General features: G+C 32.6%; 1 protein-coding gene across 1 annotated transcript; it reads left to right on the forward strand.

Moving 5' to 3' along the window:
- Positions 1-4,025: 4,025 nt before the first annotated feature.
- Positions 4,026-39,745, forward strand: LOC120187692 (synaptotagmin-3-like). Its single transcript, XM_039191350.1, has 11 exons — positions 4,026-4,202; positions 35,473-35,571; positions 35,744-35,794; positions 35,892-36,015; positions 36,110-36,228; positions 37,058-37,159; positions 37,236-37,310; positions 37,444-37,520; positions 37,880-38,129; positions 39,083-39,448; positions 39,608-39,745. The coding sequence occupies exons 1-11, from the start codon at positions 4,026-4,028 to the stop codon at positions 39,743-39,745; spliced, it is 1,578 nt and encodes a 525-aa protein (XP_039047281.1).
- The last annotated feature ends 32,344 nt before the right edge of the window (positions 39,746-72,089 follow it).

Genomic DNA, 72,089 nt, shown 5'->3' on the forward strand with positions numbered 1-72,089 from the left:
AGTTATGTTTAGTATGAGTAACAAATTCAAGAGTCTTACCTTGTAAAAAGGAGAAGAAGTACATTACAATATCATTAAAATGAGTAATAAAATACTTACCTTTGGACTATCGTAAATCGTGACTCTTCATTGATATGTCATATTGATTAGGGCTTTCAGGTGGTAACCCGTCATGAGGGTCACCCAACACTATTCGATAACTCTTGGTGATGGAAGATGGTGTGGGCTAGTCCCGTGTTCATTTCACTTTTTCATCATTTACATGGATTCCCTGTGCACGATCTATAAAGCCTGTAGAGTTGTTCAAATAATGTTTTATCATTAAGATGGCACCACGACTAATGCTTTGTTCGATGTAGCATTTTTGTAACAAATCTAACTCTTTGGTTTCTTCAAGATTGTATATTGACAAGGTATGATGGAACCTTGAATTAGATTGGTTTGGTGTTGTTTTCCTCTTTTTGGTAGTAATCCATCAGGTTGATCACCTAACACTTCTCGAAAATCCTGTAAAAGAGATGAAAACACACTAGGCAAATCCTTATTAATGTTAGAAATCGAAACAAGTGATTCCCTAAAGCGAACAAGGATGCAAGGTTGTTTGTAAAGAAGGTTCTCTCTCAATTCTTCTGTGCTCACACATAGATTTTGAGTCACTCTTTTCTTCTCACAATTAGGTTCACCCTCCCTTGGGTCATTATTCTTCTGGCTTTTGTAACTAGTGACCTCTTTTGCTTTTTCCACTTTCTCAACTTTTTCTTTTTTTACTTTCCCTACCTCCTCACAAATTCTCATTTGATCTTTAGGGGATGGAAGTGTGTCATTCTTTGCTGGTCATTGTTTCTCCTTGTCTGGTTTTTCATCTCTCGGATTTTTTAGAGAAGATGGAGTAGAAGATGAGGAAGGATTTGAAGTATTACCTTGGTAAGAGGATGAAGTACCTTGGTAATGTTCTCTAAATCAAAATCTCCTTTGGATTTGTTCTTTGATTGTTACTTCCTTCTTTAGTGTATCTTTAAGGTTTTCATACCCATGAAGCTCAAGAAGATAAGTAATGTTTGAGTTTAAGTCGACGATGAATCTTGACACGGTGTCCTCTGTTTCTTCGGTTATGTTAACCCTATTGAGTAAGGACTGCATCTCCTTATAGTAGTCTTCAACTGAACTTCTACCTTGTCGAAGTTTGTGTAGTCACAGTTTAACTTCTTATGTATAATGTGTCAGTAGGAATCAGTTCCTCATGGTTTGTTTGAGGTTGGTCGAAGAAGTGATTGCTTGAATTTGGAAGTTCTTGATCTTTTTCCTTGTTTGCATCCACGAAGTGTGAGCATATCCTTCGAATTTCATGGTGATGAGGGGAACTTCTTCAGCTTTGGGGCAGTCATGTTATACGAACATGAGATCAACTTTTCCTTCCCAATCGATGTACTTGTCTGGATCATTTTCTCATTTGAAGGACGGGATCGTTAACTTTCGTTTTGCAAAGAGTTTGGGTGCTTGGAAACGTGGTTGTGATTGTGTGGGTACCAAAAGTTTAGCATTGTTTGGCCTTGGATTATGGTTTGGTTGATCTAATTGTGGTTCTTATCGTTCTCTCATGATATTGTTAAATTCATTAAATCTTTCAAATTGAGTCGTGAGTCGTGCAAGTGCGACTAAGATAGCCGTAAGTTTATTGTTTTTCTGTCGCCCATTCTGAATTCATAACACTCAAAAGAAAATTTTAAAGTAAAATAAAAATAAAAGAAAGAAAATTCAACAAAGCAAGAAATCTCACAAGTCACTCCAAGAAAGTAACATAACGAGAGACAAGTAAGCTGATCTTGTATTCTTTAAAACTCACTTTAACAAGTAGTCTTCCACAATTCGTATCAGAGTTTGATTAATAGCAAAGGCGATAAGAAAACCTAAAAGCTCTAAGAGGCCAAACAAGGTTTAGACTCCAAGAGAAGGAGAATGCAAAGAAGGAATGTAACATCCTCCATACCGGGTTAGTGATTAAATTATGAGATTTAAAAATTTAGTGACCAAATTGGACAAATTGAAAAGTTTAAAGAATTGATTGAAATATTTTGTGTAGGATCAATTAATAAAGAAAGATGATTAGAAGGACAAAATTTTCTTTTCATAGTAAGATAATTATTTAGGCTATTATTATATTAACCCACGTGGAAGTTTAGGAAACCAAAAACAAGTTTCCAGAGTTCTCCCCTTTTTCATCTTCTTCATACGTGAGACCCAAGCTAATGGTAGGATCTCTTATTAGTAAATTTCTTGATGAATTTATGGTTGATTTATGACCATTAGACAATAGCTAAGCTTAAAGGAAGTTTAATTTGTTTTAAAACCATAAGATGATGAGTATATGAAGAATTAAAGAAATGAAGTAGAAAAGTGAAATCTTGGATTAGAGTTCATAATAAGAATTGGAAGTGGAATTTGACTTGTCATTAGTGGAATTAAAGGATATGAAGTGTTAGAATATGAATTAGAACATGTTGGAATTTGAGTGAGATTCTTAAATTCTATATGGAGGATTGGATTTCTAAGTTTTAAAGGTATTGAATGGATAATAATTAGTTTAAGTAAGGGTATGCAAGTTAGGGATATAGAAAGAGGTGAATTATGTAGTGTTGAGGGGATTATGAAGGGACTTCTACTAAAAATAACATTTCTAGGTTATGTGCATCGAAGCATATTCAATGTGTACCGATGCATCAAGGGTAAAATTCCAGAAATTGTTCAAGGTGTATCTATGCACATGAAGTGTATCGATGCACTCCTTTAAAATAAAAACATCGAATGCCATCAGTGTATCGATGCCCAAGTAGTGCATCGATACACCCCTTTAAAATACAAACATCGAATGGGATTTATGTACCGATGCATAGATAGTGCATTGATGCACCCGTCAAGGGATGCATCGATACATGGTGTAGTGCATCGATGCATACCTTCATTAAAAGGTGAAAATATCTTTTCTTTTATCCTAGGAAATGATAGTTTAGAATATATTAATTAGTACACTGATAAGTATCAATGAATTACTATGTATATACAAAGCCTAAACAAGTTCCATAACAATTGCCCAGTAAGATCGATCGAGGGAAAGGTAAATAAATATAGGTGAGTGTATATGCATAACATGATTATAGTGATATATCCAGTTCTAGACTTGTGAGAAGTCTAGATTCAATACATTGATGCAAGATTCATTTTATATAGTGAAGCATGATATGAATTAATACTATGTGTATTGTGTAACATGTTTTAAATGAATATGTATGCAAAGTTATATGAGCCGTGTGAAAAAGGTAAGGAAATGATATGTCTATGTGATATAATATGTAAATTGGGAAAAGCCCATGTTATGTAGATGAGATTTATAGGTATAGTTGGCGTGCCAAGAGTAGAGGGTCTACGCGGTCGTTCGGGAAATATACGTATTCCTTGGAACATGTGTGATGTCTTTTGAGACACGTACTTGATCCTTGGCATATGTATATAATTTTTAACGAATTTTCTACGTGGTCCTTAGGGACATCTTATATAGCACTACGGTGCAATTCTACGTGGCACTTCGATGGATTTATACAAGCTGTGGTGACAACATAGTGCACAACCTCACTGTACTCACATACCTTAGATTCTCAGTATGGTATCATGGGCCAATAAACGTATTAATATGAATTCATGAATGTTAATGTAATATGCTTATAGGTAAGGAGCATGGTGATATAAACTGCATTGTAAAGTATAAGATTTCATCTTATTCCATCTTATTATGGCATTTTCATTACGTTCCCTTGTTGTTATTATTATTATATTGCCTCACTAAGTCGATGACTTAGAATGAGAGATTCGGGGACTCAAGAGTTTAGACATCAAAGAGGACGGGTGCTTCTTCCAGCTCACCACCACCAAAAAGAGAAAGAGATTCAGGATTTCGATCACAAGTTAGATCAGAATCAGTTGCCTCCTCTACTAGAGGAGAAATTCAGGCAAGACCTAGACAAACACATTCGATGGGATCTGGTGCTGTGAGATCCAATCAGGGTCAAGCGAGACCATGTCAGCATTATGGGAAAAACCATTTTGGGGTGCATCGGATAACTGCTGGGACTTGTTTTCGATGCAGAGATGCCGGACATTTTATCCAGGATTGTCCGTTTATTGTTAGTGAACCTGCACCATCTGAGAGAGTTGGTTCTGCCTCACATAGAGGACGAGGAAGAGGCAGAGGAAGGAACCAATCTGAATCCTCTGCTCAACATGAAATTTGGTCAAATGCACGAGTATATAATTTAAAGACAAGTGAAGAGCATGATGACCCTGATATTATAGATGGTACTTTTCAGCTATATGATGAATTAGTATTGGTACTGATTGATCTGGGTTCTAATTATTCTTACATTACAAGTAAATTAGTAAAGGAATTGAGGATCCCCTTAGAAGCCACGAGTAATGAGATTATAATAACTATTCCTTTAGGGCATAGTGATCGGGTGAACAAAGTCTGTAAGGGGTGTCCCATAAAGATTCAGGGAATTGAATTCCCTGCTAATCTGATGGAATTGCCCTTTGATGAGTTTGAAGTGATTTTGCGAATGGATTGGTTGTTTCGTTACTATGGGGATGTTAATTGTAGATCGAAAAAGGTAACCCTGAGGAGTCCAAGAGGAATAGAAGTAAGTGTGATCAGTGAAATGTTAAATCCTTTAGCAAATATAATATCAGTGATGTCTGCTAAGAAGCTATTGCTACAAGGATGTCAAGGTTTTCTTGCAAATGTGATAGATGCAAGAGATAAAGAGAAAGGGTTAAATGAGATTCCAGTAGTTCGAGAATTCCCTTATGTTTTCCCTGCTGAGTTGCCAGGATTACCTCCAGATAGCGAGGTAGAATTTCAAATTGAAGTAATGCTGGGAACAGCTCTGATTGCAATGGCACCTTATTAGATGGCTCCGAAAAAATTGCAATAGTTAAAGAATCAACTACAAGAGTTGTTAGAGAAGGGATTTATTCGACCAAGTGTGTCTCCTTGGGGAGCTCCGATGTTATTTGTTAAGAAAAAGGATGGGTCAATGCGTCTCTGCATTGATTATCGACAGCTTAATAAGGTAACTATCAAGAATATGTATTCCCTTCCTCGAATTGATGACTTGTTTGATCAATTAAAAGGAGCTTCGGTATTCTCAAAAATTAACTTACGTTCTGGTTATGACCAATTGAAGATTCAGGAGAAAGATATTCCGAAGACGGCTTTCAGAACGATATATGGTCACTATGAATTCATCGTAATGCCATTTGGAGTAACGAATGCACCTGCTGCTTTCATGGATCTCATGGACATAATTTTTCAACCTTAATTGGACTAGTTTGTGGTTGCCTTTATTGATGACATATTGGTTTACTCGAAGTCCATTGAAGAGCATAGCGCACATTTGAGGATAGTTTTGAAAATTCTCAGAGATAAGAAACTTTATACCAAATTGTCCAAATGTGAGTTTTGGCTTAATGAAGTGGTTTTCCTAGGGCATGTGATTTCTATAGAGGGGATTTGGTTGGACCCTCAAAAGATAAAAGCTATTTTGGATTGAGAGGTTCAAAAGAATGTATCGGAAGTCCGGAGTTTCCTTGGACTTGTCGGTTATTATCGACTGTTCGTTAAGAATTTTTCGATGATAGTACTGCCTTTAACGAAATTGATGAGAAAGAATGTACCGTTTGTTTGGACTTCTGAATGTCAAGAAAGTTTTGAAGCTTTAAAGGGAATTTTGACAGAAGCTCCTGTATTGGCTCAACCAGAATATGGTAAGAATTGTTTCGTATTCAGTGATGCATCCCACAATGGGTTGGGGTGTGTATTAATGCAAGAAGGGAAGTTGGTAGCGTATGCATCGAGACAGTTGAAAGCACATGAAAAGAATTACCCCACCCATGATTTAGAAATGGCTGCAGTGGTGTTCACTCTCAAGATTTGGCGTCATTATCTGTAAGGAGAATGATGTTACTTATATACGGATCATAAGAGCTTGAAGTACCTGATGACTAAAAAAGAGCTTAATTTGAGACAAAGGAGATTGGTTGAGTTTTTGAGAGATTATGATATAATAATTGACTATTATCCTGGAAATGCTAACATGGTAGCAGATGCCTTGAGTAGAAAGACGTTTGCAGCTTTACGAGCTATGAATGCAAGATTATCTTTAACTGGAGACGACGGTTTATGTGCAGAGTTAAAACTTAAACCAGCATGGTTGGACCGAATAGGAGAATTACAAAGCCAAGATGAAATATGCTTAAAAAGAATAAAGCAAGTAAAGAATAAAGAGATTAAAGATTTTGAGCTGAAGTCCGATGGAAAATTGTATTATAAAGAAAGAATTGTGATACCAGACGATGAAGAGTTGAAGAAAGATTTATTGACAGAGGCTCATTGCAGTCCATTGACGATGCACCCGGGTGGAACCAGGATGTATATGAATTTAAAAGATCGGTATTGGTGGCCAGGGATGAAATAAAGCATTACTGAATTTGTGTCCAAGTGCTTAACATGTTAGCAAGTTAAAGCCGAACATCAAGTTCTGTCTGGATTATTGCAAACCCTTTCCATTCCATAATGGAAGTGGGAAAATGTAACAATGGATTTTGTTTTGGGGTTACCCCTGACTCCAAACAAAAGAGATTCAATTTGGGTAATTGTTGATCGATTAACCAAGTCAATACATTTCCTTCCTTCCAGATTAGATTTCTCTATGGAAAAGTATTTGGAACTGTATATTAGAGAAATTATTAGATTGCGTGGAGTGCCTGTTTCTATAGTTTCTGATTGAGACCCTCGATTCACCTTGAGATTCTGGAAATCCTTGCATGGAGAATTGGGGACTCACTTAAACTTTAGTACCGCTTTTCACCCCCAGACATATGGACAATCAGAAAGAACTATTCAAATATTGGAAGATATGTTGTGAGCATGTGTCATTGAGTTTAAAGGGTCGTGGGAGAAATATTTACCACTGGCGGAGTTCACTTACAACAATAGTTATCAGTCCAGTATTCTGACCTATGAGGCGTTATATGGGAGAAAATGTCGTACGCCTTTAAACTGGTATGAGCTCAAAGATCGGAATGTACTCGGTCCATATTTGATTCAAGATATGAAAGAGAAAGTTTGAGAAATTCAACATAACCTGAAAGTGACATTTGATCGGTAAAAGTCCTATTCTAACCTCAAAAGAAAGGAAATTGAATTTGAAGTTGGGGATAGAGTGTTTCTCAATGTGTCACCTTGGAAAAAGGTATTACGATTTGGCCGGAAAGGACAGCTAAGTTCTAGATTCATCGGACCATATGAAGTTATTAAAAGAATAGGACCAGTGGTATATCAGTTATCTCTGCCACCAGAAATGGAGAAAATCCATAATGTTTTCCATGTGTCCATGTTACGAAGATATAGGTTTGATCCCTCTTACATCGTTACACCAGAACAAGTAGAAGTTCAACCTGATTTTTGACATATGAAGAGGAACCAAGACAAATATTAGCTCACAAAGTCAAACAATTGAGAAATAAAATGGTTTCGTTGGTCAAATTTCTTTGGAGAAGTCACAAAGTAGAAGAAGCAACGTGGGAACGTGAAGAGGATATGTGATTTCAGTACCCCATCTGTTCGTGCAATGAAAATTTGAGGATGAATTTTCTTGAGGGAGGGAGATTTGTAACATCCTTCATACCGGGTTAGTGATTAAATTGTGAGATTTAAAAATTCAATGACCAAATTGGATAAATTGAAAAGTTCAAAGAATTGATTGAAAGGTTTTCTGTAGGATCAATTAATAAAGAAAGAGGATTAGAAGGAAAAAATTATCTTTTATAGTAAGATAATTATTTGGGCTAGTATTATATTAACCCACGTGGAAGTTTAGGAAACCAAAAACAAGTTTCCAAAGTTCTCCTCTTCTTCATCTTCTTAATACGTGAGACCCAAGCTAAAGGTAAGATCTCTTGTTAGTACATTTCTTGATGAATTTATGGTTGATTTATGACCATTAGACAATAGCTAAGCTTAAAGGAAGTTTAATTTATTTTAAAACCATAAGATGAGGACTATATGAAGAATTAAAGAAAGGAAGTAGAAAAGTGAAATCTTGAATTAGTGTTCATAATAAGAATTGGAAGTGGAATTTGACTTGTAATTAGTGGAATTAAAAGATATGAAGTGTTAGAATAGGAATTAGAACATGTTGGAATTTGAGTGAGATTCTTAAATTCTATATGGAGGATTGGATTTCTAAGTTTTAAAGGTATTGAATGGATAATAATTAGTTTAAGTAAGGGTATGCAAGTTAGGGATATAAAAGGAGGTGAATTATGTAGTGTTGAGGGGATTATGAAGGCATTTCGTACTAAAAATAACATTTCTGGGCTATGTGCATCGATGCACATTCAATGTGTACCGATGCATCAAGGGTAAAATTCTAGAAATTGTTCAAGGTGTATCGATGCACATGAAGTGTATCAATGCACTTCTTTAAAATAAAAACATCGAATGCCATCAGTGTATCGGTGCACAAGTAGTGCATCGATGCACCCCCTTAAAATACAAACATCGAATGAGATTTATGTACCGATGCATAGATAGTGCATCGATGCACCCGTCAAGGGATGCATCGATACGTAGTGTAGTGCATCGATGCATACGTTCATTAAAATATGAAAATAGCTTTTCTTTTAGCCTAAGAAATGATAGTTTAGAATATATTAATTAGTATATTGATAAGTATCAATGAATTACTATGTAGATACAGAGCCTAAACAAGTTCCAGAACAATTACCTAGTAAGATCGATCAAGGGAAGGGTAAAGAAATATAGGTGAGTGCATATGCATATCATGATTATAGTGATATATTCAATTCTAGACTTGTGAGAAGTCTAGATTCAATACATTGATGCATGATTCATTTCATATAGTGAAGCATGATATGAATTCATACTATGTGCATTGTGTAACATGTTTTAAATGAATATGTATGCAAAGTTATATGAGCCATGTGAAAAAGGTAAGGAAATGATATGTCTATGTGATATACTATGTAAATTGGGAAAAGCCCATGTTATGTAGATGAGAACTATAGGTATAGTTGGCATTCCAATAGTAGAGGGTCTACGCGGTCCTTCGGGACATATATGTATTCCTTGGAACATGTGTGATGTCTTTTGAGACATGTAATTGATCCTTGGCATATGTATATGATTCTTAAGGAATTTTCTACGTGGTCCTTAGGGACATCTTATATAGCACTACAGTGCAATTCTACGTGGCACTTCGGTTTATTTATACAAGCTGTGGTGACAGCATATTACACAACCTCACCGTACTCACATACCTTAGGTTCTCAGTATGGTATCATTGGCCAATAAACTTATTAATACGAATTCATGAATGTTAATGTAATATGCTTATTGGTAAGGAGCATGGTGATATAAACTGCATTGTTAAGTATTAGATTTCATCTAATTCCTTCTTATTATGGCATTTTCATTACGTTCCCTTGTTGTTATTATTATTATATTGCCTCACTAAGTCGATGAATTAGCGTGTGAGTGTTTCACACGTAGGATCCGAGAAAGTAGATGAGACAGGTTAAGCAATTGGACAACATTACTTCTTCAACTATCAGATCAGAGGCAACTTAATCAGTAGGTGATTTTGTTATGTAAATGAATGTTGGCATGTAATCAAAGGGTCACGTTGTGTATGCTCTGAGTATTTTGATAAACTTGTATTAACATATGTATATTATTGTATTTTAATAATATAAATTCAAATGTTTTATCATTTTTTTAGAATATTTTTTATAGTCAATGTGACATCCTGGACTTGTATCCAGGTCGGGTATGGGTTGAGGGTGTTACAAGGAAGAAGTATGCAAACTCTTTAGTCCTACTAAAAAAAGAAATAAAGTGTGTTAGATAATGCAAAAGAACAATAAAAAGGAAAAACAAAAGAACCTAATGCACTAAGATTCAAAGAAAAAAAGAACCAAACCAGAAACCTAGAAAACGATTAGTCAAATTAAGCAACGATTTTGAGGGGGTTACTGGTGTCCAAAAATTTTGGAAAAATTATTTAATGTCTTTAGATGTGTGTAGAAACCACCTGTAAATTTTCAGAACTAAATACCTTCAGTAGTATCCAGTAGATTCTGGTGAACGGTGAGTCCTCAATCAGTCTGCTTTTCATGATCTCTTTGTTCGAATGTGTTATTGATCTCCAAAAATTATGATTTTTTGAATGATCTGAAGTATATGTAGTTTCAATATGGAAATTTTCACCATGAAATTCCTTCTGTAGAATTTTCAAGAAATTTGACGAGATTCTAGACCAAATATGCCGATGAAACTTGAATGATGTATTTGAAGGCTCTAATGAACTCTGATAGGGGTGAAATTTGGACTGGAGATTACTCTTAGGATGAATATGAGATCTAGATAAAATAAGCTTTAAATTCAATTTTTTTCAATTTTTGATTTTTTGTGATTTTTCTGGCTTTTCTGATTTTTCGGCCTTCCTTTTTATAAACGAAAAACAAAAAACAAAAAAGAAGGATTTGAATCTAAATTAAAATTAAATAAAAGGAACCTAAAATGATGAATCTTTTTTGAACTAGCTTCGTTGGGGTACCTTGACGTTTTGTGTGCAAGAACAAACAAGATTGCTTGCTTCTTTCCAAGAATCGGCCCAAATCTGATACCAATTGATAGGGAAGTTGTGGCGGGTTAATGAACGTTGCTCTTGTTGAAGAATCAAACCTAGAAAGCTCTAGACTTGATGAAGAACAAAGAAGAATGAATAAAGGAAGGTGTTAATAGCAGATATGATTCTTGAGGGTTTCTTTTAGGTGTTGGAATCAAGGCAACAAGATTAGAATAAGATAAACAAAATATAAAGAAATTGAAAATGAAATAAGATAATAAAAAAATCAAAAGATCACCCTTATTAAGGTGAACGGTAAAGATGATTGATGGTGCAGATGGATTTATGGAAAATTGGATGGATAAGTGTCTAATTAAACCCTCTTAGTCGTAATTAAAAGAAAAACTAAATAATATGGCTCTAACCAACCCTCCTAGTTGCGATGAAAAGGCAAATTGGAGTATGAAGATTAATCTCCCTCACAAGAACTTGAAAGAACTGCTGGAGAAAAAGCTTCGAAGACACAAGGCAATAAACATTTACAAAAATGAATTCTCGTTGTATTATTAATCAAAAAAATATGTTTTTCAAAGTTGAATGAAGCCTCCTTTATATAGGGGATGGGTTCTAAAGATCCTAAATAACTAATGAATAAAATAATAACACACTAAACATGTCTTAACTCTAATTCCTAATAAAATAATAAATCTAATATTAAAATATAATTCATCATCCTATATTAAATTATATTACAAATAATCAATAAAAATATTGAAAATTCTTAATATTTACAAAGTCACGTATTAATCTTGTATAAGAATTTTTGCATGCGTTGTCTTCACTAAAATGAATATATCTTGAGTTTTCAATATCGGATTGATGTGATTCAAGAACCGTTGGAAAGATAATATATATATGGTCGTATCTCCAGAAGACATGTTGGCCAAATAAGATCAAGATCTGATTCAAAAAGTCATCACAAATCTGCTACTATTCTGGTCTTTATTTTCAAGGCTTGGACAATTGGATCATTTGGAAGAGTTAATACTTCTTCCTTTAATGTGAGCTTTGTGATGCATGTATCACTTTAGGTATAGTAAAACAGAATTATCAAGGTGGATAGATAGATTAACACCGTAAACTAAGCTTGATAAGTCGATAAAGTACACTTAAGAACTTAAGAGAGAAACTCTCACAAATATTTCATAAATCAAAGTTGAATGTTGAATTACAAATGAAATGGAAAGGTATTAATAGGCCTAAAAGTGCATGGTGTGAATATAAAACATTTAATGGATGAACATTCATGAACAAATAAGGCCTTAATTGAGTGCATGCTCTTCTTTAAAAGTAATGAATTTCCATTTGGCCAAATATTTTCCTCTTGTTTGAACAAGTTGCTTCATCTTCTTTCATGAATTTGATGAAGGAATGTACTTGATAGCCTTGAATGAAACATTGCATCTTTCTTCATAAATTTGTAGAATCATTTGAATATTCACTTATTGTCCAATGCATATCTCTATTAATGTCATCCCTTCATAAATTCAAGGAAGGGGATGAATGGTTGTAAATCCCTTATGAATTTTTAGTCCGCACTGTCTTCAATAATCTGGCCATATCTTGAGCTCTCGAGAATAAAAGTCAAGAAGATCACTTAGCCCAAAGATTCTCATAACCTGTTCAAAAATGGAGAACAATATGACTCACGTTATTGGATGAATCTGGTTAGTATATTTATTGTTCCTTGCATGTTGTCTATTCCTCTCCTTGTCTTTAATTGTGTGTACATGTACTTGAAGGTTCAAATCCATTATATGGTGCATGAATTAATTGAATGGACTCCTGTACAAGTTGTGTCAAATTCATGTCTCTTAGGTGTCTAGGTGACTGTACTTGGGTTAAATGCATTCATCCTTATTGAGTGTGAACAAGACTTTTGGCTGCCTTGGATGAATATACTTGGATTCAAACCATTAATGAGTATTCTTTGTATTAGGCTAATTCGTTCTCCTTTATCCTTTGAACATTCATGCCATAAATGGATTCATGAAGGTGGAAATGCATCAGGTGTAAACATGGCTCTTCATGTGCCTTGAACGAGTATATATATGTGTGTATGACCGAATGTACCTTCAAAACAAAACAAAAACAATATAAGTAAATATAATGCACTAACTATGAAAGTGTATGCATCAATTGAGCTAGGATAAGCTATGAATGAATGAACGAGCTAACATATCATGACATATGCTTAAGTAAAGATGTAATATGCATGAATATCATAAAGTATGAATGTATGGATAACATATGAATATTCAACATAGTATAATGTGTCTAAAGCATCCTTATGTCACATAATGCACAAATGAGTAAGTAAGCAATGAAATAAAGAAGAACTCCCTTAGAATCATATGGGAAGAACTTCAAAGTTGTGAGCATATTTTGTTTGATCTTGGTGCTTGGTAGGATCACATCACTGCATATCTTCCTCGATCTACCATGTTGCTTCCTGAACACCATAGTTCCTCTAGAGGACTTTAACTAGCAAAATTCTCTTATTCCTTAACTCTTAAACAACCTTAGCCAAAATTCTAATTGACACTTCTTCATAAATTATATCCTGGCTCACTTCGATCTACTCTAGGGGTATGTCATGCAAAGGATTGAAATGGTACCTCCTAAGCATGGATACGTGAAACACATTGGGAATATGCTCATACTCTTGTGGTAAAGACAATTGGTAAGCTATTGGTCCAACCCTCTCAAGTACATCATAGGGTCCGATAAAATGTGGGGTTAACTTCCCTTTGTGCCCAAACTGAAGTACCTTTTTGCATGGAGACACCTTGAGGAACACCTTGTCTCCTACCACAAATTCAATGTCCATACATTTCAAGTATATATAGGACCTTTGTTTATCGAAGGCTTCTCTCAACCGATCTTGAATTAGCCAAACCTTCTCTTCAATCTCTCTAAACAAGTTAGGACTCACTATTTTCCCTTTGTTGAGATCTTTCCAACATAGTAGAGTCCTACACTTACGTTAATACAAGGCCTCATACGAAGCCATCTAGATGATGGAGTAGTAATTGTTATTGTATATAAACTCTACCAATGACAAATGGTCCTCCAAACTACCCTCAAAATCTATAATGGTTCACCTAAGTATGTCCTATAAGATATGAATGAGACATTTAGATTAACTATATGTCTGGGGTGAAAGCGATGCTAAAGTGTAATTTAGTGCTTGAGGATTCATGAAGGACTTTCCAAAATCAGGAAGTGAAATATGGGTCTCTATCAGATATGATCAAAATTTGCACCTCGTTCAATCTCATTATCTCACAGATGTATAGCTGAACCTCTCTAGGGTATAGTCCATCTGAAGTGGAAGAAAATGGCTCGTCTTCCTCAAACAATATACTACAAACATATTGCATCGTATATCTGTCTAGCCATTGATAACTTATTTACAAAGTCAATGTTTATCATATCCCACTTCCACTATGGAATCTGAATAGGATGGAGCAAGCCTGAGGGAACCTAATATTTAGCTTTAACTTGTTAGCATGTTAGGAACCTAGAGACAAACTCGAATACTTCCTTTTTATTGCCCGGCCACCAATATAATTGTCATAACTCTTGTTACATTTTGTTACTACCAGGATGAACTGAAAACGAACTATAATGGGCCTTGTGCAAAATCTTACTATGCAATTGCTCCTTTAGAAGTACAAACAAGTGACCCCTAAATAATAACATTTTTTCTCTCAAAGTTTAAAACTTGGTGCCTTACCTTGGTCAGACTTATACCATTCAAATCCTTAAACGATTTTTGACACTCTATAACCCCTTAATATTGTTTACTAACTCTGTTTCAACTGTCAATTTGGATAACAATGGCCACAACTCTGCCATTGATTTCCTACTCAAGGCATCCATGATTATGTTTGCCTTCCCCAAGTAGTAGTTGACCACAAAATCATAGTCCTTTAACAATTTAACCCACCTATGTTGTCTCAAGTTTAACTCATTCCCGAAGAGGTAATGCCTATTAATCTTTAGAGTAAAGATTAGTGATGTGTAACTAAATAGAGTGAACTCTTTACTCTATTCTGGTTGAGTCAAAATAGGGGCATGAGTTAAAATAGCCTTTAACCGATATAATATCTTTTATCCTTTCTCGTTCCACACAAAAAGAACTCATTTTTGAAGTAATGTGGTCATATGGGCAAGAATCATCGAGAAACCCTTAATGAATCGATGATAGTACCTAGTAAGACCTAAGAAACTAAACACCTTAATCACATCCTTTGGTGGTTCCTAATCCACTACCTCTTAAATCTTTGGAAGGTCAACTCGGATGCCATCTATTTCCACGACATGCCTTAAAATGAAATCTCTAATAACCATAATTCATATTTCCCAAACTTGGAAAACAACTAGCGCTCCCAAAATCGTTTCTAGAACAATACAAAGATATTGATTGTGTTCTTCTTTAGATAATGAGTACACGAGGATTTCATCGATGAAAACTACCATGAATTGGTCTAAGTAAGAGTTGAAAACCTGATTAATCAAATCCGTTAATTTCACTAGGGCATTAGTGAGTCCAAACGACATTACTAGAAATTCATAATGCCTATACCATATTCTAAAAGCCATCTTTTCTATATCGACGTCCTTAACCTTCAACTAGTAGTATTCTGACCTTAGGTTGATCTTGGAGATCATACATGCTCCCCTAAGCTAGTCAAAGAGATCGTCGATCCTAGAAAGAGGATAACAGTTCTTAATGGTCAACTAATGCAACTATATGTAGTCAATGCATAACCTCATCGACCCATCTTCTTGACAAAGAAGTCTAGTGCTTCCTACAGAGAAATGCTTGGTCAGATAAAACATTTCTTTGGTAACTATTGGATTTGGGATTTTAACTCCTTTAGCTCTATCGGTGCCATATGGTAAGGAGTAATAGACACAAGGATTGAACTTGAAAATACTTCAATAACAAACTCCAACTTTTGGTCGGGTGGTAACCTTAATAGCTTCTCTAGAAACACATATGGAAGTCTCGTACAGTACATATATGCCCTAGTGCTGAAACTGAAATTTTGGTGTCAACCACCTGAGCCAAGAAGGCTTAATAACCTAGATCAATCATTCTTTGAGATATTACAACTGAAACAATTCTTGAACACCCTGATTTCTCACTAGTCCTTACTACTTAGGTTCCATCTACCCCTCTGAGCTTGAATTGTCTAACTTTGTATCTCCAACTAGCTTCGTGCTCAGATAACCAATCCATTCTTTAAATAATGTCAAATTCCATGAATAGAAACTCCATTAAGCCAGTTGGGAAGATCTGACACTGGATCTTCACTAAACAACAAAGATGAACCTTATAAACAATGACATCTAATCATATGGGACTATACACTCAAACTTCTATTTTTAAGTCCTCTTTTGGGATGTTTCTCTCTATGACAAGCTCAGAACAAACATAAGAGTGAGTAGATCTTTGATCTACTAAAGTAGTAACTAAAATCAAAAATATTGTAGAGGTACTTGAGGTCACATATGTTGTGTCATACTCCTCCTGAGCTCTGACCGCATACTGCCTCAAGGCTAGCCATGGCTCAGACCCAGTAAGAGACCTGACTTTACCTCTACTAAAAACAATATGGATATGACACGCCCACCTCTCAAATACCCAGACCTCTCTGAATTAATAGTATGAAACTCTGGGTCGACACCATAGCTACATTGTATGCATTTGGGCAATCTCTGATAAAATGGTCTAGAGAGCCACAACTGAAGCAACACCAACCCTGGAACAACTCAAGGTTACTATTCCTACATGACTAGCAAACTGGGTGGGATGGGGTCCTTACGGAACCACTGGCGCTCACCACAAAAACTGCAACACCCCTTTCTCGTATCTATCACCGAACACTAGTCAAAAATGTCATATGAAACTTATGAAACTTTCTTTATAGAAAATTAGTAAAAATTTATTTCTTTAAAACTATTATTACTAGAATAAAGAACATTTAACTTATTCTAAACTATTTTTGAGCAAAATTATACCAAATACTTATAACATATTCATACCAACTAGAAAATCAAATAAATTATATGGATGCCATTACTAATACTATAGACTTACTTCTTCATAGGTAAGATTTCAAGTACTTCTTACTCTGATATTTGCTCTTTACCAACATATGAAAATCATCACAAACTAAATATAAACTTAGTGAGGCATAATTAACAATACAAACTAAAACATATCAATGATATAAAATAAATCACATAATGAAGATACAAAACATATCATATGATATTATATGAACACATAAAATGAACTTATAGCAAAGTCAATTTCCAAATCAAAGATACTTGAAATCATCAAGTCAAATATAAAACATTTTATGCTAAATCACTTTTAGTAAATGGAAAGTTTAACGTTCTCGCTTATCTATCATAACCTGCACTTTTAAAAATTTCTTTATTTTATAGCCCAAGGTATATAAATGAGAATGCAAGGTATGGGAGTCACTAATATTGTAGTTTTAGTGCTAGTCACTTGTACAAATACCATCATCATGTATTAATATACCAATAGTTAAGAATACAATAGTATCAACATCACTCTACTATGTATTGTATTCCTAAGAGTACAATAGTACCATCAACACTATACTATATACTCAATGTAGTTGTTGATACTTTATGGTATGTCAACTATACCAAGGACTCTCAATGTACATACAATGAATATTTCCATTAATTATCACTTGTTCTTGAATTATCAAAGAATACATTATATCAAATATTTAAAAAAATAGTACAATGGGTAGTTCATACCCTAAATATTTTGTTTTCGCATAACATGAATATATCATGAAAATATCATTGATATTTTACCTTTTTGAGACGTAAATAGCATGTGCTTCATATGATAAATATCATAATTAACATGCAATATAATATATTTGATTAATCTCAAGCCTTTAAAATAGCATATACCATAAAGGTAATATAAAATGCATGATTTACCACTCAATTCCCTATTTTGGCAGCTTGTAGTACTCTTAAAGAACTATTTTTTGTATTAATCTAAAAATTAAAATTATATTCCCTTTATTACACTAGAAACTAGATTCGAATGAAAATCTAACCGTATAAATAACTTTTTCTAGTTCAACATGCACAATTTATGGTGAATTTTATAATCTAATTTACATAATCTATTTATAGCATAATTTACTGCCATGTTTTCTAACCTATCATCAGTCAAAAACTTATATCTTCTGGTATACACTTCAAAATTTGTATCTGTTTGTTTTACAAAAACTAGATTTACATACAAATATACCTGTATAAGAATCCATTTCTAATCATTTTTGTAGAATTTATGGTGATATTTCAAATATACTTTCAAGATCCTAAAATCTAGACAGATTTCTTTATTTTGCATCTTTAGCTTATTCACTAATTCTATTAATATTCTAAAGATAAACTTAACCTAAATGTATGAATAAAAAAGTCACATAATATTCAATATTCACTTCTTTCCATGTCAACTCAATCATTGGCTTATCGCAAGCCAATGTTTAAATTTAACATAAATACACCATACACATGCACTCACCTCGAAATATTAAACATCAACCATAATGTAATATTCCCGAAAGCTTTATATGAGCTCTCATCCTTTCCTTTGTTAATCATTTCACCTTGATTGAGCTTGGATGGCTTACACACATCAATTACACAACAACTAAAATCAAAGACATATGTTAGAATCTATTCTAACCATGCGTACAAATAAAAGAATTCTTTGAAAATTCTTTCGATGCTCAATCAAAACTAACTACATTTCATACACTTTAAAATAACATTCAATATAAAAATTTCACTAAAACATTATTTTATCTTTCTTAGGGTTTCAAGGACCAAATTACGATTTTTCATATTTCAATTCCAAATTTAATAACTTTACCATCAAAATGAAGCTTAGGTGATGGAAAAAAAACCTGAACACTTCAATTTCATCAAAACTCTAAACCCCTAATTGAAAACCCTAATAGTCAAATATACCACTATGTGTTCACACTTGAATGTTTTCTTCAAACAAAGTTCTAAATCTTGTACAACATTTAATCATCCATAATAAACATAAAAACAAGCTTCAATAAATTTTCCCTAATTTTTTACTTCATGGCCTAACCTTTTATATCAACTTATCCATGAAATTCATCTTGATTCAAACATTGGGAAAATGATATAAATTATTAATCCTTTAAGTCCAAGCCTTAATCAAATTTTATCCATAAACCCTAATATTTATTTCTTCAAATTCTATAGTTCATAACAACCAAAACCATAAATTAATGGTACCAAATTTAAGAGAATTCAAAGAAGAAGAAAATTTTATTTCATGGCTTCACCTTATATTTTAACCAAAATGCTTAAAAAATCAAATGAAAGTGTTTTCCCATTTAGAAAAAAAATGACAACGAAGAGAACAAATTGAGGAAGTCTTGAAATTTCTAAAACAATTAATAAAGCCATTTGTCATTTTTCAATAAAATGAATAAAAAATTAATTTTATTATAAAATAACCATTTTAAACTTAAAATCCAATTCCAACCATTATGCCACATGTAGGTATAAGATTAATCCATGGAGGTAGTAGTTACTAACTTTGCCATTATAAACTCTCATAATTACAATCTTGCAATTTTTCATCCAAAGACTTAGCTTTAACATGGAAATTCAACATAAATCCGATGGTCCATATTAAATCTTATTATTTTAAATTTTGCAAATCAATTTTTTTCCTTTTTTCTATCATCTAACAAAATATCTCATATTTTCGATTCGATCCGATTATCCAAATTTTTTCTTGAACTTTAACACTTTATAACCTTTAGCACAAATTCCATATAAAAAATTCGAGTAACACCAAAATGTCATTCTTGAGGGTAAACTATTAATTCATGGGGATAAAATACCTATTTTAGGAAAATTACTATTTTGGTCCCTAAACTTTTCCCAAATTTATACTTTGATCACCAAACTTTCAATTTATTCATTTTGGTTACTAATGAAAATTTTGAGTATTATAATTCTCCCCAATAAGAAAAATTTTTCCTCAAATTTTTGGTTGTATCATTTTCAAATAGATGAGTTCCCAAGTAGCTTCCTCTATTTTATGATTCCTTTGAAGAACTTTAACAAGTGAGATTGTCTTATTTCATATTTCATTAATTTTTGAAATTAGAATCTTTATTGTTTCTTCTTTATTAATTAGATTTAGTTGTATTACAATTTCTTCCAAAGTAATAACATGAGAAAAATCAGAACAATACCTTCTAAGCATCTACACATGAAAAACATTATGAAACTTATCCATGTTTAGAGGTAAAGCTAGTTTGTGTTCTACTAGACCAAGTCACTTTACAATCTCATATGGAAAAAATATCAGACTCAGTTTTTTCGTCCAAAGCGTAACACATTCTTTCAAGGTGATACTTTAATAAATACTTTTTCACCGACTTAATTTTCGATATCTATCCTCTTTAGATCTAAATAATGCTTTTATCGAACACCAAATCTCTTAAGATTATCTTGAATCACCTTCACTTTATCTTTGACCTCTTTGATTTAATCGTGACCGATAATACCATGATCCTTAAGCGTAAACCAATTTAAAAGAGTTCGAGACTGTTTTCCATAAAGTGCTTCATAAGGAGCCATATTAATACTCACTTTGTAACTAATTTTATAAGCGAACTCAATTGAAGTCAAGTACTTTTCCCATGAACCTTTGAAATCAATCAAATGTCTTATGTATATCTTCCAAAATTTGAATAGTTCTTTTGTTAGAGTGTGCCCAAAGACCAATCGTATGATGATTGTAATAATACATTCGTTTACCGATTTTATTGAATAAAGGCATTGCCACTATTATTTTTAGTTATATGTTTGTGTTTAAAATAAACTGAAATATAATAAAGTCCATATAATAACATTACTATTATTAAAAGATCCATAATCAAGTATTATTATGGGCATGGACAATGATAATACGCTTAAGACTAACATGTTATTGATTGAAGACAATGAGTTGTCATTGACATAGAGATGTCAGAATTGATACATGATTATATTGTTAGAGAAAAATGTATTGGATTGACCCACCATGAGCATATGTCTTGGATTATTATGTAACAGTCATAACATTGCTCATGGTGATGACTATATGCATGATCCTCAGACTTGAGATCAATGTTATCCCAACATATATTGTTATATGTTTTGATACAATTAAACATGCTCCGTAATTGGTTGCACTATAAAGATTGTTATTGAATATATCTCGATATATGTATTGGGTGCGTATGATTAAGATAGGATTTGTCCTTCCTACATAATAGGAAATATATAACATGCCACTTGATTGAGTGAGACTAGAAATGCATGGCCATGCTTGAATAAGTTGATATGAGATATCACGAATTATTCGTTAATTACAGTCTACTTTATATATCAAGAAACAATAGATGGGCTATACAAGTGTGACTATTCCAAGACTTGTGCCTATTCTAGATATAAAGGACGAAAGGATGTAATACATAAAAGAGTTAATCACAAAGATGATACGTCGAATCATAATTTCTTGTAACTTAGGTGACAATGATATATTGCTAGATGTCACTCATTGTATGTAATATTAGAATTGTTCTAATAATTACTACTAACGTTACAAGAACCTATAGGGTCACACCCTAGGATTGAAATGAGCAAAGATGTACAATTTATTGTATGTTACTAAAATATATCTTGAGTTAATATATGTATAGCTGATGACATATGATTTTAATTATTCCAAATATAATAAGTAAACATTAAAATAATGTAATTTTGATTACAACTCTTTTAATCGATATTTTATTCGAAATAATTAAATAAGAGTTTAAATAAACGTTAAAGACTATAATTCAGATTTCAAGTCTTTAATGGATATTTAATTTGAATGAATTAAATAATATTTTTTATTAATTTGAAATAACTTAAAATCCCTAAGAGTTTAGGGTAACTGGTATATTTAAAGTGAGGTAAGGTCTAGCAACCTCTTCTCTCTTTAGCCGTTTTTCTCAAAATTGTTTCTAGAAAAAGTAAATTTTGCTCACAATCGGGTGAACTAAGTAGAGGCCGAGATGTGTTTTTTGTCAAGGCTTACAATTCGAACCATTCGTGATCACCATTAGTCGTTGTTGCCTTTGTTGTTTTTCAAGGAACCCATTGTAAGTATTTGCATCCTTTTCTCCCAATTTCAATTTTTCGTACTTGGATCGCTGGTGAGACCATCGAGTTTTGTTTTCACTGTGCCATGGGGTGTGCCGATGGTCTCAACAGTGGTATCAGAGCTACTAGTACGATCTGAATTCGGGTTAAATTCTTGGTTGATGTGATATGTATGAGATGGATGTTCTAATTTTGTCATTTTTGGTGAATATGTATGATATTATTGTTCGATTTTATAACTGTAACAAATAATATGTAATTTGTTAATCTATTTTGTACAATCTTTATGTTGCTGTTGGATTTTACGAAATTCATATGTCAATTGTTGACATGATGATTCGTGGGTGTGCGATCATAGATCGCGTTTGGAAGTGGAACAACGGTTGTTCCGATACAGAAAACCTTCGGGATTGAAAATCCCAAAAACACGATTTTGTTGATAAGGTCAAGCACGCAAGAGAGATATAAGACCTCTAAAGCTCTATTTCAAGCAAAATGGCATAATGATCTCCTGTAGGAGCTCATGTCATCAAGATGATGGGCTACATCCAAACGTTGGAAATGTTGGAATTTCCTCTCAAAGATGAATTGGCTACCGATGTTATCCTACAATCGTTGCCAGATAACTTTAGCCAATTTGTCCTTAATTTCAACATGAATGAAATTAACAAGACTTTGCCAAAGTTACTTGGTTGTTACGAACTACTGAAAGTAACGTGAAAAAGGTTGGACCTAAGCCCATTCTGATGGTCCACAAGGACAAAGGAAAGGGAAAGAAAAAGGTAGCGACAAAGTCTAAAGTCAATGGTAAGGACAAACCGAAAGGAAAAAATGCATTGAAACCCGAAGGGGGAGTTAGCAAGGAAGAAAAATATTTCCATTACGATAAGACCAGACACTGGAAAAGAAACTGCCTTGTTTACCTTGAAGAGGTCAAGAAGGCAAAAGCAAACAAAACGTTTTTGTTTCAGGTATTTATGTTATTAATGTTAATTTGTCACCATATACTTCTTGGGTATTAGATACCGTTGTGGTTCTCATATTTGTACTTCTTTACAGGGACTGCAAAAGAGAAGGAATCTGGCTAAAGGTGACGTAGACCTACGAGTGGGAAATGGAGCAAGAGTTGCTGCATTAGCTATAGGGACATATGTTTTATCTTTGCCTAGTGGACTTGATTTAAATTTAGAGGATTGTTATTTTGTGCCTAGTTTGACTAATAACATTATTTCTATTTATTGTTTGGACAAGATTGGTTTTGAGATTATTATTAAGAATAATTGTTGTTCTTTTTATCTCGATAATGTTTTTTATTGTTGGACACAATTGGTTAATGGTCTTTATATTTTGGATCAAGAAAACACCATTTATAACATAAATACTAAAAGATCAAAAACAAATGACTCGAAACAAACTTATCTTTGGTATTGTTGTTTAGGCCATATAAGTGAGAAACGCATATAAAAAATCCATAAAGATGGATTCTTAGATTCATTTGTTTTCGAACAATATGATGTATGTGAATCTTGGTTGCTGGGACAAATGACTAAAGCTCCTTTTAATAGTAAAGGTGAGAGAGCAAGTGATTTATTGGGGTTAATACATAGTGATGTATGTGGACCGATGAATACACAAGCCAGAGGTGGATTCCATTACTTCATTACTTTCATCGATGGCTTCATTCGATATGGGTATATTTATCTTATGCACCATAAATCTGAAGACCTTGAAAAGTTTAAGGAATTCAAAAATAAAGTACAAAGTAAACTAGGCAAGAGTATTAAGGCACTTCGATCAGATCGAGGTGGATAATACTTAAGCATATAGTTTGATGAACTCCTGAAAGAATGTGGGATTATTTCGCAGCTTACTCCACCTGGTACACCACAATGGAATGGAGTTTCTGAAAGAATGAATCGAACACTATTAGACATGGTTCGATTGATGATGAGTCATAGTGATCTTTCGACTTCTTTTTGGGGACATGCACTTGAAAAAACCACTTTCACACTAAATTGTGTTCCAACTAAATCAGTTCAAAAGAAACCATATAAAAATATGGATTGGGAAACGTCCTAGTATGTCTTTTATGAAGATTTGGGGTTATGAAGCTTATGTAAAACATCAGATGTCTACAAAGCTCGAACCTAAATCCCATAAGTGCATATTTGTTGGATATCTTTTTAGTTATCTTTTGGGTATCGTAAGGGTACAACATCTCTTAGTCAATTGTGAGGGCCAGGGTAGCTACAAATCCATCATATTATTCGAAGTTTTATTTAATGAATGATTTGATGGATGTATGAAACAAATGGAATAAAACATGAATGTATGCAAGAGGGATTAATCTTCTAACATTGAAGTAGAACTTTATTGATAATAAAACTCTAGTAACATCTTAATCTATCAATTGCAAGCCCATATCCTAATAGTTCTTCTTGGAGTCTTAGGATCCCCATGTTCATTCTACCCTTTTCTATCTCGAATTCTTGCTTGGACATTTCCATATCAAATATCTAAAAATTGGGCTGTGAAATCTTCAATTGGCTAGCAAGGAAAAAGGCCTCTAACCCATTGATTTGGCTTGCTCTCTAATCTAATTATTCGAGTGTAACATCGTCAGAATACATGGCCAAATCTATCTTGAACGTTTTCTTCCATGCATATGATAAATTCAAAACTTGCTCCAAATACTTGGATTCATCATAAGTGATGTCTTGTTCATGAAGACCGTGAGTGACTGTGATAAATTATTGGGATTCGTATTTTCATTGTAATAATAATGACGCATAGCTATTGGCTCTCTATAGACCAATAAGTGGGACCCACATCAATTTTCCACACTTGTATAATATTGACAAAGGAAACATCCATGGGGCTCTCCAAGTTACCTTATCCTTCATCAAATTCTGAAAAAAAGACATTCTATTGTTCTGTACTACCATCTTCTGGCCAACATTTTCAAATGAATTCCACGATCGGGATCAACATACTTGGACTTGGCTGCTTTCTTATCTTTTCACCATCCTGGAAATGACTTTGAATCCATACATAAAGAACTTATAAACACCCAGTGAAACATTCACTCTCATGCGTTAAAAGAAGTTCAAAAATCTAATAGTTTATACCAAGATAGCTAAGGTGAGATTCACCTTTTTATTTACTTAATGAATCGGTCAATTTTCATTGCCTCGACGTGTCCCAAAATCTTTGAAAATATTACCAACCCATAAATAGAAAAAGCAAACAAATCCATGGCCCTTGGTTGATCTTTATTTTTTGTAATTTGTAAACATAGTAAATCTCATAAAAAGAAAAGGTTCTCATTCTTCTTAATGATGTACTTGTCTATCTCCTCGACCTTCTAACTCAAAATACTAGTCAATTTCCCTCTAAACCCTAAATTCTTTTCCTTCCAATAGTTTTTATCTGAATTTGGCAATTCTCGATGCAAGAAAATGGCATACTCCTCGATGGTGGGGTGAGGACATCTTGGTTAAAAGTGAAACATTTGTATGATGGATCCCAATACCTAACAATCTCTTTAATTAGATTTTCATCAACTACCATTAGAAGGAGTAGGGAAATATCCCCATATTTGTTAGAAAAGCTTGCTCTTTCTTTGGCCCCCAACTCTTCCATATCTCTAACAATCCAAACACCTCTTTCAGTTATAGCTTTAAGTGTATTTTCCCTCGAAGGTATATTTCTAATTCAGTCTTCAAAGAATCCATATTTTGTCAATGAAGCTTTGCAACCCATTTCTATCATTTGTGTTTGTTTGATGTTCCCCGCAACCAGATAAGGCCACCTAATAATTCATGATCAATAATTTACTCTGCTTCAGAATATCAACACACCAATGAAAACGATGCAAAAAAAAATGTGATGCATGCAAAAAGAAAAAAAAGAAACGAGTTAGTCCATAATAAGATAATATCAATAATACAGATGCACTTATTTCGGGTAACACTGAAGAAAGTGTTTACTAGGGTACGCTACATTCATGGTTCGGTTCTAAAGTAAGAGGTACTTAAATTATCTTTGTTGATGCCTCCTTAAGCTGCCAAACCTTACGGATCAAGTTCAATTAGAGGGATTCATTTTCAGATATGCAATACGATGGGTTACTCACGAAGGTATAGATACTTTGTACCCAGAAATAATCTACTAGCCCTTACGGAGGGTTACTCACAAAGGGATGACAACTATCTCTCATTTAATTCGGATATAACTCGGGTAGAAAGCTCATGTTATGCACAGGAAATATATATTCGAAAAATTAAAATAACATAAATTTAATATCATAACAAATAAATTATAAAAAATGTAAACAAATATTGAAAACAAAAATATTATTGATCAAGAAAAATTTGAGCACTCTAAAAAAATTTCCTAGCGCAGTCACCAAGTTGTAAGCACCTTTTTTTAACCATATATAAATATTAGTTACATACTTTTTAAAAGCTTATGGGAGAAGCCACCAATCAATTTAGGTGTGATTGAATCACTAAAATTGTTTAGGTCTACGAAAACAACTAAAATTGGGTTTGGGAGAACAATTACGTGTGAGAAAAGATTAGCACCCTCATAACGCATGTAAAAATGACGTTTACTTGAGCAAAAATATTTTGCTTTAGTTCATGCATGCAATTAATGCACTTTTATATTAATAACGAATTCTTAAATTCTCATGGATAATTTAGAATTCTCGAATGGCTAAGAGAATCAAAATTACATTCAAGTACTTAAAAAATTCATATATTAATCTATAAGAATTTAAAATGTGAAATCTTCAATGGGTAATCTCAAGCATTCCCCAACATCTCGAAAAAATTGAAAATTTTATCTCATTGAAGAAGACACTTTGATTTTCATATATTGTGCTCAAAACTCAGAATTTGTAGTGCTTTAAAACTACGGATTCTATAACGTCTAATAAAATTTAGAAGTACTGCTTAAAGTTAGAAAATCATAGGATTTCTTTGTAATGATTTTTAAGAGTTAAATATACAGTCTTTCATTAAATAACCTCAAAATTCTTCAACGTCTAGAAAAATATCAAAACTCCAATAAATCAAGATCATTCTTCGTTTAAATAATCTGATGAAAATATTAAAAATATATGTCATTTTTCTTTAAACTAGATGCAAAAAATAAACATACAAAAGGGTTCACTAACTATTTTAGATTCTAGAAGGTAATATTCTCAGATCATAACATTGAGTACTAAATTCTATAACTAAGTCTATAATACCTAAACTAAGTACACTATAAAAAAGGAGAAATGGACTAGATGTAATTTAAAAGGCTCTAACTCATTCAACGTCTAGAACAAAAAAAAATTGCATTGAATATTTCAATTTTATTAAAAAAAAATGAAAGAATAATTAATAATAATAAATTAAGAACTAAGAAATTGCTAAAACGAAATAAAATAAAGTATGGTGTTGAAATTTTAAAAAAAATAATGTACTAAAATGTAAATTGTTTGAATTCAAAAACAAAAGAGAAAAATAAAGATTAAATTGAACGAATTACAGAATTAATTGGTTGAAATTAAAATATTGGAAAGCAAAGTAATTGAATTAAACAAAAGAAAATATGAGTATTGGAATGTAAATTAAAGTAATTTAGAGGATAAAATATTGAATGATGGAAATTTAAATTGCATTAAATTAAAATGGGATTGAAATTGTAAATGTATAAAATTAAAGTCACTGTGAGGTCGCAGGATAATTTTGAAGCATATTAAATGTTAGTGATTAAAATCAAAATAGTAAAAATGTTAGAGAACTAGGGAGAATAATGTAAAAACAAGCTTAAAGTTGGAGGACTAAAATGCAATTACCCATTAAACCCTAGATATTTAAACCATCTTTTTGCTATTTTGAGTAATTTTGTTTCTAACCAATAAAAGTTATATTCTTATTTTGTCATTTTTTCTCTCAACGCCCCCTCACCTTCGGCTGACACTCCTCAAAAGAAGCAAGAGCCAAGGTTGACCACCGTACATCGATGTTGACTTCTATTCCGACCGTCATCCACGATGGCAAGGTGCACCTAAATAAACCCGAACTATGTCTAAAATCACCTTTTGTCTTCTCCAGATATAAAGATAAACACCCCTCGACGATTCAACTCCCTAATCTTGGCAGCCTCAACTCCGTCGAGATCTCGAGCAACCGAGGTAAAACCAGCAATCCTCCCCTCTCCCTACTCTATTTTCCAAGAAATCGCACACGCAAAATACTTTTTTTATTTCCTTTTTTAATACAAGAAATCTGAATGGTCTTTTACAATATTTGGTAGAAGTTTTTATAACCTTTCTTAGGATTATGAAAGAGAAACAAAAATGCTTTCATTTTGTTGCTTTTCTAACAATCTTTTTGCTTGTTTGCACATGGTGGCTCCAATGAGATTGGTGTGGAGGTTTGCATGCTTGGATAGTTGAGGCATTAAATGCCATAAATTTATCGAAATTTTATCTCTACTCAATTGAAGTCGATAGTGACTTGATGATCAACGATGACTTGATCATGAGGCGTCAGCTTGAGAGTCTTTTTGGTGGTGATAACGGCTTGAGAAGCTAGTGGTCTTAAATTTAGGGTTTAATATTGATTGTTGCATCATCAATAGATCCAACGACTAAGATGCTTAATGGATAAGGTTTGGGATGTCCTAAAATATATGTGCTTTTAAGGTTTTTTTATAACATTTGGGCTTGGTGCTTTCTAATATGGGTTAATTTTATATAATAATATATTAGTAGTATAATAAAGGTAGGGGAGATAAAATTGTGGATTACACGTATATATTCAAATTTATAAACTTTCATATTTTTATTATTTTGATTTAAACTATGTCACAGAGCTCCATATTATGAAAGTATTCTTTATAATTATTAAGAATGTCTATTTTGGTAAGCATATCGTGCTTTGATATGAAAATGAAATATGTTTTAAAATATTAGGGGTTACCATAACAATCCAATGTGGAACTTTAGATCTTTATGGATTTATGGTATTACATTTAGTATTATCAAAGCTCAGTGGATTAGTTATAATAAGGTTTCGGTGAATACATGCTCCTAGGTTCTGAAAGTTGAATCCCTAAACCCAACTTAAGAGTTACAGCTGAATCAGGATAATCACACTAAACTCATAAATAGTTTATAGATGAAAACTAGTTTAACAAATCATTTTAAAGAGAAATATTTGTCAGAAATAAAATCAAAAATAAAATCATGCAATAATTTAAAAAGATTGGAAGCAAAAAATTTAACCTCACAAAATATGAAATTGAAACTAATATGATAGCCAAACCGGTTATACATCTAAATAATTTTAAAACAAAAACAAAAAATAGAATTAGCTACAAAGCTCAGTGTGCCCTCTAAATACAAATAATAATTCAGATATTTCAGACATGATATAAAAATAATGAAATAATCAAGTACAATAAAACCATATGTTTATCACCGAAAAATCATATAGAGTTTCTCATAACCTTACCTTTTGTCATACACGAACAAAATGGAAAACATCACATGTTTAAAGGAACCTAAGACCACCAAAGTGCGTCCAGAGGGAAAAAAGAAATCAGGATGGGGACGTTATCCTCCGAAGAAGAGAACAAGTTAACCTCCAAGGAGGAACTCATTAGAAATCAGAAACAGGACGGGAATGTTACCCACGTTAGAGGATCCTATACAGAATCAAGATGGGGATATAATTCTATACAGAATAATGACGTGGATATAATCCCATACAGAACCAAGAGGAGGATATAATCTCATGTAAAATTACAACGGGGATCAAATTCAATGAATAATCAGGACTGGGATCAAATCTCATGTAGAATCAGGATGGGATTCAAATCCTATCATATGTATCAAGGGAACATACCTATACCAACTAACAAATACTCACTAAGCTTTACATTTTCCATGAACAGTAGTAGTAGGTCCTACAGAACGGAAACCTAATGATAATATATTGTTGTAAAAGAACTGAAGTAATACTTAATTAAACTGAATCAACTAGTAATTCAATTAATAACACTCACATGTATCTTGAATCGAACATACAAAATCAAGCTGAGCTGAGCAGAGGTGATTCAAACTTATTGTGGAATGGTGCAGAGACATGTAACCACCTTCAAAATTTAATATCAGAGCATAATACCATAAAATTCATAATTTACTTGACATAACTACACTATAAAGTACTAAAACATGAAAATATAGAGCTTTCTAGTTAGAATTTGGCAAAACAGACTGATACAGTTCAACCTAGGCTCACTTGGATGGATGGTGAAGTCAAGGTTGTACATTTAATTGTTTCGATCTAGGAAAGCAACAAAAATCCTGCACAAACAAGAAAGCTCAAAATAAAATGGTTAAATGCAAGTAATGAAATGTAAAGATAAATATAGAAACAGAATATATATATATAAGTTGGCGATATGTTTAAAGAAAATGAAGAAGTATGGTAATGGAAGTAGAAGGAAGGTGATGGAGATAAAGATGAAATGTAGTATCTCAAAGAAGACTCAAACAAGAACCAATATTAAAGAACAAAGACCCAGACTTTATATTGCTTCTTTAAGGGGTGATAAACAAGGACTTTGACCCACTATTTATAAAGAGATAGGAACCATAAGTATCAGGGTGAAATAGATAGGGGTGACGCCACAAGCATAAGCTTGATAAGTCAATAAAGTTCACTTAAGAACTAAAGAGAGAAACGATCTCACAAATATTTGATTAAACAAAATGAATTGCCTTTTACAAGTGAAATGAGAAGCTATTTATAGGCCTAAGAGTGCATGTTGTGAATACAAAACATTTAATGAGTGAACCTTCATGGATAAATGTTCATCCTTAAGTAGATATAATGTTCGGGCCCCTGTGTAAGTTCATGGACTAATTAAATAACTGAATGTTCATCCATTTAATTGAACACATCTTCATAGCCGAATTCATCCTCTCTTGGTGTGGACATGTTGTTTCATTTCCTTGTATAAATTTGGAGGAATGTATCATTTTAGGTTCAGCCCCCTTTGGAATGCATGCACCAAGTGTGAACGTGACTCATAGGCTCCCTTCATGCACTTGGATTTGGTGAATGCATTTGAAAATAATGCATCCATCTCCCTTGAATGTGAAAAAGTCCTTTATCCTCCTTGTATGGTTGTACACGCCATAAATGGATTCATGAAGGTGGAAATGCATCAGGTGTGAACATGGCTCTTCATTTGGTTGTAAATCCCGTACTTATTTCTAGCCTACACTATCTTCATTAAAATGGGCATATCTTGAGCTCCCAATATCAGATTGATATGATTTAAAGTGAGTTGGAAAGATACGATATAGGGGATTAAATGTTAAGAAGAATTTATCACCCAAAGATTCTTGGAACATGTTCAAAAATGGGGATCTCTATGAGCGTCGTGAATCTGTCCATTGGATTACCTTGAATGTACCTTGTAATAAATACAAAAAGTATATAAGTTACAATGCTCAAGGAAATGAATAAGTATTAAGTAACATTCTAATGCAACACATGATTCCATGGCTAATATAATAATGCAATTTATATGATAACATAAGTAAGGAATGTGTAACATATGCATGAAACAAGCTAATTAAAGATGTGACATGCATGAATATCATATAGGATGCAAACATAGGACAATATATGAATATTCAAGCATAGTTTAGAATGTCAAAGCATGCTTATAACACATATAAAGCATATATGAGTAAATAAGTAATAAAATATGGAAGAACTCCCTTAGAATCATCTTGGAAGAACTTCAAAGTTGTGAGCATGTTTTGTTTGAACTTGATGGTCGGTAGGATCACATCATCCCCCCTTCTTTATGGCGATTTGTCCCCAAATCGATGCTTGGTACATAAGGGAACAACTTTGATTTTCGTTTGAATGGAAATTCTTTCATTCTCATCTTGCATCGTTTTCTTTGCTCAAAATGCTTCACATGTTCAAGTCTTCTCTTTTGAATCAACAATCTGAAAAATAAAACAAATTTAGAATCAAATGAAAGGAAAGGATTAAATTCATGAATGAATGAGTTTGGGCTCTTAATGTTCTCCATGGGTAGGTTCATTGAATCTTCCATTTCATAATGTTCATTCGATCTTGAGTATGGGGTGAATGTACTTTGAAGGTTAATGAACATGTTCTTTATAATTTTAAGTGACACATCTTTTGGAATTTCAAAAGAAATTATGTTTGAATCATCTTGAATGTCCCTTTGAATAACCTGCAAATTCAAAGAACGAATAGAAGAAAAAAATTATCAGTATAAAGCAAAACTTCCTTCTCCTCACATTTTTTTCTCTCATGCTCATGTTTTTCAACACACTCATCTTCACTCTCAATGTTCTTACTCTCATCTTCAATTACTCTAATGGCTTTCTCACGAAAAATCACACTCTCATTTTCAACTCCAAATGTCTTGTTTTTCTCACAATGTTCTTCTTTGATTTGTGCATGTTCAACTCCACTATATCTTTTAACCATAACCTCACTTGCAATCTTTTCATTTTCTCTTCTACACACACTTCCCCCTTTTCTCCCAAATTCAATCTTTTCAACTTTCTCATTTTCGACTCCAACGTTTCTGACATCAATTTTCTCATTTTCATTTTGATCTCCCTCCACTGTTATTTGTTTCTCACGTGAAAAATCTCTTTCAACTTTCTTCATGGCTTTAGTTTTATTTCATTCTTCTATACGTGATTTGATGATAACTTGGCATTCATGGACTTGATTTGGGCACATTGGAACCAACGTGATCTTTCTCAATTGGTGTTTGAATGAATACTTGTTCGAGAACCCATCATACAATGCTCGTTTATCAAACTGCCAAGGACGTCCGAGGAGTAGATGGCTTGAATTCATGGAAACAACATCACACAAGACCTCATCTTCATATCTCCCAATTGAAAATGACACAAGTACTTGTTCTATGACTTCTAACTCTTCATCTTCATTTAATCCTTGCAAAACATATGGATTGGGATGTTTGAATGTTATAAGCCCCAACTTCTCAACCATGTATGTGCTTGCAAGATTTGCACAACTTCCACCATCAATGGCTAGAAGGCATACTTTACCATCTTTAACATTTACATGGCAACGAGTATGAAATGCATTCTCTCTTTGTTGAATGTTCTCCATTGCTTGGGAAGAGGAGAGATCAAATAACATTGTTAGTAAAAAAATGAAATGTGAAAATTAAGACCTTACAAAATTTCACACAACAAAACCTCACAGTCAATCCAAAAGAATTTGTGATGTCACTCCACTCAAGCACTTGTGTTTCACTTGGGAATATAAATTGGCTTTTTCAATTCCCCTTCTGATCTCGCACACTCTTTTAGCCTTTTTCCACTAGTTTCTCTCTTGCAAAGTTCTTAAAAGAACTAACTCGAGACCTTTCAAGTGCTATGGGTGTCGGTTGAAAAGTTCGTTAGGGTAGAGGGAAAAATAGAAGGGTAGAAAGATTAAATAATGAAGGGTGGTCTTATAAAAGGAAGAACAATAAAGAAATGTTCACTTACTATGCAAAATACTCACCACCTTTCTAGAAGAAACAATCAAAGTTTTTGACGACTCTTTTAGGATCGGTTGGAATAATGATGTTGCTTGTCACCTTTGGCACTTCTTTGCATTTTGCTTTCTTTGTTTCCTTTCTTTATTTTTTATTCACTTGGAAAGGCTGAATGAGTTTCAGATTTGGAAGGGTTGTTTCAGGAATGAGGTAGTAGAGTTCTTCTCCAACGCGAATCCTGTCGACAATTGGAAGGGCGGCAATGGTTGAGACCAAGGTTTGGGGTCAAGATTTTTTAAGTTTTGAGTCTCAGATTTAGAGGATTCAATAAATTTAGACCAGATATTTCAGGCCCGTATAAATTTATTGTTACAATAATTATTAGCTAAGTATATAATGAAAGATTTTGACTTTTATTTTTTGCGATGTAATGAAATAAAAAAAAAATTATTATAAATGGGATGTCATGAAATAAAAAGATTTTATGAATAAAATCTTTGCAAATCCGCTACTTCAAATTTCCTTTAAACATGGCCCCCAACCTAACAATGGCTCTTAACCGAGTATAACAGAATTTCAAACAAAATAAATTAAAACTATATCTAAACATTTTAACAAATCCCTCATTTTGAGACAATTATTTTTTCCATTTTGTCTCTGAAATCGATCCCATTTTTTACCTTTTTTCCATGGTTTCTTGAATAGAAAAAAACAAAAAGCAAAACAATAATAAAAGAGAAGCTGGTAAATGGCAATTTTGAGTACTCTGGCGGGAATTATTGGCTTTGGAATTGGAGTTCCTTTTGGACTCTTTCTTGGATTTTATTTCTTCATTTACTCTAAACCCAAAATTGTTCAGGTAAACAAAGAATTTATCCCTGCTTCAATTTTTGTTTATTTACTTTTCTTTTTTATCATCCTTATTTAGATTTCAATCTGGGTTTCTGTTTGTTTAATTATTTTCTTTATAACCTTTACAAAGACCATTTTCTCTTTGTTAGGTCAAAGTTCAATGCTTTGTTTTTTCATTTATTTACTGGTTTTGGCATATGAATGTTTGAAAGCCTCATTGTATTTTATATTAAGGTTTTAGATTTCATTTGCGTACTTATTTGTTTCTTCTAGGCCTTAACAAGAATATTTTTTCTCTATTAATCTCTGGCAAAGTAAAATTACATCTCCATGTTTTTTTTTCACATTTACTGGATTTTAACTTAAGAACATTGTATTGCAAATGATATACAACATTTTATACAAGAAAAGTATCACTGCTTGAACATGAAATTCTAGCTTTTAATCATAAATATAACCTTTATTTTTTTTAATTAATATGAAAAAGTATCCATGTTTGTTGTAGTTGATAGATTTTGAATTGTAAAATAAAAGTTGTTTGAGATGTTTGCTCATTAAATCCTTGTTTCCAGGCATAAAGAGGAAATTGTTTGGCTGTTTTGAATTGTTATTTGGAAAGGCAGGAATGGATCGAAGGGACTAGGGTAGCATTCCTAAAAATTTCAAATATATTTTAGATGTTTTCTTTTATTTTTTATTGATAATATGTTTTCGCTTCTTAGAATTTCATAAGTTCATCCCTTCCTAAAATTTTAGAAATACACTCCCAACATAAACAAGAATTTAAATTTCTTTAGTATTCTATGAATTATCACATGAATTAATCAATAACTTCAAAGTTTAAATCACGGTAACCATTTCAAAATTTCAAATCAAACACTCTGTTTCTTTTTACTAGCCCTTTAGCTTTAGAAAAAATATTGAAAACCATAAGGTTTAATGTTCCATATTGACAGAGATGTTATTTTGCAGTTAGATTATGCTTGTTTTAAGCTCTTATGTGGTCTACCTTATATAGGAACCAATCACAAGGAGCCTGAATGAGCTTGATAGCACCGCTTTGCTCAATCTTCTTAATGATATTCCATTATGGGTAAAATGCCCTGATTTCGAGAGAGTAAGCATTTGAGATCTTTCTTAATTCGGATTTCATTTTTCTTGTTAAATAGAGTCATGGAGATATAACATGTTCATCCTGGATTAATCGATCAGTTAATGAATCTTTGGACTATTTTTTTTAAATGCATGTATTAAGAACTTATGTCTAACACATGAATATAATGATGTAGGTAGATTGGCTGAACAAGTTCATCGCTGATATGTGGCCATACCTTGAAAAGGTTGTATGATTACTCGATCAATTAGTGGATCTCTCGACTCTATTTTTCATATTTCAATGATTCAAATATCAAGCTGGGTTTTAACTTGAATCCACAGGCAATTTGTTCTTCAGTAAGAAGCACCACAGAACCCATGTTTGCAGAGTATGTGGGGATGTTTCATATAAAATACATTAAGTATGAAAAGTTAACACTTGGAACACTTCCTCCTGATATTTATGGTAAGTTATTTGCTGTCGTTTACAAATATAACTTTCAAAAAAAAAAATGAAAGATAAGGGTTTATCTGATTTTATTGTATTTCACCGTTTGCAGGTCTTAAAATCATCGAAACTAATGAGAACGAACTAGTCCTTGAACCAGCAATTAGATGGGCTGGCAATCCCAACATAATTTTGGCTGTGAAATTGTTATCTTTTCGAATCACAATTCAGGTATCAATAATTTTAAGTAAAGTTATGTATGGATACAGGTACGATGGGATGAAGGGACAATTACTCTTAAAAATATCAAATTCTTATATATTTTAGATATTTTCTTTATATTTTTTTTGTTAATAATATATTTTGGTCCTAATATAAATCTTGCATGAGTTCCTATATAGATTTATTAAATTAAGAGGGTTGAGTTTTTTTTAATTGGGTAAAATACACAAATGGTCTCCAACTATAAGGCACTGATTTATTGAGCTATCGACTATTAAAAGTTAGAAAACGATCCCAACTATTAAAAGTTACAAAGTGATCTTCCGACTATATGGTGTTGCTTTGTCGAATCCTCCGACTATTAAAAGTTACAAAATGATCGCTCGACTATTCATACTTTTAAATTCATCATTTTATATTAAAATATTGGCGGTTGTCTAAGTTAGACATTAACATATTGACTGTGACATGATAAAATCTGATCCCAAAACCGTTTAAGTTGTATTTTATGAATCAACTCTCCGTTTACATTATCACATCAAGCCAATGCTTGAAACATTATGTCGTTGAGCTAGTGATTGAAAGCAATGGCGGTGCTCGTAGATATTATTAAAGTATGCTTTTATCATATCCCAATCAAAAGGTTAACGTTCAGCTTAGACGGCCAACAACCTTTTAACGGAAAATGACGAGTTTGGAACATATAAATAGTTAGGTGACTATTTTGTAACTTTTAATAGTCGGGAGACCATTTGTGTATTTTACCCTTTTAAATTTAGTTTAGAGACATAATCTCTTTTCTGTTTGTATAAGTTTGATTATTTGTTCTTGTTCACAGATTGTAGATATACAAGTACTAATGTCACCAAGGATAACATTGAAACCTCTTGTACCAACCATACCATGTTTTGCAAATGTTTCAATATCTCTACTGAAAAGGGTTGGTCATACTTTCTAAATCTTAAACCCTAAAAAATGGTTATTATCATGGATGATGTTTTACCATGTTGTTGCAGCCTGAGATAGACTTTGGAATGAATGTTCTTGGAGGGGATGTTATGTCTGTACCCGGACTTTATCATCTTGTCCAGGTGCTGTACCGGTAATTTCAATGTTATCAAGTATTTTTTATTATATATAGAGTATGAGCAATATAGATGGTTTATATTTAAAGAACCTTCAAGCTTATTGTGTAACTGAACTAACTTTTCTAGTTGCCTGCAGAGAACAATTAAAATGCAAGTCTCAAGCCTCTATCTTTGGCCACAATCATTAGAGATTCCTATTCTTGATCCTTCAACGTAAGTTGTTATTTACTTGTAGACTGTTTTGTTTGTGCATACATTCTTGCATTATGTAAGGATGAAAACTGGGTGATGACGGGGGCGACCTATGATTAAAATAAAAAGATAATATTTAAAATACATAAAATTATGAAAATTCTAGGGGACGATTGCTCCCAATCACTGCCTTGGATCCATCCATGGATGAGTACAAGCCTACAAGGTACCTTTGAATTTTTAACCCGTTACCGATATGAACCCAATTTAACTTAAGCTATCACAAGTACAAGTAACATAAATTAGAGCTGTAGTATATACATTGTAGATTAAAGAAACTATAAGTTATTGGTTAAGTTGAGATTTTGGTGTTCCCATAGAGTGGCTATAAACAAGCCGGTGGGAATACTACACGTGAAGGTTGTTCGAGCACATAAGCTCTTAAAGATGGACTTCCTGGGAACATCAGATCCTTATGTCAAATTAAGGCTAACCGGAGAGAGTTTGCTTGCTAAGAAAACAACAATCAAGAAGAGGAATTTGAATCCCGTTTGGAATGAGAAGTTCAAGCTCATCGTCAAGGACCCATCTTCTCAAATTCTTCAGCTCGAAGTCTTCGACTGGGACAAGGTTCTTTTTTTTTATTAATTATTATTAGGATAAAGTACACAAATGATCCCGACTATAGGATGGTTTTTTGTTGAGTCCATCGAATTTTAAAAGTTATAAAATGATCCATCGATTATAGGTCACTATTTTGTGAGTCTCCTGACTTGTAAAAGTTACAAAATGATCATTCAACTGTTCATATATTCCAAACTCGTCCTTTCCTATTAAAAAATTGTCGATCCTTTGAGTTGGATGTTAATATGTTGACTAAGATATAATAAAATTTGATCACAAAGTCTCAAATGACTATACTACTCAAAAGATTTTGGGATCAAACTTCATCATATCTCAATCAATAAGTTAATGTCTAACTCAGACGAACACCAACTTTTTAATGAAGAATGACAAGTTTGGAACATATAAGTGGTCAAGACCATTTTGTAACTTTTAATAGTTGAGGGACTAAAAAATAACACCCTATAGTCGAGAGATCATTTTGCAACTTTTAATAGTCAATGGACTCAACAAAACAATACCTATAAGTCACGGGACTATTTGTGAACTTTACCCCTATTATTAACGGAATCAAAATTCAGAGATAAAACAATAGGGTAAACTATTCAAATGATCACTTAACTATGAGTTGGTGTCAATATGATCATTGTACTTTTAATTTTGTGAATATGACCAGATAATTATTTTAGTAGTTTCAATGCAGCCATTTCCTGTTAAAAGCAGATGGTGTAGCTGATGTGAACCTCTAACTCACTCTTAGTTAATAACAGTTACACTAGCTACGCTGTCTATTTTAAACGGCAAGTGGTTACATTGAAACTACTTAAATAGTTATGTGATGATATTGTCACAATTGAAAGTATGATGGTCCTATTGATACTACCCTTATAGTTAAGTAGTCATTTGAATAGTTTACCCCAAACAAAAAGAGATCTATATGAATTGTGTTGGTATTGCAGGTGGGTGCACACGACAGAATGGGAATGCAGTTCGTCCCTTTGAAACTTCTTACACCCAATGAGAACAAGGAATTCAAACTTGATTTGCTGAAGCACGCATTCAGTGCCGATCCCACTGATAAGAAGCAACGAGGGAACATTGTGATCGAGCTCATGTATGCGCCGTTCAAAGAAGACAACATCAAAGTAGATAGTCCTCGAAGTGGGAGTAAGGAAAACAGTTTCGAGAGACTAACTGAAGCTGATGTTTTAACTGGTTCGGGTTTGCTTTCTGTTACAGTTCAAGGAGCGGAGGATGTCGAAGGTGTACGCCACAACAACCCCTATGCTGTGGTCCGATTCCGAGGAGAAAAAAAGAAGACCAAGGTCTATTTCTTCTTTCAACTCTTTTTTTTTTTTTTGCTAAAAGGCATAAGAGGTTCTATACTTTAGATAAAAAATTAATGTGGCCGTCCAACTTATAAAACAAACCATCATTTGACTAACGTTTTTCGTCGTTTGACCGTTACTGTGCTGATGTGGCAGTCCATTTGTCATGTTACCAATTTAGCCCATCTGCCACTATCAATCACTGTGAACTGCAACGTCAACATAGTGAAACGCCACGTCAGCATCGTAAACTGTCATGTCAATACCGTAACGGTCAACGACGAAAAATATTGATCAAAGGATCACATTGGACTTATTTTCTCGATTGGAGAGCCACGTTGAGAGAAAAAATAATACGATGGCCACATTTTTTTAAATACAAGGACTTTTAATGCATTTTTGCCTTTTTTTTGTTTGCTAATTTAGATAGTTATGATCAAAGATTTAAATTGCAATTGTGGTCGTATTTTCGGATCGTTACGTTTATTATTATTGTAGATATAGCGAATGCTACTACAATCTTTAAAAATATTGTGATTATGCGCAATAATTGTTTCTAATGATATCTTTCCTGCTTTATAACTATTCTTATTTCGATAACGTATTGTTCTTTAAATCTCTAATTACGATTCAACAGTTTGCGACATTTCTGAGTTGTAGAATGGTGTTTTCAGAAGCTCAAAAAAACACGCAATCCGCTATGGAACGAAGAGTTCCAATTTATGGTAGAGGAGCCTCCTTTGAATGACACAATTCGTATCCAAGTTAATAGCAGGCGAAAAGGCATCGGTTTCCATTCTAAGGTACATGCTGATTTTGGGAGAATAGCAGTTCCCTCCAATTTTGTTTACAAAAATAAAAGTATAGTGGATGAATCAGTCAATCCAATGTAGTCCTTTGACCAACAATGGTTAGTTCAAGTGGTAAGCACCGTAAACTATCACAACACTGTAACATTAAGCGACGAAAAAACATTGGTCAAAGGACCATATTGGATTTATTTTCTGAGTTTGAAGGCTACATTGAGAGAAATATAATATGATGACTATATTGGGTTTTTTTCAAAAGTATAGGGACCTCTGATGTCTTTTTCCCTAGATTTTTTTTATTAATTTTAAATAAAAATCAAACCAAACCCGCTTAAAATAATATTCGAATTGAAAATCGGTCCAGACTAACTGAATAGCGTGGTTTAAATGTGCTGTAGGAATGTTTGGGGAAATTGGATATCAATCTGAGGGATGTGGTCCATAACGGCCGAATCAACCAAAAATATCATCTCTTGAATTCAAAGGACGGAAAGATACATGTTAAGATCAAATGGACATCTACATGTTGACTTCATCAAATGCATACTGTAACCTAACATGAATCCGATTTTTACACCCACATGCCAAGATTGAAACAAGGTATTAGAGCTCCAACGGACAAAACAACATTAACTCAGACATACACATATACAATACAATTTTACTTCAGAAACAGCAAGACCAAAAGACAACTGTATTAATTTTAGTTAAATTTTGTTAGGGATGGGAAATAGATATTTTAAAATCGGAAAGTAGAGGTTATTCATTTTTTTTATTTCGACTTTGATTTTTTTTTATTTGATATTGATTCAGATATGAATAGTAAGGTGTTTATCATCTAAATTTAGTTTTGGTTACGACAATGTTGTTTATTTTTTCAATGTTTAATATATGTGAATATATAATTTGATATCTTATATATATTTACTTGTTTAATAATCATTTATACAAACATAAATTCGTAATTTAGATATCTTAATGACATGTACAACTCACAAGACTGTTTAATACAAGAATTCAATTAAAATTGTGACTTTTATCACTAAATGTAACATCGTCGATCTGACTAGGAAGATGTGACATTACTGTATATAGAATATATATTTGGTCCAATCTAAAAGTTTTATCCAATCAATCCGACTTTAAGCAAAAAGGGGGGTTAGAAATTCTAAGATTCTATTTTCTTTTTGTCCGGTCCACCATGAGAACCTAGTGCCTGCTATTGATAGGTTTCAGAGATTGGCTTTGTAAATCTACAGGTTGCGGATAGTTGGAGTGTTGGCTTACATGAGCTTGGCCTCGAGCCTCCTGATCTTTCATAGGTATTGGTTCCTTGACAAGTGTTGACTTCAAATTTTTCGTTATAGGAACACATAATCTTCTGCAGAATGGTTTAAGTTGTCGCAGTGATAACTACAAGAGTTGTTGATAGCATGCCAACATGAACAGACGTAATTATGAGGATCTAGCATCAAAAGTTAATTTTGTGAGAGAACTCTCGTCTTTCATTAGTTCTACAACACTCTTTAGAATTGACTCTTAAGTTCTCAAACTGACTCAGATTGTTTGGTTCTTTAACGAGCTCTTGATCCTCCAACAATGTCATTGTAGTCACCTATTTTCGTCCTGGATTTCAAGGCGCTTATTTAGTATATATGATAATATATATAATAATATATAGTATAATTTTTAAAAATATTTTTGAAAACGTATAATATATAGTTTTAGAAAATGTTTTTTGAAATCATATAATATATAGTGTTTTAAAAGTCGGTTTTTGAAAACATATATAATATGGTTTTGAAAACATATTTTTGAAAATGTATAATATATAGTTTAAAAAAATCATTTTTTAAAAACATATATAAAATAGTTTTGAAAACATATTTTTGAATATATATATATATATATATATATATATATATATAGTTTTTAAAATGGTTTCTAAAAACATATATAATATATATAATTTTTGAAAACATATTATATAGTTTTTAAAAATATAATATATATTATATAATTTTTAAATAAATATATAGTATGTATTATATTTATAGTGTTATTTATTAATTTATTAATTTATTTACTTAATTATTTTATATTCATTTTCGGTTCAGGTCCAAATTCCAGATGGTCAAGCAAGGGAGCCTAACCGAGCTATGCCAGCCTAACCCATCAAAGCAAGCCCGGTTAAGGGGCTTGACCTATCCCAAATTAACATGTTAGGGTTTCAACATTAGGGGAAGGCGCCGCATAGGGGGGCTTGAATGGCGCGTTAGGACCACGCGCTGGTAGCCATGCACAGTAACTGATCGAGATTTCGATAGTGAAAATCGGAGCAACCCAGGACTGAACCATCCATGGATTTTCGGCCAACGTGAACGATAGCATGGCCGAGTAAAACGAAGAAGAGGGAAACGTCCCCCGTAATGACCAGAAACAACCCCATCGGGGGGCTATATAAACACACCGAGAGAAACCGAACGAAGAAAAGATAGAAACACAGAAACGGGCAGCAAAATACCAAAAAACCATTGAACTCAACACCACAAAAACACCGAGGCATCCACATCAAGCAAAGAAAGCACCTAACCACAGAGGAAAATACACAGGAAAAAAATGAAGCGTCACACCGGTGGACCATTGAAAGGAGTCATCTTTTTCTGCACAAAAATATTAAAAAAGTAAAAAACACAAAGGAGAAAGCTTTTTTGTCACCAGAGTGAAGCTAAAAGTCGCCAGATTTTCGAAGAGCCACTAATTTAAAGGTAAAAAAATCGAAATATTAATCTTAGATCTATGCCGTTTGGGGTTTTTTTTAGGAAGTTTGGGGTTCAGTTTTGGCCTCGGGATGATGTGGGATTTTGAAAGGTGTAGATTTTAGGTTGTCTGGCTGTCGGAGACGGAGGCCAAAGCAGCGGTTGATCACCGGTGGGGGGTATCCGGCTCTAGGCTGACGGGGAGAGCAATGAGAAGATTGAAAGAGTTTAGGGGGAGAATGTTTTGAGAAATTGTTGAAAAGATATAATTTTGTGATTTTTGGGCTATATGCTATTTATAGGGGGTCCTCGATGTAATTAGCAAATAGTTAAATTATTTTTGTAGTCCCCGTAGTTTTGAAGCGTAATTCATTCTGCTCACCTATTGTAAATTGGCCCTTGACTTTTGAATTATTTTAATTTAATCCTTGATTATATTTCTTATATTTTGCAATCTGGTACCCCTAACCTTTTGTTTCTCTCTTGTAGCTCACATTTAGCATTGATTTGATCCATAAATTTCAATTTGTTTCAATTTGATCCTTTAATTTTTTTTTTATTTTTTAGTTCTTTTAAAATTTAACATTTTCTTCATTTTATTATTTTTTATTTTTATTTCTCTTTTAACATTTTTACTTTAATTTATTATTCTTTCTTTTTTTTTATTTTTTATTTTCTTAATTTAACCCTTTGTTCTCTTTGATTTATTTAATATTTATTTATTTTATTTTTACAATCTAACATTTTTTGACATTTTAGGGGAAATTTTAATCGATCAAAGGTAAGTAATTCAGATCGAATTTCAAATTTTAATTTTTGTAATTAAGACAACCGAGAAATTAAATTGGTACCAAAAGGGCAGTACAGGGGTGCTAATCCTTCCCTGACTGTAATCGACTCCCAAATCTGATTCAATTATGATAAAAGTGCATATCAGGTAAAATGGTCAATTAAGGTATCCGACCAACCTAATTTTAAATGATCGGTGGTGGCTCCAACACATCAAAATCAAGTCGAAACCAGATCCTGGGACCACCCAAAGGACGGTTACGACAGCTTGGCGACTCTGCTGGGGACTAGGTAAGTGAATCAGGCTAAAATTAATTTACGGTTGTCTTTTTAAGCGAAAATTGTATGTTTAAATTTTAATTTATCTTTTTGATCCTTATTATTTACCTTTGATTATTATTTTTCAAATAAATAGTCATACTGATATTTTTAATGATTTCATCTTTTCAAAAATTCCTCTTAGGCTCTATACCCGAGCTCCAAACCCTTTTGTAAGTAGAGGTGAAAGCGACACCTTCGTGGGAATTTATTCTCCGTATAGGCCTAGCAAGTAATCTTCGGGATTCATATACCTTATGTCTTCGTGTGAATTTATTCTCCGTACAGACATAAAGGAATGTATCATCTCGAGTTTAACTTGGTCCATATGAGATTGTAATAGGCTTAAGACTAAGGGTCTGGCAAGCCCAAGAGGGCACTAGTGAGGAGAACTCGGGTACCTTTTTTAGAACTAAACCGTGATGCTGCAAGTAATTAGAGCCCACCCAAAACATCATTTCAAGACCTAGGATGCTTGATTTATTCACTATTTTATGTTTTGTTCAAAGCATGTGAATTATAAATATATGCGGTTAGGATTTGTTCAAGAAAATAACATGCGGGTAGAGATCATGTCCGGGTAGGAATAAAAGTATGTGGGGTAAATATCATGTGGGGTAGGATTTGTTTTACTATTTTATTATTATTTATATTTTACTAACCTATTTCCTTTCTTTTTTTTATCTTATTTCTTTTATTTTTATTCTTTTTATCATTTGCATCATTTAAAGAGGTTTTGATCTACAAAAGTGTTCATTAAAACCCGAATAGTTGGCATTAATGGACAAAGAGGTTATAATGCAAGAGGTCAAGAATATAGAAGTACGTCTATGGTCATAAATGACTCAAAAGGAAAAATGGGATAGTCTGCAAGACAATCATGTGTCAGATTTGGCTGGCTATGTTTCTTTCAGCCTCGAACAGAATTATACCAGGAGTTGCGGAACATTTGAGACAGTTGGAAAACTGACAGAAAATAAAAGTTTTGCCAACAGTACGATGATGTTGAACACTTATTTTATGTCAAGATAGACGAACCTTTAGTTCGGGCTCTAGTGCAATTTTGGAATCTGGGACACAATTGCTTTACATTCAATCAAGAAGACATGGTGCCCGCAATTAAAGAGTACATTACCCTATTACATTGCGAATGAATCAAAATGGACTGGGTCTTCCTCAAATACAACATGAGTCAACCTTCCAAAAATGGGTTGGCAAAAGTTGCAAGGGTCGATGAAAATGGGTAATTAATCGAATTCAACACAAAGGCAACATGAACAAGATAGCAAAATTATAGCCGAATTGGATAGCGTTGTGGACAAATTCAAGAAGCAGCCAAATGAACTCTAAATAGTTATTTTTGATGGAGAGTTACAATCACGTTTTTGTTGGGAACAAGCTCATCAAAGGGTAAAAGCTAAAAAGACAGTCATTCAGGACTTCCTAGAGCATGTACAGAAAGTGGCACGCCACTTGCATGGTTTGGCAAGAAAATCAAGGGTGGTTCGACAAGGTATATATCCAATGACAGAATAAGCAAGAAGACTTGTCAACCTATTAGAAGCATTTCGGAGTCTGGAGGATCTAGCTAGAATGTACCTTTAAATTGTTTTTTAGTCTCTTAGAAGTAACACTTTTGTCCCAATAAAGACTATTTATGATAACGTACACGTTTTGGATCAATTCCTCAAAAATTTCATACATTATGCATTTTTTTATATTCTTTGCATTTTTTCTTTATATTCAAATTAACTAATAGAATATGTCTCATAAAAAAAGGAACAAACACTGGACATGCCTCATCCTCACAATAATCGTTCAAAGAAGAATAAGATGGAAACTAAGATCGCTCAACTTGAGGAAAATATGCTAAAATTACAAAAATATCTTGAGGAGCAAATAAGTCAGAATCAACAAAATATCTTGGATTCCATCATTAGGAACCAAGATTCATGGGTTGACTAGATTGTTTCTAGGTTGTCTAGCCTGAATCAAATGAATACTCCTGGGACATGGGCATCTGAAAGGGTTCTTTTACCACCTACTCCGCAGTTAGTAATTTCACCTAGAATCTTACCAGGACTTTAAGGGTACTCATCTGCTACAAAAGCACAAGCTTTTGTAACCAACCCTTAAAATAATCCGAATGAATATCGTATTCCAGACATTAATAAGGAAAACAAAGAAGATGGAGGAAAAGATCAAGCATTTGAAAGGTAAAATGAAGACAGTTAAAGAAGAGGATAGTTATTATGGGGTTGCTGCTTTGGAATTAAGTCAGGTCTCAGATTCGATTATTCCTTCGAAGTTTAAAGTGTCAAATTTTGATAAGTTTAATGCAAATAGTTGCCCTTCATCCCACATTACCATGTTTTGTCGAAAGATGACAGGGTATATTGGGAATGATCAGCTCTTGATTCAATGTTTCAATGAGAGCCTGGCAGGTTCAACCATCCGGTGGTACAATCAGATGAACCGTGCACACAACAGGACATGGAATGATCTCGTCAAGTCGTTCTTGGAGCAATACAAGCATGTAAATGACATGCGACCAAATTAGGTTATGCTGCAAAATATAGAGAAAAACATAACGAAAAGTTTAGACAATATGCACAGAGAGGGAAGGAGTTAGTTATGCAGGTTCATCCACCTTTGATGAAAAAGAAACAAGGAAGTTCTTCATACATACACTGAAGGCTCCTTTCTTTGGGCATCAGGTTGCAATTACAGCCAGGAAGTTTTTTGATTTGGTGATGGTCGAAGAGATGGTGGAAACGACCATTAAGCAAGGAAAGATAAATAGAGTTAGGTCAAGTAGAAAACCTCCCATCAAGAAGAGAGAATGAGATATCAATAATATCAACACTTTTAACACCAAAAAAATGTTACGATCTTTAAATCAAAACCAACTGCAGCTATACCATCAGGTAATTCTAGACAAGATTCGAGGAAACCAAAGAGAAAGAGGAAATAAGCATTTCGATCATATTCCCATGACATATAAGGAGATTTATCAACGACTTTTTGACACACATGTGGTGTCACCATATCCAGATAAATATCTAAAGCCCCATACCCCAGCTGGTATGATAAAAATGCACATTGTGAATATCATGGCGGTGTTTTGGGGCATGCTATTGAAAATTGCCTCGCCTTTAAGAGGATTATCCAAAGAATACACAATAGAAACTGAATTCATTTCAACAATTCAGAATCACACAACATTGCAAAAAACCTTCTATCTAATCACCAAGAGAATGGGGAAAATGTAATCACGAAGAAGAAGTGTGAGAAAATCAAAACCAGAGTTTCCGAAGTGAAGTCACCTCTGGAATAGGTATAAAGGAAAATGATAAATGCAGGGTTTCTTGCATTGCATCTTAGCACATTGGATTGCAAATGTGGCAGTCATTATTGTTACCACATTGAGGACATACATGTTGTACAAGAATGTGTTGAATTTAGAGCCTTGATCCAGCTAATGATGAACAGAAAAGAGTTAGAATTTTACGAAGAAAGCAATGACACTCCAGAAGCGAATGTTTGTGCAACTGGAGATGCATATGAAAAGTGAATACCGCAATCGAGGAATTTGGCATCTTGGGACGAGACAAGAGGATATCATCACTATTACCACAGAGTTGTGTTGCATATGAAATAATGTCTTGTTTGAATTTATCTTCTATATGCCTGAACCTTTTTTGAAAAAAATAATATTTCTTCGAGTAATAGAGAATTGTTTAAAATTTAATGAATATCAAGTATAATGAAATGTACATTTTGAGAAATGAGATTATAGCCTTTTGACATATGTCGAGATTAAATTCCTTTAAAAAAAGATCCATATCCTTTACCCAAAAAAAAGAAATATGTTTTCTTATACATAAAAATATGGAAGTATACAAGATGGGGCATCTCCGATGCATGACATTGCAAGACCAGTTAGTTTGCATGTCTGTTAAGGAAATTCTGTGATGATATACAATTTTCACAAATGGAATGGTGGAATAGACAAAGTTGGCTTAGATCAACTGCTTAGGAATTGAAATCTAAAGATGAAATTTTCTAATTTCCACTGAAACTCAGACTATAATAGATTATTCCTGACAAACTTAATCTGGAAATCGAAGAATTAATGTGATATTAATGAACGAAAATTTTAACAATGCTGGGGGAACTCTGCTGAAAGTAGTAGGCTTTTAATTTTCGGAGGTAATGTCTGAAGCAGCTATGGTGGTAATGTCTGAGCTTTATAAAGTGAGTTTCATTTGAGTTTGTCAAGTCAAAGACTTTTTGACACTTGAATCCTTTAACTAAGGGTATTTCGCTAAAGTAATGGGCAATGTTAAGTCCCCTAACTTTATGAATAAGAGTACATTCAGATCATGACACTAGTCTCTATGTGTCGAGATGAATCTCCCAACAAAATCTAAAATAAGGACATCAAGTTTAAAAAAGTATGATTTAAATAAAGGCAATAAAGCCTATGATAAATGTTGATTTGAAATCAAATTTCTGATGAAAGGTGGACTAAGGGAGTCAAGAAACATCTGTTATAGTTGACTACACAAAAGCACTCAAGGGTTTTATTTTTAGATCGATATTTCTACGCTATCACTACTTAAGGAGTCTACGAAACTTGAACAAATGGAAGATTCCAAAGAACTGAAATAGAAATTTCTCTAAAGGGCCTTGCAGTGGAGTACATCAGTTGAGCTATTTTGGTCACATCCTATTTGAAAATCATAAAAATCAAAACCAAATCGCATTGCCTTCCCATATTACCCATGGATATTGACACTTGTCAAAGGGCTATAATTTTTTAAAACTTGTGTGATTCGTTTATTTGATATTCAGTGAACTAATACTTTGCTTCAATTGCCCTGACATCTTTTTTTATACCATACCTTTTAAAAATACCATACCTTTTAAAAAAGAAGAATGAGATATTTCTCAAACAAGACATATTTTTTCAATCGGTTGAAGGGCCTGAAACAGTGTGGGGCATCTCCAAGTTTCTAATCTTTTCTCCTTTCACCAGCCGTGCCTTCTGATGTGATTCCTATCAAAATAAGAGCCTGACATTGCGAAGAAGAATGTAGCGTTACATTACATGGCCAGAAGTGAACAAAGGGATAGAAAAATAAACATTTTAACTAGTCATTTCAAAATGAGTATGAGCAATACAGATGGTTGCTTAATCCAACATAATGTCTCTCTTTACTATGAAGATGGTCGTCCAGTAAGGTGCAAGAAACCTACATCAATGAGTTAGCTGGAAAGAGTTTAGCTCGTGATGACGAGACATTCGTTCACTATCGAGTCCCTTATGAAGCATGAGATTACTGTTATACTTGAGGATGCCATATCAAAGAGAAACAACAGGAATGCAAGCCCTGATGATAATGACAACCCAATTAAGCGTGAAAGGATGAGAGCAAAATGATTATAAGTCAATGAAATTTAGAGTAAAGATAATCTTTGTTTCTAATATTCCTATGCAAGAAACTCAAAGTACTTTGTGAGCACAAGAAGCTGAGAACTCACAAGAAGCACTAGGGTGCTTGATATAATTTCAAGGTAGCATGCCTTCTTGTTCGCCAGTCTTTTTCCATGAAAATCAGAATAATTTTACAGACACTGGAGGAGGTAGACTTGGCTATAGAAGTTGCCATTTGAGCTTCCAAGCCACGTAAGGAAGCCTTTCACTGAATATTGATGTGTCAACTACAATGATGATTCAACCAGTTCCAACAGTTGATCATCAACCAAAATGCAAAAGAGTCTTACTCCCTCGAGTAAACAAAGGCTAAAAGAATGCTTAAGAATCTATGGATTAAAATTAATCCATACAATCAAGAGTGAAAGATCACTAGATTGAGCTAACAAATGAGAAAATGTCATATATTTTCCAAGAAGCCATCAGTGCTGAGGCATGATCGATTCCAACGACAAGACCAGTAGACAAAAAATGAGACTCTGTCCAAGAAATAAAACAATAACTAATTTATTTTGTATACATCTTAGACATACTGAAGAGCATCACATTTATCATTTTCTGCATACATAATTTTTACAACTTTAAAGTTAAGTTTCAACTTCACGACGAAGGATACTCGATTCAAAAATATCTTAAAAATCGATGGTGGTTGCTTAACTTAGCGGCGAGCAGCTACACCTCAACCCAATTGACTTATAGAAAGATTGATGAGTCAACTCCAAATTAGGTTCAAGAGCCAATTAATATGGGTTCGAGAGCCAATTCAATAATGAATGGTTAATTAGAGTTTTCAAGTAAGATTTCAATTCCACAACGGATGATACCCAACTGACAGACTACCTCACTTGGATTTTTTGCAAAGAGTAGTCACTCGAAGAACATCTCACATGGCTTTCCTATAAAGGGGAGTCATCCAAAGATTGTCTCCTGGTTCAGACCCGCGAAGGGGGACCAATTGAAGAATATACCATTTGGCTTACCCGCGAAATGGAATCATCTAAAGAATTAAGATCGATTTAAACTGCAAAAGGGAGTCATCTAAAGAATCATGATAGGCTTAAAACTGCGAATGGGAGCCATCCTTCACTTAGAGGAACCGTTTATAACATAGCTCATGGCGAGAAGTACTATCTGTCAATGAAAACTTTTGAGTTCGATTTCATTCAGCTCGAGGGCATATTAATTGCATGGTAGCAGCGAGGAACTGCTTTCCGGTTAAAGTTTAAACTGAGGTCTTTAAGCCAAGAAGAAGACCTAGGTTAGCTATGATTTAGCGACAAGAAATTATCTCTTAGCCTAATTTACAACATAGTTTAAGTCGAGAAAAGCTATTTGTCAACGAAAACTTTCGAGTTCACTTCCATTCATCTCAAGGGTATATCAACCGCATGGTAGCAGCGAGGGAATACTTTCCGGTTGAAGTTTAAACCGAGGTCTCTAAGCCAAGAAGAAGACATAGGTTAGTTGTGATTTAGCGACAAGGAACTATCTCCTAGTCTAATTTACAACATAGCTTAAATCGAGAAAAACTATCTATCATCAAAAATTTTCGACTTCTATTCCATTAACTCGAGGGTATATCAACCGCATGGTAGCAAAAAGGAATTACTTTCTGATTGAAGTTTAAATTGAGGTCTTTAAGTCAAGAAGAAGACCTAGGTTGGCTGGGATTTAGAGACAATGAACTATCTCCTACCTAATTTATAAATAACTTAAGTCGAGAAAAACTATCTGTCAACGAAAACTTTTGAGTTCGATTTCATTCAGCTCGAGGGTATATCAACCGCATTGTAGAAGCGAGGAACTACTTTTCAATTGAAGTTTAAACCGAGGTCTTTAAGCCAAGAAGAAGACCTAGGTTTGCTGTGATTTAGAGACAATGAACTATCTCCCAGCCTAATTTACAACATAGCTTAAGTCGTGAAAAACTATATGTCAACGAAAACTTTCGAGTTCGATTCCATTCAGCTCGAGTGTATATCAACCGCATAGTAGCAGTGAGGAACTACTTTCCGGTTGAAGTTTAAACCGAGGTCTTTAAGCCAAGAAGAAGACTTATGTTAGTTGTGATTTAACGACAAGAAACTATTTCCCAACATAATTTACAACATAGATTAAGTCAAGAAAAGCTATCTATCAACGAAAACTTTCTAATTTGATTCCATTCAGTTCAAGGAACTACTTTTTCAGTTGAAGTTTAAATAGAGGTCTTTAAGCCAAGAAAAAGACCTAGTTTGGCTGTGATTTAGCGACAAGGTACTATCTCCAAACCTAATTTACAACATAGCTTAAATAGAGAAAAATTGTCTTTCAACGAAAACTTTCGAGTTCGATTCCATTCGGATCGAGAGTATGTCAATCACAAGGTAGCAACGAGGAACTACTTTCTGGTTGAAGTCTAAACCGAGGACTTTAGGCCAAGATGAAGACCAAGGTCGAATAGGATTTTGCAACAAGAAGCCACTTTCCAATTTAGATTTCGAACCAGATTTTAACTAGAGGACGAAGGATATCGTGCTCAATAGATCGACTCAACTTCACGGCGAAGGAGTCATTGGCGACAATGAGGAACTATCTCTCACCTAAGATCATCTAGTCAAATTCCAACTTCACGACGAAGGGTAATTGGGCTGGAAGGAGACGACAAAGACTTACCGCCTAATCCAGGCATTGAGCTATATTTCAACATCACAGTGAATGACATGATGCTCGACTGACTCAATTTCATGACGAAACGAAGGGGTCAACCACGATTTCAACTTCAGGACGATAGATATCGTGTCCAAAGACATCTCAAGATCGACTCAACTTTACGACAAAAGAGTCACCCGTAATACTGCTCAACAACAGGAAACCTTCTATTTTTAAGTCAAATTTCAACTCCCTGATTGAGGATATTCTATAAAAAGAGTCGACTACAACACTGTGCCAAATTTTAAACTCAGGGAGTGACAACCCTCACATGAACATGCTTGCTTCCAAGTTCATGTGCACCGAAAGGAAATTTGTGTCTTTTTGCCTTTGCCCTATTTTCTTTACACAATAATAGGCAAAGAGGGGCAGCTGTAGTCACCTATTTTCGTCCGGGGCTTCAAGGTGCTTATTTAGTATATATGATAATATATATAATAATATATAGTATAGTTTTTGAAAATATTTTTGAAAACATATAATATATAGTTTTAGAAAATGGTTTTTGAAATCATATAATATATAGTTTTTTAAAAGTAAGTTTTTGAAAACATATATAATATGGTTTTGAAAACGTATTTTGAAAATGTATAATATATAATTTTTAAAAAACGGTTATTGAAAACGTATATAATATATTTTTGAAAACATATATATATATATATATATATATATATATATATAGTTTTTAAAACCGTTTTTGAAAACATATATAATATATATAATTTTTAAAAACATATTATATAGTTTTTGAAATTATAATAAATATTATATAGCTTTTAAATAAATATATAGTACGTATTATATTTATAGTGTTATTTATTAAAATAATTATTTTATTAATTTATTTACTTAATTATTTTATATTCATTTTCGGTGCAGGTTCGAAGTCCATATGGTCTAGCTAGGAGCCCAACCGAGCCAAGCCAACTTGATCTAGCAAAGTATGCTTGGTTAGGGGGAATGACCCGACCCAAATTAACATGTTAGGGTTTCAAAATTAGGGGAAAGTGCAGCATAGGGGGACTGAACAATTCTGGGATTTCTGGCCAAATTGAACGACAATAGGGCCGATTAAAATGGAGACGAGGGAAACATCCCCTGTAATGACCTAAAATAACCCCATCAGGGGCTATATAAACACACCAGGAGAAACCGAACGGATAACATATGAAAGCACAAAAACACGCAGTAAAATACCCAAAAACCATCGAACACAACACCACAATAACATCGAGGCATCCACAACAAGCAAAGAAAGCACCGAACCACACAGGAAAATACACATAAAAAAATGAAGCATCACACCGATGAAGCATCGAAATGAGTCATATTTTTCTGCACAAAAATATTATAAAACTAAAAAAAACATAGAGGATAAAGCTTTTTTTGCCACCGGTGTGAAGCTAAAAGTCGCCAGATTTTTGAAGAGTCACCAATTTAAAGGTAAAAAAATCAAAATGTTAATCCTAGATCTATGTTGTTTGGGGTTTTTAGTAAGTTTGTGGTCTGGTTTTGGCCTTGAAGTGATGTGGGCTTTCGAAAGGGGGTAGATTTTAGGTTGTCTGACCACCGGAGGTGATGGTCGGGCGGCAGTTGATCACCAATGGGGGGTATCCGGCTCTAGGCCGACGGGGAGAGCAAAGGGAAAATTGAAAGTGTTTAGGGGGAGAGTGTTTTGAGAAATTGTTGAAATGATATAATTTTGTGATTTTTGGGCTATTTATAGGGGGTCCTTTATGTAATTAGCAAATAGTTAAATTATTTCTATAGTCCCTGTAGTTTTGAAGAGTAATTCATTTTGGTCACCTATTGTAAATTATCCCTTGACTTTTGAATTATTTTAATTTAATCCTTGATTATATTTCTTATATTTTACAATTTGGTCCAATAACCTTTTTTTTCTCTTGCAGCTCACATTTAGCATTGATTTGATCTATAAATTTCAAATCAATTTGATCCTTTTAATTTTTTATTTCTTTTAAAATTTAACATTATCTTCATTTTTATTATTTCTTTTTTACTTTTTTATTTATTTCTTTTTTAATAATTTTATTTTACTTTATTATTCTGTTTTTTTTCTAATTAATTTAACCCTTTTTTTTCTTTGATTTATTTATTATTTATTTATTTATTTATTTTACAATATAATATTTTTGGACTTTTTAGGGGAAATTTTAATCGAACAAAGTTAAGTAATTTGGATCTAATTTTAAATTTTAATTAAACTTTTAAATTTTCACAATTAAGACAACCGAGAAATTAAATTTGTACTGAAAGGGCAGCACATGGGTATTAATCCTTTCTTAACTATAATCGACTCCCGAATCCGATTCAGTTATGGTAAAAGTGCAAATCAGGTAAAATGGTAAATTAAGGTATTCGATCAACCTAATTTTAAATGATCTATGGCGGCTCCAACACATCAAAATCTAGTAGGAACCCGATCCCATGACAACCCGATGGACGGTTACGACAACCACATTGGTCACAAAGTTGAGATTCTAACTCTCACTCAAATTATTAATCTATACTCATACAGTGAAATCCTCTAGCAATTTCTTTCCCTCAATTTTAGTAGTTATCATGCTTATCTTGGAAATTTACTCTCTTGTTTTCTTTTGGAATTTATGTACTTAATCACTCATCTCTTGTTAGAATCTCTCAATTCTATTTATCTGCATCGTTATTTCATCAATGACATTCATCTTTTTCCTCAATAAGGGTGATTTTTGTTTACTTCTGGGATCTTTTTTGTAAAATCTTTCACAAATTAAGTAAAAATGGAAGATAATGAGATCTATCGCAATATGAATGAATTGTGTCGCTTGGATTGTCAAGAGCAAAAGATGAGGAAAAAAGAGATTATCTTGAAAAGCAAACCATTTGTGCATCAACTAGTAGTAGAGTGTTGAAGAAACAACTCTGGTAGAGAAAATGAGCGTAAAGATAAAAGAAGCATCAAGACCTTATAGCATATTGTGGTGGTAACCAAGGGAGATGTTCATCAAAAGAAATAACACTTATTCTAATATTTCAAAGAAAAGAAAGAAACTAGAAAATACAATATTGTACAAGATGATCATATTGTTCTTTAGAAAAAAATAAACATAAATTGAAAAATTATTGCACTACTATCGGAGCATATCATGGAAGAGAATGATCAACAATGAAAGTTCAAAATATTCTCTTCGAAGACCAAAGATTGATGATCGACACTTTTGCATCCATGAGAATATCATTTGGATCAAAAGGAATGCATTAAATATGTATAACCTTTGAAACTCTAATGATCAAACAAAATAAGCCAAGAGAGGGTGAATTGGCCTTTTTAAAAATTGGGTATGGAGAAAATAAATATAGACAATATGAACAAAGATTTAGAGTGAATTTCTAATAAATTCACTAAATTATTTTTTCTTTTTCGAAGCTCAAGAGTAACTTTTACAATAACCCTATCTTTTCAAAGGCTAAGATAAAACTACTTCACTTTTGACAAAAGGATAAATAAGTAAACAAGAAAATCTCACAAGGTAGGTATTTAAAAATTTAAGCTCAAAAAACACTTATGTACAAGAGAAAAGGAAAATAAAGAGTGAAAGAGCTTTTCTCTTGATCTAGATTGTTTCTATAGGTATTGTAACGTTTTTTTAAAGTGTCTTTGTGTTGTTTTTATATGTTAGAATGAGTTTGTGGTCGTTTTTAGCTGTTCAGATTGATTTGCAGCCTTTGGGATAATTTTTATGCAAAAATAAAACAACTCAGAACAAGGAGTACCGATACTCTAGCTTGGAGTATTTGTACTACCTTTGTAATATTTAAATAAACTATATATTAATGACCATTGGGGTTGACTAGTATCGATACTAGGGTTTCACATTATTTGTACCATTGTTTAAAATAGTATTGATACTCATAGAGTATTGGTACCAACTTTTCATACTAGAAATTGAACATTTTGGAAAACAATGGGTAGTATCAGTACTACCATAAGGGTATCCATATTTCTCTTTCCTTTTGTATCGATAATGCAAGAACAATAACAATATTATTATGCGATATCGATATTGTAAGAATATTATCGGTACTACATACCCAAAAGACTATTTTATGTTCAAATTCTAGTATAATGGACTTTGAATTCTTTTTAAAAAATTTGAACAAAATTAATCAAGTCTAAAAACATTTTTCCATTAATTTGCTATATCAAAATATGTTCAACAATCTTCTCTTTTTGATATACCAGACTATTTGAAAAATAATTTTTGGCAAAACTCCCATTAATAAAACATTTCAAGAAAAAGGGAATATTTTGGAAAATATTTAAGCTCCCTTTTTTCATTTTTGAAAATAAATTTTCAAGCATATACTTCTCGCCCTTTTTTTATATAAAAAATAATTCAAACTTTTAGATTCAAAATAACAATGGATAGTAAGTAAAAATTTTAACATAAAGTCATTTGAAAATTTTAAAACATCCCCTCAATAAAAGCATTCCAAAAAGAATGACATAATAAAAAGTTTAACATTTAAAGAATATTGAATTTCAAAAAAAATGAACAAACATATTAGTCACGCATGAAATTCAATATATATCGAAGTTTATCATATTTTATGCAATATCAAGGATTTAAATAATATAATTCACATGCATAAAGCATTCTACCAATGTTATGCATTCAACATAAATATCAATTGTTAAAGAGATATCATAAGAAATGAAGAACATATGCATAAACATTCAAATTAAGGTCAAGAAAGACTTATCATTTAAAATATAAAAAATATAACTTGACCAAAAATGACTAGGATGAACAAAATATTTATTAAAAACATTAAACTTTAAAAACATGTTCACCTTAACATATTTTCAACAAAAATGAGATAACAAATGACATATAATCAATCATGCTCAAAATATCATGCATTAAAACATAGAATAAGCAATCAATTTACAAAATAAAAAAGCTTTAAGGTTCGAGATTACTCATCCTTCTTTTGTGTGACTAGAACATTTGAATTTCTTTGCTTTTATCACATTTTTTCTAACACACCTATAAGAGACATTCATTTGAATTTTGATATTCAAATTGCTTTTAGGGGTTAGTACCAATGTCTCTAGTTTCCGTAGGAACCCATACTAACAATGAAAATAATAATGTGAGCATTTTTGCCATTTTAAACTAGATGAATTGTTTAAAATGATTTCTTTTTCTTTTGTTAAGATTAACTTTTAAACCATATTTTTTCTCGAAATCTTCAATTTTGATTTTGGAAAATTCAAAATCATTTTTCAAAACTTCATTTTGTTTTTTAAAATATAATTTTTCTTTCAAAACAAAATCATGTTCAACTTTAAATTTTAAAATCAATTTCTTATATTTGGAATCCATTTTCTTAAATTCTAAATACAATTCATTATATTCATCTTATAACTCTTTAAAAGAATAAAAATTTAATTCACTATAGTTAGAAGTTATAATTGAATCTTCTTTGATGGCCACGAGACATAGATTGACTACTTCATCTTCATAGTTGGAGTTGTCTTCATCACTCCAAGAAGCTACAAATGTCTTCTTCTTGCTTAACCCCTTCTTCTTTAGGAGGGGGCAATCATATTTGGCATGTCCTGCTCTTTGGCACTCAAATCACATCAAGGGACCCTTTTTCTCACTTGATTCATCCTTAACATCTTTCTATTTTTGATATCATGGTTCGCTTGAATCTTTTGGAGAGTTTGACCATCTCTTTATCTTTATCTTTATCCACCTATTCACTTGAGTCATGGTTACTCTCATTAGTGAACTTGAAGTTGATTCATACCTCCTTCTTATTCTTCTTGCTTCCTTTGGAATCTTATCTCATGGGTGAGTAGAAAACTGATAAGCTCAACAAGAGTGAGCAACTCTAAATCTTTGACTTCTTAGATGGAGGTTGTATTTCCTTCCCATTACATTGGCAAGGAAGATAACATATTTCTCATTTTTTCTTCATTGGGATAAACCTTCCCAATACTCTTAAGCTCATTGATGACGGAAGTGAATTAATCAGATATCATCTTTACGTCTTAATAGGGCATTATCTTGAAGTTCTCATAGTTAAGAGTGAGAAAGTCAATCTTGAAATTATTCACTTGGCTTATTCCATCATCGGATAACTCCAACTCATCCCAAATATCCTTAGCATTGGAGCATGAATATAATATATTGTATTCGTCTGGGCCAAGAGCACAAAATATGATACGAATAGTTTTGACGTTGAGTTAGGCTAGCTTCTAGTTCATATCTTCACTTGTATATTCTGACCGATTCCTTGTAAGGGGTAAGGGAACCATCGATGATGACATCCCAAACCGAAAGATCGATGGCTTGAATGAATAACATCATCATATTCTTCTAATAAAAGTAGTTGGCACCATTGAAGTAGGGAGGCCTTGTGATGGGGTAAGATTCCTCGATGTAGTATGAGACAGATTTCAAAGTAATCTTCTCAGTTGCTTTAGTAAGTGGTAGAGCTTCTTCAAGGAAAGCCTCAAGGTTATTAAACCTTCTAATGAGTCAAGCTTTGATACTAATTGTTAAGATTTTTAAAGCTCTAATAATCAATCGAAATAAGCCAAAAGGGGGTGAATTGGCCTTTTCAAATTTTGGGTATGGAGAAAATAAAGATAGATAATAGAAAAAAAGATTTAGAGTGGTTTAACTTCCTCAATGAAGTCTACATTCAATATCTTAGCTTCACATTAAGGATTTCTAACAAATTTTCTAATTTGTTATTTCTTTTTCTAGGCTTAAGAGTAATTTTAAAAAAAACTCTACCTTTTTAAATGCTAAAATAGAACCGCTCCCTTTTTTACAAAAGGATAAAGAAGCAAACAAAACAAAACCTCACAAGGTAGGTGTTTACAAATTTAAAATGAAAAACACTTATGTACAAGAGAGAAGGAAAATAAATAGTGGAAGAGCTTTTATCTTAATCTAGATGGCTTAGATAGGTGTTGTAACATTCTTCAAGTATCTTTGTTGTTTTTATATATTGAAATGAGTTTGTGGTCGTATCTAGTTGTTAAAGTTGATTTGGAGCCGTTGGGGACGATTTTTCTTTGTAAAAATAAAACAACCCAAAATAAGGAGTATCAACACTTGTGCTTGGAGTATCAATACTAGGGTTTATTAGTATCGGTACTATTGTGTAAAGTAGTGTGCTACCCTTAGAGTACATGTACTAATTTTGCATACTAGAATTTGAACATTTTAGAAAACAACAGGTAGCATCAGTACTACTATGAGAGTATTGGTACTTCTCTTACCTTTGGTATTGATACTGTAAGAATAATATCGATACTATTTACCTAGACAACTATTTTGAGTTCAAATTCTTGTTTAATGGACTTTGAATTATTTTTGAAAACTTTGAACAAATTTAATCAAGTTCAAAAAATTTTACCTTTAATTTGTTCTATCCAAATAGGTTTGACAAACCTCATTCATGGTTTATGCATAAAAGCAAGCTTTTTGCAAATCTTTAACAGAAGGAAGATTTGTGATCCAAACATCAAACCTGAAGGAAATCATATTTAGAGTAACAAAATTTCAAAGATAAAAAGCTTAATCGGTAGAAGAATCATTGTATCGAAGGAAGAACATGATATTCAATCATTTTATCAAAAGAAAAGAAATTGTTTTATAGAATATTTCTCTTTTAAAATTAAAAAGATCAACAAAAATGTCAATCTACATCTTCATTATTGAAAGAGAAAACCTCAACAAAGAGTCTAAGACCTTTGGGTCATTACCTTAAGGTGTCTTAAATACAATATCATTTACATGATAATATTTTGTAGGTTCAAATTTTTCAATGAGTATAAGGATCAATCATTTTCAAATAGAGTTCATAATGAGAAAAACTCATCCAAAGAGGGAGAAAAAGTTCATAATTATAATAACTTGTTTGACCTTTTCCTATCACGAAAAAAGGAGGATCAAAATTTTCAATGAGGAGTTCATAATGAGAATAACTTATCTAAAGAGGGTGAAGAAGTTCACAATAAGAAGAACTTGTTAGACCTTTTTCTTAAATCCATCACAAAAGGAGGTGGATCATCATTTTAAATTGAGAGTTCATAATGAGAAGAACTCATCCAAATGGAGAAAAATAGTTCATAATGAGAAGAACTTGTTCCACCTTTTGCTAAAATCTATCATAAAAGGAGGTGGATCAGCATTTCCAATGAGGAATTCATTATAAGAAGAACTCGTCCAAAGAAGGAGAAGAAGTTCATAATAAGAACTTGTAGCTCACGAATTTCAGACAACCAAGTTAGATAAAATTGGTCCTTTATGTCTTTGATCTATTCACGTTTCAGAATAATGAGCAAAAAGGGGCAGTTATAGTCACCTATTTTATCTACCTTTTTATTTATATATTATCATTACCGAATAAATAGAAGAATATATATATATATATAAGCTAAATCCAAAATTAAAAGTCCATAGTACAAACCCATATTTGAATCATTTATCCAATGTCCCAATACAATCATGTCCAAAGCTTAACCCTAAGTTTGTTAGTCTAATATTTATGTTAGGGTTGGTTAACCCTAACTTTAGCTTTAATCTAAATCACCACTACTAGAGTTTGTGGGTTGAGCTTCATCAACCACTATCGTTAAGAGACTCTTGAACTTCAAGTCGTCATTAATCATTGAGCTACTATAGATTCCAGTTGAGTAGAGACAAAATCACAAGAAATTTTGGGCATTTAATGTCTCTACAGCCAATGCATGCGACCCACGCATGACCAATGGTCCTAAATCCTTCTATACCAGCACCTCTTAAGAGCCACTAGTTAAAGGAAACAAATAAAAACGATGTTAGAATAAAAAAAGACATATAAAATAAATGATTTTTTATTTTCTTTTTTGTAAGTATAAAAGGGGTTCTATAAAACCCCTCCTAAAAAGGTGTAAACAAGGGAGATCCTATATATTCCAAGAGAAATGCAAAGAGTTTTCTTAAGGTATATTAACATTTACATTTAACAGCCATCTTTCTTTTTTTAAAACAAAAAAGTGGAGTTAGAGATGGTTTATTACATGAGATGTGAATCCCCACACTCGGGTTCCTTCTATCTTTTTCCATGACTACTTGAGATCTCATTGCTGAGAAAGTAGAAAGATGAGACCTTTTAGGTCATCAACAGCGGAAAGTTGAAGACTCAAAGTTTTCTTTGAGATGTTTAGGGGATTATTAGGTGTTTTGGTTTGTTTTTTTTTGCCTTAGATAAAAAAACTATAAGTTTGTTAAGTCTAGGTTTTGGTTAGGTCGACCACCACCGATGGTGGTTGAAGGGGAGAAAAACATTAATTTACGATGGTTATGGGCTCTTAAAGGTTTGAGTTAAGAGAAATAAGTGGTTAGAAAATGAAAAGGAAAGTGTTGAGTATGCTTTAGGGTTTGTTTAGGCTTGCTCCTCCATCGATGATAGTGGTCAGAGAGAAAACCAATGTTGATTCATGATAGATGAGTGACGACTAGGTTTTTGGGATCTTTGGTCGATAAAGATAAGGGGGATGTTTGAGAGTAGACAAACAACAAGGGAATGTGTCTTTAGGTTAGAAGCTTAAAATGAAAAAAATGACAAAAAATAGGAGTTATACTTCTTCCCATTTATGGGCTAATTATAAGATTAACCTATCAGTGTTTTTATTTCATTGTTTTTTCCTTTTTTTTACTTCATCTAACACCAACACTTTTTTTTATTTCTAATCTACCCACTAACTGTTAATCTTTTACAAATTGATCCTACAATCTCATGGTTACCCGTCCCGAGGTATGACCCTTGTTATTTAGCATCTAGATAAAATTCTAAAATTAACCTCTAACTTTTATTTTTCTATCAATTTTACTTTACTTATGTTTATTTAATTTTTTTCTTTATAATTTTAACATATATTTACTTTAATCATTTTATTTAATGCTCCTTAGTTATGTTTTTCTAATTTATGCCTTCATTTTTCAGCAATTTTATTTTATTTTTTAATTTATGTACCTTACTTTCGGTTTATTTTATATTAGTCATTTGTGCCTATTTGTTTATGTTTTGTGTTGTTTATAAATATGATGTTATATTTTAAGAAATTTCATTTTAGTCCAATTTGATACTTATGGTTTTATTGCAATTCCAATACTTGTATTGAACTATAATTTTATTTTATGCTATGAAACTTGCATTGTTTGCTATTGTGACACTAAAGTTACTATTTTTCTCAATTTAATCGCTTTTCCTATTTTAATTGCTTTTAATTTTTTTCTTGTAATTTTGTATGTTTCATAGTTTAGTCCTAGAATTCTTGAACATGGATTGAACCTATAAATTTAGTTTTCTTCTAATTTAGTCCATAAACTTGGTTTATATATAAGAGTATTTAAAATGGTCTCCACCATTACTTGGGGATCCAAGTTAAATTATTTGATTCAATAAATTGTTAAAATTTGTTAGATTTTAATATTAGATCCTTCAATTTAGGTTAAATTTTACTATAGTCCTTAAATTTAGGAGAATATTTAAAATGGTCCTCCCCGTTGTTTGGGGATAAAAAATAATTATATGATTCAATAAACTGTTAAAATTCATTAGTTTTAAATACTAGAGCCTACATTTTAAGTTTAATTCTTTTAAGTTCTTTAAAATTCATAATTTGATCATTTAGTTAGATAAAGCCTAAATTAACTCACTTAGTATAACTACGTTCAATAATTGGTTGTTTGACTATATAATTCGATTTCAAAATAAGGCAATATTAATTTATTAGGTATTAATAGTGTATCTTCCGCTTATGCTTGAGGGTGACTATTATTAACTCCTATAATAAATCAATATCTTTCTAAAAATCCAGCATCATAATTTCAAAATTATTAGGCAATGTTTATTTATTATGATTAATAATAAATCTTCTACTTATGCTTGGAAGTAATTATTATAATATTAAATTAATTAAAAGATTGAACTCGAAATTTTCAATTTTAAAATAAAGGGTAATCGATAAGATACTAATTTTGAATGATGTGGGGTGCTAATAATTCTTCATGCGGAACTGACTTCCAAACGTGATTTTTGATTTCGCAAACCAAAAATATTGATATTTTAGTAAAATAATTTTTTTTATTAAATTATTTTATTTTAATTGTTTTAATATCACCTTAAAAGTGACGACTCTTATTTTCACAAACGCTTCAAAAATCTCGTCAAACCAGCCCCTGTTATGATAAGTATCTTTGGAGAGATTTTTTCTTATCCAAAAACCTTGATTTTAACATCTTAACCAAGTTTTGAATTTCCCATAACTGATTCTGTGAAGCACTTATTTGACCTTCCAACGTCTCTTTATCTCGGAAAAGTATTCTGACTTGACGATCAGTTTGCTTTAAGCTAGAATTTGCTTTGCCTTTTTATATCGAGATTTTAATTTAGATAAAGCATACGTCTAGTATCTAAATTATTACTTTTGTTCCATTTTAATATTTAGAATTTATATTTTTTAATTTATATCTAACGTGTTGATGTGATAAATAAAATTAGTTTTAATATTGTCACTTGTCATTAATATTTGAAAAAAGTGTTGATATGATAATTAATAAAATTGGTATAGTTATACATGTGTTCCTTAATATTTACATATTTTATTAATTTAGAGTTTTAATTTAACTCAAAAAATTAAAAATTCAATTAAGAGGTGCCAAGTGTCACCAGTTGATTGGAGAATTTTTTTAGTTGATTTTAATATTTAATTTTTCCACCAGTTAGGTGATGACAAGTATCCCCTAGTTTAAAGGGAAAACAAATTAGAGAAGGCATTATGCTAAACCCAACTATTACTTTTATTTTTTAAAATATTTTATTTATCTGTCATGATTTAAAAAGATAGAAATAAATTATATTATATATATATATATAATATTATATCAAATTTTAGATATTACAATATTTTAAAAAATGGGTTTAAACTTTTTTTATATTTTTAAATAAAATTATTTTTTCATAATTATTTCAAATGATTATATATGAATTATATTTAAAATATAATTATATTAAAAATTATTTATAAAATCCAAAGTAATAAAAATAAATTAAATCATAAAATAAATGTATAATTTCAATCTTAAATTTTTGTCTTTAATGTTTCTAAATTATTTCTCATTTACTTTAAATTCACAATCATTTCAAGATAATATAAAAGTAAAAATAATTTAATTTAAAAAATATAAAAATATTAATTTTATTTTTATTTTTAAACCTTGCATTAACTATAATATATATAAATATTATTAAATTATTAAATTATTATTATTATTTTTATTTCATAGTTTAAAATAGATAAATAAAATATTGAACAAAATAGAAACAAATGGTGGGTTTAGCCCAGTGATAGAGGCTTGTGCTCCTACACTGGTGGTCTCTGATTCGATTCCCCCTAAATAGCGTAATTTACGTTCTTATTTATTTTTCCTTCATACTAAAGGGAAATATTATTAAATTTAATATTAAAATTAATTAAAATATTCTCCAATTAGATGTGTCAATTAGGTGGTAACACATGTTACTAATGAAATATTTCACAATAATTGGTTTACTATGCGTCGCGACCGTTTTTCGGTTGGACTAAGAATTGGGTTTCGACTTGCATGATTGGGTTAGAGTCGTCACCGATCATTTTAAAATGAAATTTAGGTAGATCAGACATCATCTTACATGATCTGCGTTTTACCAAAGACGTGTCATGTTCGGGAGTCGGTTACGGTTAAGAAATGATTAGCACCCTTGAACCGCCCTTTAGGTACAAATTAATTTGTCAATTGTCTTTATTTGCGAAAATAAAAATTTAAATTTAAACTTAAAAATTCAATTCAAATTACTTACCTTTGATCGATCGAGATTACTACTAGAAAAGTCAAAAAACAATGTTAGATAAAAAAATAGATAAGTAAAAAAAAAGCAAAAATAAAAAAATTAAAAAATAAAATAAAAAATATAATAGTGAAAAAAATATAAAAAATGAACCAAAGAAAAAAATACATAAAAACTACAAAAAATAATTAAAATAAAAAAATAAATCAAAGAAATAAAAAATTGAAATAATTAAAATAAAAAAAGAAAAAAAGAAAAGGAAAAAATATTATTTTCAAAGTAATGAAATGGAACCAATATGAAGCAAACATAAATAATACTAATATTAATAAAAATATAATAATAATAATAAATAAAATAAAATAAAATAAAGACTTTAGGGGTCAAATTGTAAAAATGTAAAATATAAATAGCGACCATGTTGAATAAATTGAAAAACCAGTAGACAAATTGCATACAATGACTGAAATGAATTGCGATTCAAACTTACAGGGACTGCGGAAAGGATTTAAAAATCTTTTATTTACACAATGGTTCTTTCTATATAAATACCCCAATAGCCCAAATTCCCTTCACTGATGGTCGGTTCAAGCCCGGCCACCACTCCGATGGCCAACCCCGTAGTGCCTCCGTTGCTCCGGCTGCCAGTGGCGGCGGTCGGAAAGAACCCGAACCACACCAAAACGACCCCCTCACTGTCCTAAATACTAACCCAAAGCCTAAATCCCCAAAAACCCCATCAATCTGCTTAGATCTAGCCTGAGACGTTCGACCCTTTACCTTTCTCGGTGTGCCTTTTCCACTTCTCAGTGGCTCTTCCCTTTCGAACCGAAACTAGCACTGCGTCTGGTCCTTGCTTTGCTTTGCTTCGGCTGTTTTGGATTTATCCTTGCATTACTTTGCTTCGACTATTTTTGTATTTGTAGACCATTTTGGTTTTTCTTTTGCTTTATTGTGGTTGTTGTGGTTCCGTGATGGATTCGATGATGTTTGGTTTACTGTTTTCGATGTTGGCTTCGATTTGTTCTCTGGTTTCGATGTGTTCTATTGATCGAATATGGGTCACTGTGGTTTTGTGTTCTGCATTTATAGGCCCCTGATGGGGGTCTATTTCTGGCTATTTTGGGGTCGATCCCGGATATTTTGGGGTCATTCTCGGTGATCTCGGATGGTTCAGTCCAAGTAGCTCCGATTTTGGTGTTGCACATCGTCGAAATACTCGGACGATCAGTGACTTTCGATCTTCTGGAACCCTTGATCTTGACCATTGGATTAGGTCATATCCAACAGTCCAGGATCTGCTGCGGCACTGGACTTAACGTGGAAACCCTAATATTTAAATATTGGTTACAGGCTAGGTCAGGCCCACTTTGGACAATCTGAACCTTTTATTCGAACCTGGACTGAGAAAAAGAAACAAAAGTAAAAATAAAAAGGAATTAATAATAAAAAAGATAATAATAAAAGTAATAATAATAATATATATATTCTAAAATATATAATATATATATATTTTAAAAATATTTTTAAATTATATATTATATTTTAAAAAAATCAAAACTATATGTTGTATAGTTTTCAAAAATGATTTTAAAAAGTATTATATAAGTTTTTAAAAAAATATTGTTGAGTTAATCGATCGATAAAATCGACCAAGAGGGGGTGAATTGGCAATAAAAATTTGGGTGGAAGCTTTTGCAGAAAATTGAAAGTAATTGCACAACGATTTACAGTGGTTTGACTTTATCAACCAAAGTCTACATCCACTACCTTAGCTATCCACACTAAGAATTTTCCAACAAATTCACTAATTTGTTCTTTCTTTTGAGGCCAAAGAGATAACCTTACAACTCCCTCAAGAATATACCCCAATTCTTGAGAACACTCTTTTCTCAAAGAGAAGATTACAAATTTGCAAACTTACAAGAAAAACCTCACAAGGCAAATATGTTTGCACAATTCTAGAACAAAGAAAAAACACTCAAGAATAAATACAATTGAGCACAATAAGTGTTCTTGAAAGCAAAATGAATATTGAATGAAAAATAGGCTTGAAATGCTCAAACTTGAGGTTTGATGTTTTCTCTTTGATTCTCTCTTAATTCTAGTTGCTTGATGTTTCTTGTTATTGATCAATGGCTTCTAAGCTTGTTTAAATACACCTTCAAATGATTCTGAACGTTGGGAATGCTTAGTGGAGTTAATATAGCCGTTTAAGTGTGAAAACAACTAATAAAATCAGTTTGGAGCGTCAGTGCATCGATGCATACCCATGGTGCATCAGTGTAAAATTCAAATATTTTGATCGTTGGACCCTTAGTGCATCGGTGCACTAAGAGTGCATCGATGCATAAAATGCATTCGATGTTTTGAAAAAAAACCTGAGTGCATCAATGCATAGTCTTGTGCATCGATACATCAAATGCACTAAGTGCATCGATGCATGGTATGTGCATCGATGCATAAAATGCATTCAATGTTCAATTAATTCCATGGTGCACCGATGCATGGATTGATGCATCGGTGCATCACTTTGAAAATTTTATTTTAGGCTTGATTTTGATTCAAAATACTTTTTGAAGATTTGTTTAAAAATAGTTTAAGTATAAAACAAAAATTTACACATTTAGTAAGGTTTAAAATTGATTTTTAAAGACTTGGAGTAATAGCTTGATATTCGAGTAATTAAATAGAATATACTTTTAGAAAATCATTTGTAAAATCTTAAAATTCATTTAACTTAATTTGTTATATTGAAACATCAAAATGTTTTCAACAATCTCCCTCTTTTTGATATAACAAAACTCTTGAGTAATTTTAAGATTTTATTTAAAAATAAGTTTTGAAATCAATTTTCAAATTACTCCAAATTACTCCCCCTTACTATAACACTTCTCCCCTTTTAAAACTTTTAACACTTAACACTTCTCCCCTTTTTTGTTAAATCAAAAACATAGCCAATTGATTAAACATTTTAATTGAATATAGCTTAAGCTGCTAAGATCAAAGATCAAAAGAGAGGTTAGCCATTAGTGTTCATAATCAATATTCATAATAAAATGTGAAATGGTAAATTGGTCATATTTCAACTAAAAAGTAAATGATGCATATATTGAAACAAACCAAAATATATATGAAATAAAAGTTCAAATATCCATCAAACAAACATCCAACAATCAAAAAAAGGCAACCCAAAATGTTTTAACAATTTTAAATTCAAGTTCAAACCCAAAAACAATCAAAGCAAGATAAGTATATTCATCCATCGAAGGATCGGGAGGAGAAGGAGGGTAACGAGCTCTCATCTCAAACGTGAGTGCATCCAAACGATCATTCATATCTTGTTGTCGAGCTCCCAAGGTAGAGAGCTGGGACTCAATGAATGTGAAGCGTGAATCCATGGACGCATACCGTAAATCAAATGTCTCCAAAAATGAATAAAAATATAGAGGCATTTGATCTTCTTGTGGAGCTGGTTCCGGTGCAGGCTCGTCATCGGGTACGTTATCATCGATGTCTTGCATAAGTTGTTGAAATTCAGGATCATCTTCAGAAGCCAGAGCCGAAGGAGGAGGAGGAGCACGAGAGGAGCTAGGAGCAGCTCGTGAGGAACTAGCTCCCGGAGTTTGTTTACTGGGTTTAAAAGCCCATAAACCAGTTACCTCATCCAATTTCCAATCTGATTTCTTCAAGGATGTGATATTGATAGGGTTTTGAAGTGGTATATGATTGTCAAGAGAGACATCTAGACCCAGTTTGATAAAGAGATTACTTAGAAGACAACCATAAACTAAGGTTTCGACATGTTTGGACGGGATAATGTTTATGATGTCCACTAATTGACTGAATATAATGTGGGGTAGATTTATTTTGATTTTATTTTTAATACAATACATCCACCATAAATTCCTAGCACGAAGTGTGGAGTACCTACCTCTGGATGGTCTAAACCACCAAGAGATCATCAAATGGAGAAAACGATCGTGATGAGATCGTAGAGTACTAACTCTTGAGTTTGGAACATAGGGATATTCCACATTTTCACTTTCATTATATATACCACTATCATCTAACCCAAATCGGAAAGCTATAGTCTCGAGGTCAATATTAATATATTGGCCTAAAAGATAGGATCTAATGGCTATAGTTCCACATTGAGTTTTATTTTGAATACACACTGCATTGGAATAGAAAATGTGGACCAATTATTGATAGACGATAGGTTTAAGTTTAAATAATTTATCAAACTTCCAAGCTTTAAGAATCGAAAGGTATTCGAAATCAATGTCAACCATGGCTTGAAGTGAAGGAATATACTCTTCACGGATTCTATAAGTTTGGAAAGAGTTTCTGTACCTAGAGTACAATTCGTCTCTATGACGCTCAGGCATGTTAAAACAAGATCCTAATAGAGATGAAGGTGGGGGAGGAACGGGATTAGGAGGTTGAGGAACGGGAGAACGGTTTTGGTTTGACCGACTCGAAGATGACCTAGGTTGTTTAGGGTTTGACATGATTATAGGAAATCGGAATAAGGAATATCACCTGCAATTTGAAACACATGTATGCACAATCAATCCCAAAACTCAAATGAGTCCTCAATAATTCAAGGTTCTCTAAACCATATCCTAATGGGCATGTTTTGAAAACTATTTAATATTTGATAATCGTAATATAGTTTTCATGAAAACAACACAATTATATCAAAAATATTACTAATTTTTGAAATCATTTTTTTTAATTTCGAAATTCAAAGAAAAATCTTGAAAAAGTGGTAGTAAAATCTAGTTTAGAACCAACAAACAATCAATGCCCGATATAATGTTCATCCTAGAACTAATCAAAACTAGTTCTAAAATCAAAAATCAATAAAATAAAGGTTTTTGAAATATTACCTTGAAAATTCGGATTGAGAGGGATGAGGAGTTGTTTTGCACGATTTAATGATATAAGCAGGTTTTGAAGATGAAAAGCACGAAGAAACCGATGATTTTTCGATGATTTTGAGCAAGAGGAGGATTTAGAGTGAGAGAGGGGCGAACGGTGGGAGAGTTTTTAGTTTTAGGGTATGAGAAAATGAAGAAAATGAGGCATTTTAACCCAAAACCCGACGGATGCATCGATGCATGGCTCTTGTGCATCGATGCACATTCAAGGGCGTGCATCGGTGCATCAGCTGATGTATCGATGCACATTCAAAGGGATGCATCGGTGCACTGTTAAGTGTATCGATGAATTAAGCACAAAATTGTCATAAATCCGTTTTAAATACTCAAAATGCTAAATTAATTAGCTCTAGTGGTATTGGCAACTCATATATTGAAAATTAATCATGTTCAATCAATCAAATTAATCTTTAAACAACATTTGAACATAAAATTAATTTTCACCAAATAACATAAACTCCCCCTAACTAATAGCATAGAATGCAATCAAAAATTATTATTATAAGCATTTTTCATTTATTCTTAAAAGTGCTAAAATTATTTTAAACACTAAGTGAAGATAGGTTGGTTAAACCTAATTCTCTCCTAAGTGTCCAAAATCTTTCCTTGTCTAAAGGCTTTGTAAAAATATCCGCTAATTAGTGCAAAGTATCAACAAATTCTAGAACAACATATTCCTTAGCGAAATGGTCTCTAATGAAGTGATGTCTAATTTCAATATGTTTAGTTCTAGAGTGTTGGATGAGATTTTTAGTGAGACAAATAGCACTAGTATTGTCACACTTGATAGGAATAATTCCTACTTCAATTCCATAATCAAACAGTTGTTGTTTCATCCATAAAACTTGTGCACAACAACTACCGGCTGAAATGTATTCCGCTTCAGTGGTAGATAATGCAACACAATTTTATTTCTTTGAAAACCATGAAATCAGCATATTTCCAAGGAATCGGAAAGTACCGGAGGTGCTTTTGCTATCTAATTTGCATCCTCCATAATCCGCATCTGAGAAGGCATGCAAGCTAAAGCTAGAGTCTCTAGGATACTAAAGTCCTATACTAGGAGTGTCCTTAAGGTATTTAAAGATCTTCTTAACAGCTAGTAAATGTGATTCTTTAAGACATGATTGAAATCTAGCACATAAGTAAACACTAAACATAATGTCCGGTCTACTTGCAGTTAGATAGAGTCATCATTAACACAAGAATCCTTTCTCGGAAGGAGATTATCATCGAAAACAACATGTATAGACTCTTCTACAACTAAAGTTCTTTTATTAAATACTCGATAAGCTTTAGAATTTAAGGAATAACCCAGAAAAATTCCTTCATCACTTTTAGCATCAAATTTGCCAAGGTTTTCTTTACCGTTGTTTAAAACAAAACATTTACATCTAAAAGGATGAAAATAGCTAATGTTAGGCTTTTTATTTTTGAAAATTTCATATGGAGTTTTCTTTAAAATTGGCCTAATCATTACTCGATTTACAACATAACAAGCGGTGTTTGTGGCTTCCACCCAAAAATATTTTGGCAAATTATTTTCACAAAGCATGGTTCTAGCCATTTCTTCTAAAGTTTGATTTTTCCTCTTAACAACTCCATTTTGTTGAGGGGTTCTAGGTGCTGAAAAATTATGGCTAATACCATTAGAATTACAAAACTCATTAAATCCAAGATTTTCAAATTCAGTGCCATGATCACTTCTAACACTAGTGATAGAGTAGCCTTTTTCGTTTTGGATCACTTTTAAAAATGTGATGAAATTTTCTAATGCTTCATCTTTAGTACTTAAGAATAGAACCCAATTATATCTAGAATAATCATCTACCAAGACAAATGAATATTGTTTTCCACCCAAGCTAGTAGTCCTAGTTGGCCCAAAAAGATCTATATGGATCAATTGTAATACTCTACTAG

The sequence above is a fragment of the Hibiscus syriacus genome, unplaced genomic scaffold, assembly GCF_006381635.1.
Source record: "Hibiscus syriacus cultivar Baekdansim isolate YM2019G1 unplaced genomic scaffold, ASM638163v2 tig00113725_pilon, whole genome shotgun sequence".
In the NCBI taxonomy this organism is placed as follows: domain Eukaryota; kingdom Viridiplantae; phylum Streptophyta; class Magnoliopsida; order Malvales; family Malvaceae; genus Hibiscus; species Hibiscus syriacus.

What these genes read in the sequence shown, in the direction of transcription:
- LOC120187692 (XM_039191350.1), top strand. Translation starts at nt 4,026, where the DNA reads ATGGGATCTGGTGCTGTGAGATCCAATCAGGGTCAAGCGAGACCATGT. An exon ending in CCTATTCTTGATCCTTCAAC is followed by an intron (nt 37,521 to 37,879) that starts GTAAGTTGTTAT and finishes GTGTTCCCATAG; the next exon opens with AGTGGCTATAAACAAGCCGG. An exon ending in AAGTCTTCGACTGGGACAAG is followed by an intron (nt 38,130 to 39,082) that starts GTTCTTTTTTTT and finishes TTGGTATTGCAG; the next exon opens with GTGGGTGCACACGACAGAAT.